Source organism: Phaenicophaeus curvirostris, chromosome 4 (assembly GCF_032191515.1).
Source record: "Phaenicophaeus curvirostris isolate KB17595 chromosome 4, BPBGC_Pcur_1.0, whole genome shotgun sequence".
Lineage (NCBI taxonomy): Eukaryota > Metazoa > Chordata > Aves > Cuculiformes > Cuculidae > Phaenicophaeus > Phaenicophaeus curvirostris.
Window position 1 is genome coordinate 73,355,207 of NC_091395.1, and position 72,089 is coordinate 73,427,295.

The following is a 72,089-nucleotide window of genomic DNA, read 5'->3' on the forward strand; positions in this document are numbered from 1 at the left end:
TATTACTGATCAGTTCTTATACAGCGTCAAGTCCTTTTCTGTTCCCATTACACCGGGGAGTAAGCTGGGGCGCACAAGTTGGAGGGTTCACTGCTGGGACAGCTGACTCCAACTGACCAAAAGGATATTCCATACCATATGACATTATTGTCAGCAAAAAAAGTTGGGGAAAGAAGAAAAGAGAGGGGGACATTTGGTGGGCTTCCTAAGCAACTATTATGTGTGATGGAGTCCTGCTTTCCTGGAGATGGCTGAACACCTGCCTGCTGATGGGAAGTAGAGAGTGAATCCCTTGTTCTCCTTTGCTTGATTATGCAGCTTTTACTTTATCTATGAAATTGTCTTTATTTAAACCTGTGAGTTTTCCTCACTTTTACTCTTCTGTTTCTCTCTACCATCCCACTGTGAGGGGAGTGAGTGAGTAGCTGTGTTATGTTTTGCTGCTGACTGGAGTTATACCATCACAGATACAAACTTATAGCTCTGCATTGCTTATACAATAGCGTAAGTCCACAATGAATCTCAGCTGGTAGGGGATAACTGTATAATCCCGTTTAATTAGCTTTTTTTTTTTTTTGACTTGGTTTAACAATCTTCTCCCGGCTTCTTTCTTTTCCTTACTGCTTGCAACAGAACCCTCATATTATTCTTGGCAATCCTTGAAGCTACCTTGCATAAGTTATTATTTTGCTGCTATTTTCTGCTTGTGCCAGCAGCATGCCAAGCAATGTTTGGTCACAGAGCGTGTTGAATTTCACACCAAAGCACCAGCAAAGTCAAGGGGATTTTTCTGGGAATACCGACAGTATAGCAGAGCTCACTCTGAAAGTGAAAAAGCACTCATGGGTGAAATAAAACATTACTGAAGTTTCAGGTTAACAGTTAATGATCACACAACTCTTTGCAGGAAATTACTGCAGTCTTTTTAAAGCCTGTTTCCTGGCTCTTGAAGGGACCCTGGGACTGTACTACTGATACCATTTTACAAAGCAATCGGTTTGCTTACATCTTAAAATGCAAAGTTTAGCATTCTCTTTTGGTGTTGTGTCATGTAATATTCTCCCTCACAGTCATTCATCTGAGTGTGGCTTTTATTTTTACAATAAAGGAAAGCAACATCTCAGAACATTAGTATGATCTCTGAGCACTGAGACTGGTATCTGAACAAGTTTAAAACATGCATGTATCTACTACTAGCAGGTATGGTTTTTAAAAAATAACATATTTATTTTCATTATTTTGGGGGTTCATAGTATAGAGACAATTCTTTAGGAAATGACAGTAAGAAAACACATAACAAAAACTAGCCTTGTCTTAAAGACTTTTTAATAGAAATGCCTGCAATAGAAAAAGCTAATTGTTATTTCTGCACATGAATTGAAACCCAAAATGAGCAAATAACTTGTCTAAGGTGACAAGAAGTCTTTAACATTGTTCATTGTGTTACATAACCTTTCACAGTAGCTATGCAAATGGGAGAAATACAACTGATCATCATTCCCTTTCATCCTAGTGTATCTGAGTATTTTTTTATTCCTTGTCCATCACCAAATTTTCTGTATTGCTTACAGGACTCAAATGTACATCTCCAGGACTCGAATGTACATCTCCAAGGTACATAAAAAGAATGAGGCAATTTAATCCTAATTTCTGTGTTTTGGGACAATCTCTCTGTTCAGCTGAGGACAAAGAAATAACTCAACACACCTCAGCTTAGACAATGAGAGTGAAACACCTGCACCAGCCACACTAAACCCTCTTTGTAGCAGTAGTGAGTAAGAGGAATTTTCACAGCACAATTCAATCAAACTATCTAAAAGCCTCCAGCTTGCTGAAAAGAATATAAAGTATCCAATGGGTTCCTTGATGAAGATGGGCTATGTCCTTGCCTATGTTTTATCCAACAATTTGTACTTCAGCTGCCCCATAAATGGCTTTAATCTTAAAATATAATCAGTTAGAAAGTATGGCCTTTTTATACTAAAAATGTGAGACACACAGAAAAGAAAAATCTTAAAAGAATTAATATCAGATGATAAGCCTTAGTTTAAAGCCACAACAGTAACAGTTTTCCTCCAGGAAAATCTTTTTTCTTAAATCAGATATATTTAATTAAAAGTTGAACTATGACTTGTAAACAAAATGTACCAGTTTATATTCAATGGATTTGAAAACAAGCATATTATCTTTTAAGACACTAGACTAACAAAAGCTCTTAAACAGTGCTGTATTAACATGTGTACACATTCAGAAACATAGGCAATGCACAAAATCTCATCTGATATGAAAATTACAATGTACTTTTATTTTTTACTTTTTATGCAATCACTTTTGAAACAGCATTAACATTAGCATTTGGAGTTTCTGTCCATGGACTTACAGTACATTCAGTTGCCTGTTTCAATAAAATATAGAATTCTTTAACTGTTATAATACTCTGAAATGTTTATTATAGGAATTTATGACTTTTAAAACTTTTATTTCTGAAATTATCTACATTATTTAGGTCAAAATATTGCCTTTAGAACTTAATGTATTTTTCATTTTAACCTTTTCTTATTTTTCTTCTATAGATCTTTTGATATTCCATTAGCATCCTGAAAATCAAGCTAGCTTTATTTGATTCAAATCAAGCATGGGCCAGATTTGATTGTGAATGTATGTAAGCAAAAATATGAATTGACACATTATGGTATTCAACATTAACATCTTTAAAGAGACAGAGTGTTGTTTGCATTTATGCGACTTTGCTGTTTCATTTTATATGACCCATTAGCTTCTCTTTTCTTGCTTCAGGGTGGATCTGATGAAGACCACACCGAGCCAGATGACCCATCCATCAATGCATTTTGAATAATTGAATGATTTCTTTGAGTAGGAAGATAGTGACAGTTACATAAACAGAAATTTTTACAGTTCAACCATTATTTATGACAACTGAGTAACTTAGAATTCTTTTTGCCTTTGGAGAGATCAAGGTAGGAATGAATCCATGTAGATACAGATCTTTGCAGCATGGTAGTAAAACAGTATAAGAAATTTGAACTAAGCTGAAATTATTGAAGAATTAGTATAAGGATTTAGAAATACTTCGAAAAATAATCAGTTCAGTCTGGCCTTTTGCATAAATTAGCAAGGCAAAACTGATGAAAAAAGAATAATGTAAAATTTTTAAAATTCTGCTTGCATTTACGCAAATCAGAGGTTTCCCTGTTCACTACATTCACTGTTGAACCTAGATCCCTGTGAAAGAAGCAGAGGACATGTGACAGGTGGGAAGCTGAGCACCCAAAAGTGTGCAAACTGGACAAACAAATGGTGGAGTATGGCTGCAGAAACAGTGAAGATCATTCCAAAGACAACGTAGTTTTATTGTTTCTGCACTTACCTTTGCAGGCTTCCCAACAGCTGACATCACTCTGAGTAACACATCATTACCACTATCTTCTCTGTAACTCCTTTGGTAGTGCTCATTCATTGCAAGAAAGGAGGAATGGATGTGCTCCAGGAAACCAAAGGTTTTCAAATATATTCATAGATAAAAAAGTAAGTTTTTGCACCAGGGAGACCTAAGCTCATCAAGATACTGGCTGTCAAGAAGTAGCTGGTGGTATGTAATCAACAGACCGGAGACTTGATGCCATGCGCATTCCTGGATGGCCAGGAGACCTGGTCCAGATTTTCTCCTATACAGCAGTCTTTTCTCTTGAATTCATAATAAAGTCTGCCTTATTCTCAAAGTAAAGCTAATCATCCAAAATAAATCTATGGAACACGTCATCACTCCTTAAACTCTACTCTTTCCATGTGTGTGCCTTATTTTTGAAGCTGCAAATTTTTAAGCTTTTCTACCTCATACTTTCCCAAATGAAAACAGAATAAGGCTCCTGTTCTCCATGGTTTCTGAATTCATTGTGGGAAGGAGAAATAGGAAAGGTATTCATTTTATCTTAATACACAAGGTATTGTTATTTATTTGTCTGTATCTGAATAGGTACTTTTCAGTTGCAAAAAGGTTCTTGAATCTTGAGATATTACTAAATCCAACATGTCTTTTAATTAAAAAAAAAAAACAACAAAACCCCCATTATGTATAATTTCTTATTAATTCTTCTTTTTTTCTTGCTTTTAATACCAACTAACTAATAAAGTCTCAGAAAAGTGTGTGAGCAACAAACATAATAAAATGCATACATACCAGGAATATGGCTTGACCCTGAGTTCAATGTAGAATAGTTTCCATTAATACCAAGATTGCATCTGTAGCACAGCACCTGAGAAAGCAGTTAGCAAATGATTCAGAGCTTGGAAATTACTTGAAACTGCATTTGTTTGTCAAATCCTTATGAATAATAAACATAATATACCTGTAGAGAATCAAAACCTATTGTAAGTTATTTACTGACAGAACAAGAGAAGACATTTGCAATAAAGACTATTCATGGAAATAATCTGGTTTTACTTACTACAGCACTGAATTCTTCTTTTTAACAAAGGAAGGCCATTCCATAGGCATATGTTAATATGTTTTCTACAATTCAATTTTTAAGGTGTTAAATTCTGTCATATTACTTTTCTGCTGCAAATCAGTCCGTGCACTATGATGAATCATAGATTCCTCTCTGATATGCTGTCTGTTTATCTTTACTAAAGTTTTACCTTAGTATCTTGGAAGAAAGGAGAGAGCGGGAAGAAGATAGAGGGAAAGAAGTTGTACATGCATAAAGACCAAAAGATGGAATTAGGAAGCTGTGTTTTAGCTACTGACAGATTTTTCTGTGCTTGAGATGCACCATCTAAAGAGGTTCCTGTGAAGTTATGGGAAAGGTTGGACTAAGAAGAAATATGATGAATTTACATTAAGTTCATCAGGGTTTCAAATTGTGTTATACTGGATGGTGGATGAATTTAACTTACAATCTTCCAGATTTTTTACTTACAGTCTTCTTCCAGTACCTTTAAAGAGGTTTGGTTTTTTTTTAATATTATTCTATCTAGTCTGTGGTTCTTGAAATCAACAGAAATGTTTACAAAACTGCATATTCATTATGCTCACTTGTGTTTTGTCTGGATAATGTTACCATGATAAGTACTATTGCTATGTTCATCTCTTTCCAGCATTTTCATATGGAAAGGAATGGGAATGATGCCGTGAAAAAATGGAACATAGATCCAGCCCCACATTATGCAATTTTGCAATATTGTCTCTGATTAGGTCCCAAAAGATTAAAAGCAATTGATCTTTTGCTCATAGTTTTAATCATCCAGCTGTTTCTCAGCTGTCAATGAAGATATTATTTCATTGTTAACTGATATCAACATAAATGACAAATGGACATTTTCACCAAAGTGAAAAGTCTATTATGAAGTGCAATTTCTACCTTTTCTTTGTATATTTAGAGTGTACATCATCTAGCACGCACTTCATAAGAAAGTGAAGGGATGGTTGAAAAATCCCTCTTGTTAACATGAACATTTTTGAACACTTTCTTAATAGTTATTTTCTCCTTGTGGTCCTTATCTTAGGGAGAAACACTTCTGACTTAGTAATGTTCCATATCTGACAACTTAAAACTAATGTCTGAATCTAAGTATCAGTCTTAGGGTCTGGACATCTTACTTTAAGAATCCTTTCCTATCCTATGCTTTTGTTTTAACGTAGCTTGCTACTAGTTTTTTCTACTGCCGTGCTAAATAATATACTAGAATGAGGTTCAAATCACTTGACTCAAAATGTCTACAAATGTAGATATCTACATGTGAGTCAGGCATCTAAATTCTCTGTGTATTCATTGGGAAGACATAGTCACTACTTGAGCACAATTCATCTGGCCTAATTTAAATATCTTCATTAGGATGAAAGGAATTTTGTCCTAGAAATGTCCATTTCTTTTCACAGGCTGTAAATGGGTGAGTACAGCTAGCTTAAATGAAGATATACTTGTAGATATCTCAAATTTAGCAAGATGAATCTAATCTTTTCCATTTTCCACTGTTATTTAATAATTCACTTCTAAATAGTGATTTTATTTTTATCACATAGAATCATAGAATCAGAGAATAACCAGGTTGGAAGAGACCCACCAGATCATCAAGTCCAACCATTCCTATCAAACACTAAACCATGCCCCTCAGCACCTTGTCCACCTGTGCCTTAAACACCTCCAGGGAAGGTGAATCAACCACCTCCCTGGGTAGCCTGTTCCAGTGCCCAATGACCCTTTCTGTGAAGAATTTTTTCCTAATGTCCAGCCTAAACCTCCCCTGGTGGAGCTTGAGGCCATTCCCTCTTGTCCTGTCCCCTGTCACTTGGGAGAAGAGGCCATTACCTTCCTCTCTACAACCTCCTTTCAGGTAGTTATAGAGAGCAATGAGGTATAATAATAAGTGAAAACCAACCAAGCACCTCTTTCCCATGGACAAGTTTTTCAAATAATTTTTTACATAACCTCTTTTATCTACGTCTCTTCTGGCTACATCCATCTAAGATGTGGCTCTCAGAAGAAATGTACTACTAATTTGGATTTGGAACTTGATCCAAGATCCAGTAAATTCAATTTTATCTTGCATGCATTTTTCTGTAATTATATTTATAGCATTAAAATTATATACTTGTGTTTCTCAATTTATTGTTTGCACTCCACTCTTCCCCTCCAGCCTCCAAGAAATACAGGAAGCATAAGTCTGCTCTATCTTACAGACTGCTAACTTCCTCCTCATCCTCCTGTCAGGTTTTTGCTTTAAGCTTCAAAAGTATTCAGAGAATAACACAAAGAATAAACTGTTACCTCATTCCAGCCATATAACTTCAGGTTATCTATATGAAGCAGCTGTGAAATTGCCCCCTCTTCCCTTGAATCATTAAATTGCCTTTCCTTTCATGACATGCAGCTGAAACAGGAATATAACAAATTGCACAAATGATAAGCTGTCACTTTGGTAAATCTCACATTGTGCTTTTATCTTGTTTCATATTTTAACATTATTTTTCTGATGCAGTGAGTGCTTTGCCTTATTAATTTATCTACATTTCTCCAACCAAATTTGCACTTCCATCATTTCAGACAGTGAAAGTCCATTCATGTGATATACTGTAAACTATTTCTGCTTCATCTACCCACTGTGCAAGTTTTTTAAATCTCATGTTCTTCAGCACCTTTGATCTCCATCAACTGGTTCTTTGTGACAAAAACATTGCTTCAGCACACTTTTGTTCGTCCCCAGGAAAAATAGAATTAGTTTCTCCTCTTTTTTTTATTAAAGCTTCCAGCAATGGTTAGAGGTCACAGTCAAGGTAAGTTACATGTCCTAAACCTTTAACATTAGCCATTTTCTCTTTTATTCCTCATTTGAAAAAGAAGGTCTTTTCTCACACTGTCCAGTTAGTGGCATCTTTCCCCAACATTTCTCACAAATCTGTTCTGACTTACCAATGTGTGTGGCAAGCACTCTCTCAAATACATGTAGATACCACCCATTCCAGGTCCTTTCTAATTTATAGTTGTATGCAATCCCCTTTTGTACTTTCTTGTATGAAATCTGCATTTCTTAATCATTAATCTTCATTAGAATTATTCTCAAGGGGATTTAATTAAATTGATTCTCTATTTTCTTGGGACTTTATGTACCACAGAGAATTCTGTCCCATAAAGTCTACATATAAAAGTTGGTTTTAAAGGCCAACCATGAAAGGTAACAGTTACAGGTCCTGCCAGACTGAGCCACTTAAATTACTAAAACGAATTTTAGAAGCCTGGCAAAATTTAAGACCATGGTTTCAGGGGCTTCTAGGTAAATATACATGCATTTCTGTGTATATTGATTTTCCTGAAAACCTGAGGTAATATTTTTAATTGGGAAACATCTTTCTATCCTCATTTAGGTTCAAAAGTAGAAAAATTGTATTGTCTTCTAGTACATAGCACATATGGAAGCTAAGAAGGGGTTTATGATGTTCTGAAGGCCTCTTGCATGAATATGGCTACATTGACATTTTCGTTCCTGACTGACATTTTATTTACTGACAGAATTATTAAAAACTTGGCAGCAAAAATGTATTTTAAAAGATGTAAATCAGGCTATGCTGAAGTGTAGTGTAAAATAGTTCCAGTAAATTTCTGCAGGCAAGTAACTTGGCAGCTGCACACTTTTTTAAAATCTGGTCAATTCTCAGTGCAGAATAAACATAGGATGATACACAGACATGGCTCACATTGTTTTTTGGACTGTTTCTGTTTCTTTTTTAACAACATTGTTTATGTAATGTTTGTGTAACTTCACTGTGTAGAATTCACTGTGTGCACGTGCAAGCCCCATCAAACCTTTATCCTGATTTGACAAATTCTGGTGTGATAATTGGAGAGGACTCTGGTGTTCACCTTTTCCCATTAGATAACTCCTTTCTCCTTTTGTAGCTCTGCAAAAAACTTTGGCTGCCTCTGTCAAGACCTACTGCATAGCCATAAAGTTATACCAGAGCTCATTCATTTCCATCTTACATCCCCTCAGACTTTCTGTTGTTTGTCTACAAAATATCTGCCTACAGTTTGCTGTGTTCTTTTATTCATTTTCAGCTCTTTACATTCATCAATCATGAATCATTTCCTACATTTCTCTAGTGAGAAATCATGTTTAAAGAAGCTGTAGATCATTTGAGGGCTGGGTTTTTTCAGAATGTAAACTAGCAAGTCTAATACTGAAAAAAAACCCAGTCTTTTTTTTGTTTCAACTTGTCTTATCAGCAGTGTCCAGTTATCACATATAGGCTTAGGGACAGATTTTCGTATATTTATTCACATTAATGAAGTACCTTACACCAGAAAGTATCACAATGACCACTATTAAAGAAAAGATTCATTAATCTAGAAGTAAAGTATTGGCATGTAGATCTTAAAACAAAATCTTCCCTATGATCTAAAAGTTATCTTTAATTTGGTGTCTATTTTTACAATCCTTTAAAAAATAGCTCACATATTAAACTATATCATACATCCAGGAAGGATTCCCTATCCCAGGGACCATTCCACAAACACTTGATTTGACAGCTTCTCAATGTTATCAGTAATTAACTTCAAAAAACACAGAATCCCTCTAAATATAGCAATGCTCTATTCTGGTCTCCAGTTTTCTGCTCTCTTGCTCCTTTATTTCAAATTTTGTATTTAGTTCTTAAACAAGTCCTACCCTGTGAGCTAACTTTGTTATCACCAGAGTCCGCCTTTAGTGACATCCAGAGAGATGGAAATATCTTCCGTTAACTTCCCAGTTTTAATTTATGAAAATAATATGCCTTAAGTTATATCTAGGCGTATTGACTGTAGCATAAGAACTGAGGAATAAATTACCTGTCATAGCTGTTACTGATTCTAGAAACTTAAACCAAGAAAAGAATGTACAGAACATCAATTGGGTAAATTTTGCAGTAGAAGTTAGTAGCTTCAGCTGGTATGGGAATTATTTTGTATTAAAAAAAAGATTAATTCAAAATACTAGTTGAATCAATTTTTTTTATCATTCATAACAACTTTAAGAAGCCAGACTTCTAGATATCTACTATGGGGGTCTTATCTAATATTAGATGGAAGTAGACTTTGTATCTGAAGTGCTCACCCAAAGCTCCCCTTACAGCTATCTTATGCCCCCCATAAGCATATGATTGAAGACAATCTAACAGTTACTACTAAGCTATCTCCAAACTCAACTAAATTTATTTGTGAGGTTTGGTGTATGCATGTCTTCTTATAGCACACAAGTCCAGTAGTGCCATGTGATTTCAGCCTCCAGAGAGAAATATGATGCATCACGACAGGTTGTAGCAACTTCCCCCCATTGATGGAAAAAGCACAAGCAAATCTGGGTGAATATAAAATAGTCCCGCTCTTTCCATATCAGTTTGGTACCAAGGAAACTGGGATGACTATTGTAATCAATCATAACTCGCAGAGGCAGAATAGATGGGTAAGAATTGTCCAGATTTAAAATTGACTGTGCAGAATTGCTAGCATTCCTGCTATTATAAAAAAAATGTACTTTAGACACTCACATGGACAGTTCTCTTGAACTGCATCATTTCTAAGAGAACACACTTCAGTAATGCTTAACTCCCCATCGGGAAGCTAATGGACCCTTCCAGTTTACACCAGCTGAGCACCAGTGTGATGTTATGTCCTGGGCATTGAAACACAGCTTGCCAGGAACATGCTGTTTTCAAGAAAATTCAGGCCCTGAAAGTAAATATCTAAATGTGTTTTCAGACCCTTAAATCAATGCCATGACTTTCTCTATGTGTAGAAGTCTCCATGGGACATAGGTAACTGCAAATAGTTGTGAAGATAAAAGCAAGTGGCAAGGTGTTAGGGCACACAGAAGTGACTAAGTATGTACATCAAACAAGGCTGGCTTGACTCTCTTCTGCCTAAGTCCATTCTGTTATTTAACAGGTATAAATACTTGCATCCATTTATAGACATTATAAATCTTAAACAAATCTTGCCACAACACAGTATGGATGCAATAAATCTTATTAACCGCTGAAATATTTCTCTGATAAGAAATGCATGATATTTGCAGATTTGAGGTCTATTGCACACATATTAACAGTGATAAAAATACAAAATTCCAGTGCAAACTTCTTCAAGCCAACCTGGCTTATTGGCAATTTGAAAACTGTAAAAGTTTACTAGTATGCATAGTTTGGTAAGGTAAAGCAAACTATACAGCCAATGTTAAATATTGGTATTGCATATATTTACACTTCAGTAGCTGCAAGTCAAATAAAATATACAGATAAATAAGAAAATACACCTGAAACTGAGCAGTTTAACAAGAATCAACACACATCTGCCCTTGTCATAAGCAAAGTGAGGATGCTGGAAATTGAATAGCTAAATATCTCTAGAACTTAGACACTTCTGAATGCATGAAGAGAACTACTGGGAGAGTAAAGGGGAATGTGGGACAGAGACAGTTGGCCATCATATTGATTAAGTGAATAAGTTGTTTATTTTTACTTTCGACTCCTGGAATGATAAATGTAGGACTCTGAAAAGTGGTAGAGCAATGAAACTCCAATAACATGACTTCAAGTTAATAACACACACAGAGCACAGCATTAAGAGAGATGCAGCACACAGTTCCAATGGATGTTTAGTAAACAAGGAAGGCTGTTTCCATATAGAAAGCCCATTAAGAGATTCAGAAGCTGGGGACTAAATTTCTTGCTTTGCCACCATTGTGTTACTTGCTTTCTTCCTAATCTTGCTCTCTGTAAGCAGGAGATAATAATACTTTTCCATCCATCCTCATCATTTCTATGGCAACACTTATGCCCTTTCACATAAGCCAGGACTTACCTTTAAGAACTTTTAAAATGTGAATCTAAATCAGATTTTAATCCCAATAGGAGCCTAGAGGCACAAAATGGCTATCAAACAGATCAGAAAATAAAGGGAGACACAAGTGTTTTATTATTCTGTGAGGGAAGCAGTGCTGCTTATACATCTGAACCTCTATCAAGATTTCTTAGAAGTATCAAGGCAAAGGTAAGTCTCAAGGAAGGTTTTGACCTGGGATAATGGAGAGGAAGGGCAGTTTCCTCCCAGCATGCAGGAAGGAGGATCTCCCCATGGAAAAAACATGAACATACCTGCCTGCAAACCGAATAGGCTGGAACTGGATGTTTGTGAAATGGGCAGAACAAAAGTTGGAATCAATTTCTGAATATCTAATAACAGGGAGCAGTAGAATGGTGATAATGAAAGAATTTGAGATGAAGAACTTTCCAGATGCACCAGAGAAACATATGGAAAAGTATGTCAAATAGTGTGCAAAGCCCTAAATGAAAAGGTGAGCTGAACAAAACAAGTCTGAAATTGTCAAGGTCAGAGAAAACAGGTAATTGAATGCAGTAGCTTTGGAGGCTGAAAGAGAGTTTTCTTTGTCTGTTATTTCTGTGTAGAGTGTAAAATCTCTAGTGCAAGGCCTCTTCCTGGCTTTGAAAGGATAACTGATTAGGTGAAAAGCTTTTTTTTTTATTTTTAGCTTCCAAGACTTGGATTCAAAATTTTTTCAGCCTGACTACTAGCTACAATACAGAAATGAAGACAAAGATTCTAGATGTTTGCATCCTTGAGCCTACTGGGTTTTTTCTTTCTCTCTACAACAAAAACTTAAAATAGTGCATGGTGAGGCACAGAGCTCACAGGACTCTTTCCTATACCATTTATCTCTTCCTATTCCACTTTTTCTAGCAATGCTCCTCTACAAGGGACAAGAAGAGCACCTGATGCTACCAACATCTGCTGGCTGAGCTGTCTTTTAAGAACCATAACACTGAGACACTAAGGATGCTGAAATATATTACTGAATATGTTTATGCTGAGTTAGCTTTCCCCGTCTGTAAAGTAACAAGTACTTAAAAAAGTTAGGGAGAAAAGAGAAATTAGATAGTACCTACATCTGAAACTCAGGCAAAGTTTATGAATTACACAGATACACTAGGTTTTTGCTTATGGACAGCATGGAGGTCAGAATGAAGACAATTTTTTCTTAATGTAAGATATTTGGTATATTCTAAAGACTGTGGAACACTACATACATCAGTGTATGTTTGTGTTTAAAACAGGCAAAAGGTTGTGACTCTATTTTCTTACATTTAACTTGTTATTTCTGTCCTCTTTAATTATATCAGAGGCTGGAGATGGGATGTCATCCTTCCCTAGTTGTACCAGTTCTGATTATAAACACAGTCAGAGCTGTAATTGCAGTGAAGTAGAAGATATTCTACTGCAATCCTTGATCTACAGTCCTGGTGTTTGTATCAAGCCATATGCTTTCCTATGCATCTTAAAACCACCTATCTTTAATGTAAATTATTATCTTGTCTGTAGAAGTCTTTAAGGACAAACAGAAAAGGAAGCAAAAATAATTAAAAGAAGAGATAAGGAGAGAAAAATTAAGATGGGGGAGGCGAGGGAACAAGCTGAGAGAAGTACACAAGCAAAACTGAAGATTTATAAGAGAGAATGTAACTGCAATAATGAACCTCTCAGCAGACAGAAACCTGCCCTACATTGTGAAAGTTAGTCAGAGCAACTTCAGTTCTAGGAATTTGATACACCAAGCTGGGCTACTTTGTATGCTTCTTGGTATGCCAATATCAAGACTCCACTTCCAGCTCCCAGCTGCTTCACAGCAGTGCTGTCCATTCAGTTCTGGGAGCAGAACCAAATATTTGTCTATGTTTGTGTGTGAAATGCACACTGAGTTCCCTTCTTTTGCTCAGTGGATAACCATAAGGTGGAAAAAAATTCTAGAGCATTAAAGCCACCAACAATCTGTCTTACTAATCTTCTGTAATATCTTTTTCCAGTTTGGGAGAAAGAAGAGGAAAGGTGCTTTCTGCAGAAATGGAATAGAATGAGGTATTGTATAGAATCATAGAAACATTGAATAGTTTGGGTTGGAAGAGACCATAAAGTTCACCTAGTTCTAACCTTTTGCCATGGGCAGGGACACTTCCTAATGGATCAGGCTGCCCAAGGCCCCATCCAACCTGGCCTTGAACACCTCCAGGGATGGGGCAGCCACAACTTCCCTGGGCAACTTGGGCCAGTGCCTCAACACTCTCACGGTGAAGAAATTCCTCCTTATGTCTAGTCTAAATTTGCCCCTCATCAGTTTATACCCATTGCCCCTAGTCCTATCACCACAAGCCTTTATAAACAGCCCCTCCCTGGCTTTCTTGTACTGGAAGGTTGCAATTAGATCTCCTTGGAGCCTTCTCTTCTCCAGGCTGAACAAGCCCAACTCTTTAAGCCTGTCCTTGCATGGGGGGTGCTCCAGTCATATGTTAAGTTTCAACAAGTAGAAAAAATATACAGTCATAGTATCATTTGATATGCCTATTTCCTCTAGAGAGTGCCTCACTATTAAAGTATTGTTTCCTTCTATATATGACACTTTTTGTAAATGTTGTGAGTGTGTGAATATCACAATAGCAGAAGGGGGAAGAGAGGAGATTCCTATCCTTGGGGTTTGTTTTGGTCCTTTTTTCCCCTTTCTGGTACTGGCAGCTGCAGAACTGTTAGATGTTTGTGTAAAGGAGCTTGTCAGCTTGTCAGCTTGTAAAGAAAGAGTGCAGAGTGCTTGAGGAAGCTGTTGAAAGAGAACCACTGGCATGAGAGAAACATGTAGTTGTATGCAGCAACATAATCATAGTTTAGAGTTAAAAACAAGAGGAACATGTCAAGGACAAGCCAGTGAACTGCCAATCTTTTTCTCTTAGTAGATTGAAAGGCTGAGATATACCTAACATCCATCAGAATAAGCAAACTGCTGCACTGAATGACCTGTTCTGTTTTCAGGTACTATTTCCTATGCAAGACATGGAGATGTTCATTGTTGTTGTGCACTGGACCACTTTTTTTTTTTTTTTGTTATTCAGGGAAGCTGTATGAATACTCACCCTTAGTTGTGTTCTTTAGGTACTATGTTATTGTACTTACATAATTATTTTGACAGTTTAACTAAACTAAGTAGTTGCCAAACATTAATAAACTCAACAATGATTACCACCTAAACATTCAAGAGAGCTGGAGAGATCAGAGCTGGGATTGAAAAACCTATTAGTTCCTAGACTGAATGAGTTTCCTGAGGACACATGGTAATTTCATCCAGTGAATGAACGAACTTGAGAAATTCCTCAAATGTGAAGCCAAATGGCTTTTGGATATCGCTCTGTCCAATGTTGCTCTGAGTTAGTTGGGTCTGGGTTAGTTCACTATTCCATGGAAATGTGTTGAATGAAACATAGGTGCTTTCAGTCTACAGAAAATTGACCTGGAGTAATAGATTTTGAAAACCAAAATTGCTGGGGCAATGGCTGGAGCACCTCCCATATGAGGATGGGCTGAGAGAGCTGGAGCTTTTAAGCTTAGAGAAAAGAAGTCTCTGGGAAGACCTTGTAGTAACACTCCAGTAGTGACAGGGGGCTTACAAGAAACCAGGAAAGGAATTTTCTGCAAGAACATATAGTGATAGAACAAGAGGCAATGGTTTTAAAATGAAAGAGGATAGATTCAGATTAGTGATAATGAAGTAATTCATCACTATGAGTGTGGTGAGGCACTGGAAGTGGTAGTCCAGAGAAGCTGTGGATATTCCATCCCTGGAGGTGTTCAAGGACAGGTTGGATGGCAACCCTGCCCATAGCAGGTGGGGTTGGAACTAGTTGATCTTTAAGGTCCCTTCCAAGCTTAAAGGTTCTATGATTCTACATTTGTATCATTATTGATTTGAACTGCCTTTTTTTGTCTCTGATATAGGAAGACTACATTGTTCTTTTTATGGAACAGATCAGAAGAAATCTTTGGGCTTATGGCATTTCCTGCCTCCAAGCAGACGTCATAGTGTAAATCTCCCTCTTACAATCTTTGAGTTGTTTGTTATATCATTTGAAATTTGAAAAAAATTCTCTTCCGACACAAGGCATTATGCAATAGATACTGTGCAGCTACATGTGTCTTCTTCCCAGCTCTTATATCTGTTTCTTGGTGCTTATTTTATCTTTCTCCTTATAGCTGTTTGTAACATTTGTGGGACTTTTCAGAAAACATTTTTTTAAAATTCTATTTTATTTTTTTCAGTTCTGGCTTTAGGTAAAAACTGAATTATCAACCTAAATATTTGCTGAAGAAGAAAGTGTGTTTGACATGTTTATTTTCCCAGAAATCATCATTAAAGTCACCTGTCCAGACCTTTTGTATGTCAAGCTTGATGGGTGGTAATTTTTCTCTGTGAGATAATAAAAAAATACACTGCAAATGAAAAGATGACAAGCTGTGTTTCCTACTTGTCTCAAGAAGAAAAATATCTCTTGCCAGATGATGAAAGTAGCTGAAGATTGCCATTATTACGCTGTATGTTTTAATTGCTGCTGCAAACTCAGTATTCCAATCTCATGAAGAGCTGCATGACAGTATTATAATAGCATAAAAAGGTTTGTATACCTATGATTTGATGTATATCTCTGATCTGTTGCATTTTTCTCCAATGAATAATGTCATACTATTCCATATTTTCAAATTTGATAAGAGTCCTACATGCTCCTGCCTTTCTTTAATTTATTATCACGTAATGCTTCAGGATGAGGAGAAGGAGGGGGCTTCCTCTTCTAAGTTTTTTTGTCTTTCCTTCCTATTTTGTTTGAGGCTTTACAAGCAATACTTCAGTATTCTGTCTTGCAACCATATCACTACGTTTGACTGCAGACTTTTCTTGACTGCGTGTGTTAAATTGTTTTTAGGTAGAGAATAGTGAGCTTCTTCCTGGGTAAGCAAAAGAATTTGGAGTTGCTTTCTGACACACAGGTGTACGTGTTTATACAACCTGCTTGTGAGAGGAGAGAATATCATTTTGCAAACTATACAAAATGGACATCTGAGGATCTGGAAAATGAAATTATTCAACCTGTTTTCCCTTGCCTGATATTTTATTCATGCTAATGTAGATCCAGACTTCTATTACAATATGATAGTTAGATAGCCAGAAAAAGACTCTATATCTAATTAAGTATATGTATGTGTGTGTAATTATTTACTTTTTTTTTTTAACCTGATTGGCCTCTCACTGGCTTAGGAACTACAACAGTGAGACCCAGTCCTGGTCGAAGCCAGTTGCAGAGGTGATGACCTCTAAAAACGGCAATGAGATATGAGTATGTAGGACTGGGAAGGAATTAACCTATCCATGACATCTGCATTTAAGATTTCACAGTCCTTTTTTAAGTGGACAGGTCAGTAAATGAAAATGTTTGGTAATTTTCCGATTTTTTCTCTTTTCATCTTCTACCTGAAATAAGTTCAGTTTAAAAACCAGAAGAGAATAAGAATTTAATTGCAGAAATATCAGAACTGGGTCTTCAAAAGTATCACTCTCAAGTGAAAATAAAATAATACAAAAGCTATTTTTTCTTAAATTATGTTCAGGTTTTAGAAATTAACATTTCTACTGGGAAACAGCTGGAAAAATCTTATCTGATGGAAACAATGTTAAAATTGTCAAAATACCTCTGAGGACTGAGTGCACAGTCCCTACATTTGTTTTGTGGGCAGCATGTTTCATGCTGTCAAATCCACTTTCAATACCATTTTAAATAATGTAGCTACTTAGACGTGACACAATAGGGAACTTTCTGCTACTTAGTAATCTAAAGTAATGCTTGAGATATCTTGTAGCACGCTTAAGAGACAAAAAACCTTCTTTTTTTTCCACAGCATTCTGAGAAAGATCTCAGTTCCTGCACTTCCCAGCTTCAGGACCTTAAAAAAAAAACCCTTTTCACAGGATAACTACAGCCTTACAGAGCTGCATGACCAGGCCAACAAAACTCATTATCTTTTTATATTTTTCAAATAGTGCTGTTCTAAGCATATTTGATTTTCAAATATAATTTTCATCTGTATTTCTAAATACCTAGCAAATATCCATCCTTATCCATTCATCAGCAAATAGAGCTTTGGCATTGACCTTATTGGAGTTGAAAAGCTCCTGTGAGTTAACTCTGGATAGAGGACCCTCATACATTAACAAACTGTGGTAGGCTGTAGTAAGTAGTTATCCCCATCCAGATTTTTGTATTGGTGCTTTTCACACATCATTTGCTATGTAACAGTTCCTGACAGAACATGACACACATTCTAAGGTTTATGAAAACTTAATGGAGCTTGATTTCAAAAGCACAGAGATAAAAATAGATGCTGGGAGAATATCTTAACACAGAATGTTTTGTTAAAACCTTCTATGTCTCATAAGATAATATCTTACAACAAGAATACTGTCTTTGTTTTCAGTTAGCTTCATCCTGCCACATTAACTTTTAATGAATCTTTCTTCTATTTTACTGACCTGATTAGCAACACTTTCATTTTCCAGTTTCAAGCAACTTAGTAGTAACAACCTGCAGATGATATCCAGTTATTCACAAAACATGCAGTTACTGGAGATACTGTCAACAGGACTCTCTTGCTGCTAAGCCTTTCAAATGGAACCTGATGATCCCCTCACTGTCATTCTTGCTAAGCCAAGAAAATAATGAGTGGTTAGAAATGGGTGAAGATAACTAAATATTGGTACCTGTCATTTAGTGAGCTGGCAGGAACCGATTATCTGATCATGTAAAAACTAATAAAAAAGAGAAAGACAAAGAGATTTGTCCACGGTCACAAAGTTGTTCACTGAAGGTAGTGACGGGTCAGTCCCCATGTTATCTAGTTTCCATTTTTCTCTGCTTTTATGTTTGAAAACCTCCACCTAAATTTATGTAGATTAGACATCAACAGAAGCTTTCCTCCTCCTGGGGTGTGAAATTTTTCCTGATTTTACCATGGCTCTCCCTCTTTAAATTTCATACTATGGTAACAGTATAATCTTCCAAATTTCATTTACTACAGATATTGTAGCATAGACAGCTGTGTGCTGAAAGATAATTTTCATTGCTAGGGAAAAAGTACCATGCTTCTTTATAATGTAGCTATCCTAATAATTAAAAAAATATATATTGTCTCCATTTGGAATAATTAAGTACAATGCTTGTTTAAATCAAACTCACTGAGCTTATATGTGCTTTGAAATCTTTTTAAATCAAGACCATTTATAGGATATTTAGTATTTACAACATTAAGGCATGTCAGCTTGAATGCAGAATAATACTATCACTCAGAAAATACAGAGCTGAATTTTCATGGGGCTGTGGATCACAGATTTTTCTAGATCTCTTCCAGAGCCTTTCAAGTCCTATTTTAGATCAGCTTAAGAACTTAGTTTTGTTTCTCTGCCATTTCCCTGGAGATTTAGAAGAAAGCATGTCTATTCCTATACCATTTCCTACTTATATTACTGGATTCTGTGTTAAAAATTTACCTGGATATCAGCTTTAGAGGGCAACATTGAGGTAGGAAGGGAGAATTGTGATTTTCAGAAGGTAAAATAATAGTTACCCACAAGAAAAAACAGCAGAAACCAATTGAAACTGTGCTAATATTTAGCCACCTTAGCTTAAGGACAGTTTGGCATATACTCTTCAGTCTACATAGTATCATTTCATTTCATCTTTATAACAAGTGACAATCTCCTAGATTTAGCAAATGTATGTAGGTTAAAATACCATTTCATAGCAAGTTCCCTGGAGATTCAGCTGGTTTTGTATCTCAGTTAATAATGTATTTATTAGAAGAATTTACATAATTCACAGAGATGGAAGGGGAAGTCAAGGGAGTTAAAGTCTATCCCTTTTTTTCCACTAACCTAATGTATGAACTTGATCACAGCACCCGGCTATCCTATGACAGGTCCCCATTGTACAAAATTACACATATCTTTCTATGGGCACATCAATTAATGGTTTTCTTCTGTCAGACACTTCATTAGCTTTACATCACTCAGTCCCAACACAGCAGTTCTGAAAGGAAAATTAACACTGCCATGGCCTTCTGAAGGCATAGGAAATGTTAGTTCGCCAACCTCTGTAAGCTGGAACAGTATCCACATTTCCTTTTCCATAGTCATTTTGCCCTAAATTAAAAGAAACAGAATTTGATATTAAAGAAAATAAAAAAATCACTTAATTAGCAAAATAATGTTTCTTATGCAAAACATTTGCTCCCACCTGTGTCTACATTCTACAGAGAGAGAGAGAAGGAAAGGAAATCAATTAATCCACACATGAAAAGATTATTTAACAGGATTTTTACCATAAGGTTCTTCCACCCAAAATCTGCTAAGAACACATCTTCAATTTATAAGCTTTAAAAATTCTGTTCTGACATTCTGTTTTTTCCCTTCAAGGAATTTATAAATGGCAAGAGCAGTTCACTGAATTCAATGATATTTCAGTTAAGCAGTAGTGTCTTTTATGAACTCAGAATATAAAAGGATCTCATTTTTGTATTTTCAGACATGGAAACAAATGTGAAGGCTGTATAAACATGTGATAGTGACGTTTATACCAAGACTGGAGCATGTAATTTTTTTAAAATAGAAGAGATCTTTCCAAAGCAGCTGGATAAATGCACATGCCTACAGCCCAGCTCTGCCATGAATCAACACCACATTTTGTATTCAGCGTGCTTTGTACTGATCACAGCTTTCAGTCAGGTCAACCTCATCTGCTTTGTTTACTAAACACCACATGTATCACACCATGCCAGTTTCTATTGATTGGAATTTTATGAAATTCCACTGAATCGTACAAAATACTATAGCCGAGACTAGCACTTGAGATTAAAGCTGAAGGGAGCCGCATATAAATGACAACAATTTAAATAAAAAAAAGTATTTAAATGTACCATGATGGCAGACTGAATGGTCAATGAGGAACAGGCTTTTGTTCTTAAGTGATACTATGCATTATATGATGTATCACCAAATTAGCCTTGGCCAAAATACAAAAGCCATTATCTGATTAACTAAACTCAGTCCAGCATCTTTTAATGTAGTCCTGTACCCCAATAGCAGCTAAATCTCAGGTATGTAAGTTAGACAATAAAATTGAAACTGAAACAAAGTCAGTTTAGCACAATAGGTGCAAAGGGATTCATCTGCAAAGGTTTCTCAGTTCAGAGCCTGCAAACGATCACCACACCATGGACATGGCAGAGCTGCTTAAAGATTAACACAGTTTTTTGTAAAAGTATGCAAGCAACCCTACTACTGGAGCTGTTGTATATCCTTGGATCTAACATTGTCCCTAGCTGCACAAGATCCCGTTTTAGTAGTTTGATGGCTATAAGGAATTCCTCGCTCAGAAATGCAGCCTTGTTCAGGGATAAGACAAGAAGAAATGGCCTCAAGTTGTGACAGGGGAGGCGTAGATTTTATATTAGGAAAAAATTCTTTGCCAAAACAGTTGTCATGCATCGGTACTGGCTGTCCAGGGAAGAGGTAAGGTCACCATCCCTGGAGGTATTTAAAAGATGTGTGGACCTGGTGCTCTAGTGCTTAGGGACACGGTTTATTCGTGGATTTGAGAGTGTTAGGTTAAGGGTTGGACTTGATGATCTTAAAGGTCATTTCCAACCTAAACCATTTCATGATTCTATGACTCAGCCGTAAACTAACCACACTTGCCTTCTAGATGCAGCTGGAACAGAAAAAAATCACAGAATACAATTACAAAGACAGTGTTTTAAGCTAAAAGTGAAATGATTTTTTTCCAAAGAAACTGACATCTGGGTCTACCCTGCTTTTACCCCTGACCTTCATAGGGTCTTAAGCTGCTGAAATGGCTTTTCCTACCTGCATAAGGCATGATTCAGTGAGGGTACACCCGTCTTCAGAGAAATTTAGCATACATAGAGCAGTAACTATAGATGGAACAGAATGTGATTATCATGCCATTGGAAAGGTAAATGTAGAACAAATTTTTCACTACCACTCAACAGTACTAAAGTTAACATTACCAGTTTTACTCAACTATCTACTTCTTTCTGCTCTGCTAGCTTCTATAACCCCCGAGACTGATCCCTAGTTCAGAATAATAGCTTTTATACAATGCAAAACTTCCAGCATTTTAAAACAGCAGAAGTGTTTTGGAGAGTTATTATGAAAGTGAAGTCAGTTGAAGGAAAGAAATACCAGGTTATTTCCCTGTCAGGGTTTTAGTTTGTGTAGGGAAAAAAGTTTTCACATGTTCAAAATCAGAATTTATTACTGTGCTTAGGAACAAATAGATTGGAACCAAACCTACATTTTGAATTGAGAATGAACAAAATCTCTTCCAATTATTGTTTGGGCTGCAGTCAGACATTACTTTCTGAAACTATGCTGAATTTTAAGGAGTGTTGACATCCTGATCAGCTGCTTGTCACTGCCTGGGCTGCTTTGGCCAAGATTCATCCATATTCTATCCTGTATTGTGATAATAAAGCTACAGTCGTGTCAGTTATGATGTTCCTCCCAAGTGAGTAATCTTGTGTCACTTGCAAATGTATCCTAGTTTATGTCTCTACTTGGAAAACTGGACCCACAAACTTTCCTTAAATCCATTGAGCTGAACTGGATTTGAAGGGAACTCTTAACTGGGCCACTGTAGTGCAAAATTTAAGGAAAAATTTAGGGAAAACCAGGTAGTTCTGTAAGTGAAAAGTATAGTTTTAATGGCACCAATTGTCCAAAGAAGATCAATTTGTTTATTTATTTAGAAAAGCAAGGTATTGTCAGCTATCAGTTGTGTAATTTACTCTGGCTTCAGTTGTTAGCGTCAGCAGACAAGCAGGAAAGGAAGACTCAGAATCACATTTCCAAAGTGAGCTGGTAGGCTCTGTACAATTTAATCATCGGCTTACATGCTCGGGGACACAGAACAGCCAGTGAGTATCCAGCCACCTTCCTGTGATGTACAGCCTCCTCCTCCAGAAAGGTATTGGAAAATCATGTTTGAAAACATTAGGTAACCACTATCATGATGTTTTGCTTGTACATTCTTTTTAAACTTTGCAGCCATTATGACCAATCCCTGTGAAAATCCTTACATTTCAAATTGGAAAGAAGATGGTTAAACAAAAAACACATTTCTCCAATGGAGACAGAAATGTCACTTTAACACCCTGCAGTTAAAGACAGTAGTCATGAAGATGCATGCACCATTGGACCCTTAGGTAGCATAATCACTGCTCTGAGATTTTCTAGAAGCTATTTTACCTTTATTACTCTTCAAAATAGACCACCTTTTAGGAGTATTAGACAAATTACTAGCCTATTCTCTTGTCTCATTTGCACCTTCTTTCCTGCTGTGTTCAGTTACAGAACTCAAGGCATGGTTTTCCTGACATAAAAATGAAAAACAGAACACAAGAAAGGTCTGTTGTTGTTTTGGGGTTTGTTTGTTTTTTTTAATTTTTATTCTTTTATTGGTTGGAGACAAAGAATAATAGGATGAGTTTGCTTATACCCAGCATCTCTAGGTTCACTAATAATAAACTAGAAATTGCTTCCCCCTAAACAAATGTTTAATTTCAAATTCCATATTATATTAACCTTTCCATTTACTTTATCTTTATAAATAATAATGAATTTTTACCAAATTTTTTTACGATATCATCATAAAGTGCCATGGCATTTTTAATATACCATTTCAAAAATTTCCTTCTTACTTCTTCACAAATAGTGGGATTGATTTTACTTTCTCAAAGAAATTAATTTTTGAAAATATTTGCTTGTCTGTGTGTAGCTAAAATGGACACTTAGCCCAAAGTTCACCGCAGCTACATAAGAGAAAAATAGTATTTCTCCTCTTTAAAATTATGGACATAGCAAAGAAACAGTAGGTATCTCAAAAGAATGCAGTTCCCAAGAATGGTTTGGGCACCAAATCATGCTTGGAAATCAAGGGTGTATCTTCAATCTATCTCTCACCAGGAAAGACTAAGTTTAAAACAAGAAATAGCTAGAGGAACAACCAATGTATGTGGACATAGTTATGAAACAAGGAGATAAGCTGAGGGATGAGACCATTTCAGAACTGCCTAGGACTGTCCGACAATCTTCTGAGGTGCTAGTTATGTGATTTTAGCTTAAGAGGTAATATAAAATATTTTATAAAAAAAGAAGTGATTCCATTTTCAGGTTCTTACCTACTTTTTTGTTATTAAATGACTGTAAATCATGGTCCTTGGAAGGAAAATATAAGAAAAATTTGATCAGAATGATGCTTTTATTTAAAGACAGTTATTCTTATGCTCCAAGTGTGAAAAAAAAATCCTAAACTCCTATGTAATGTAATTGTATTTTTTATTTGCATATTTTTCAGTAGATAAAGATTTTGATATAAAAATAAGACCTTATAACTATTGATGAAGATACCTTTTCCTCCTTTTTGGATCTTGAAGATGAATTCTGTACCTCAGAACAAGGAGTGTTCATGGTCACACTAAATCTTGTTTTGGCATCCTGAAGACTTCAAAGTTAATATGACTTATTTAGGCTCACTTCCAACTCTTTTTAGTAAATAATTTATCTTATAGAGATACACTGACAATCATTTCAAGGTGCATTTGCATTAAGCTGAGCGCCAGGAAAGCACTTAAGTTGGTGTACTTAATAAAATGCATCTTCCATTGAAATCACTGTGCCAAACCAAACTTAAAAATAAGCACATGCTTAACTGCTCTGATGTGTTACAGCAGATCAGCAGTTTTATTATCACTGAAATCAGCAGAGGTTTTCAACTTTGTTATTTCTTTCTGCATCTTTTGAGTAGAGCAAAGCAATTAAAGACTGCCACAGCATTTCTTAGTCACCTGAGCACTGACTAGCCCACAATTTCATGTTGCTCAGTCCCTCTTTGACATTGATTTAATTGAACTACCTCCTTACCTCAGTGCTATATAAGACTTGAGTAATATTAATGATGTCACAATCATTGATGGCAATTCTCGATGAAATTAGTTCTCTGGAACAGGACTTCCCATAGTCTCAGCCACCTAGGAGTGAAGAGCTAGAATTAGCTGAAATACATAAACCTAGACACAGCAGTGGCAAGATGAACTAGCTCCAAGGCCAAGGTATAAAAAATATTTATATATTCTGATTGTATCAAGTCATGGAACCAAGTATACAGTTATTGGGTCTTAAGGGCACTTTTTGAGATATTTTTCTTGTCAACTAATTACCCTACAGGTAGAGATGACTACAGATAGAGATATTTGAAGTTCTTAGCCTTTTAGCCATAAAATTCCATACATTGCACAATATTTTTTATTCCATTATTCTATTTTATGATGAAACATTGAATGTGACTGCCCTAGTGAAATTCTTGTCTTACAATAGATTGAAATTGAAAACCATTAAAGTTTATAGCAATAATTCTTCAAATTATAATTGCATTTCCTTACCAGGCACTTGGTTTTTTTGGAAGCTATCACATATTTAATAGCAGACCTTTACATAAAAGCAATTTTATTAAACAAAATGTAAATATACGGCTACTTAAATTACTTGCATCAATCCCTCGGAAGTTTGCTGGTAATGCACTTACTACATATTTCTAAGAGAGAGAGATAGAATAACTTTAGAAAAGATATTATTTGATATTTTTCAATATCATATAAATGTAAATGCAAACAAATCATTCCTGCAAAATAACACTATGTAAGAAACAAAATAGTAATGTCTACTTTATAGCTGCAATATTCCCACCTGAAAAGTAAGGCAGAAAATTCCCTGCTGCATTTGTTTACGCACAGTGCCTGGAGACTGTGTGAGACAGAATAATTTCTATGATAACCAAAATAATTTTTCAGATATGGTCAGAAAGCTACTAAAGCTCTGTTTGAAAAAGTCTGATGCTCAAATCTGAGCCTGGTCATTATTGATTCTGACCTCTAGAATTTCTTTTGGTAAACTGTCTCAGGGAAAAATGCCTTGCACAAACTCACTTCTTTGCTCCTGAGTAACAGTTGATCTACAGCTTGAAGAAGGAAGCCTCGAAGTCTTTTGGCAATATGTCATCTGTTTCATAAACCTGCAGGTAAAACCAGCTGCTTGGTGCAAGATTTTCAAGTGGGTGAATGGTAATTCTCAACAGTGGTGCCAAAGGTATATTGTAGATTCAATCATTCAATTTCCTTTATGCTTTTTTAAAAAGCCCAAAGACTTTTTCCATGTTTCACATTTCAGACATAACACAATGGGAAGAGAAATCAGTTATCAATTTTGAAGTTTTCAAGACTTTTATATGTGAGCCCCGAGTTCACATTCATGTACTTCACTTTAAAAATAAAAAGATAAACCAATAATGTTACAAAGAATAAAGTTAGTCAAGTGGCAAGTCACTTGAAAAAGGAATTCTTCAATAGAAACTTGTGGCTACATCCTATGCTACCAACTTCTAGCAGGAACCAAAATAGTTCATGGTAGAAGAAATACTGAAAATTATATAAGTGCATCTTTCACCGAGCTTATGCACTGACCTTCTTATCAGACATTTCTCTTTAAATTAGCAGGTTTCTCTTTTCCTCCTAAGCACTAAGCATAGGTTGCCCTTTTCACCAGTAGGGAAATGCCTTCTGAGAAGCTTGCAGACGGCTGCCTGGGCTGAATATTCCCTGTGTCAGTGGTTGTGAGAAAGACATGGTTTTCACAGAAAGGGCAAGATGAATGAGTGGAAGATTACATGACACCATAGGTTTGTGAGCTACAGAATATACCACGCATATGTAGAGAAAAAGTGCAAGTCCTTGGACCAATTCCTAGGCTGTTCTACTTGTCTTGTCTCATCAGGAACAGCCTGTTTTGCTTCCCTTCATTAATGCACATTGTCAGGGCTGTGAGTAAAAGGCTCAGCATTACCCTGAGGTTAAGCAAATTAAGGTGCACATGGAAAAACCACTGGACATGACACAATAAATTGCTGGATACAACATACAGCATTATCTTGTGATAGTAAAAGTTGCTGACAAGCTACAGGCAGAGCCATGAGGGATGACTGGATTTTATAGGTGGTTAAGGGGAAGTTATATAAATAAACAGGCAAACTTCACAGGAAATGGGAGGAGAGTATTGGAGGCCCTTTGTGGAATAAAATCTTAAAAGTAAACCTAGGTAACAACATTAGTAATACCATGCCAGGTCAGATTGCCTAGGTAAACATATTGGAAATATGAAATTTGGATACAGAAGTAGTAAAATTGGTACCAAGCTAAATAAAAAATAATTAGGACAGGTTGATTATCTAGGAAGAGACTAGGGTGGAGAAAGGAAGGTACAAAGGCAGAGAAAAGGAAGCCCAAGAAACACAAAAAAATGAATAATAAGATATGAATTAATATTAATGAGGCCATCCAGTAGTAAACCAAACCTGCTTTCCTGATCAGGAAAACCAGAACAGTATCCTGTCTAACAGCCAGCTGGACAGCTGGAAGGAACATTCTGGTATCATCGTTTCAGTGCAGTATATAGTGTCCATGATAAGGCAGCTGTCTTCAGAACTGGTGGACTGTGCTGAGCTCTGAATTTCACAATGCTTCAATTATTCAGAACCAGATTTGTTGCACAATATAAGGAACCATAGATGAGATAGCTGTTAGACTTTGTATACTGATAAGTTTCTTTCTCTTCTTGTTCTTATTATTCCAGAGGTTTCTGCTGTTTCATATGGTAATGCTTCAATCTTTATAAGCTATATTGATTGTTCATATTTTTTTCTGCCATACATCAGAATCACCATAGCTAGAACATTAATTTTCACTGTCCAGTTAAATGCATGTTTAAAAAAAAAAATGAGATATTTGGTACTAGCATTAACCAGTCCAAGCATTTTTCCATCTGCCATCTGGGGACATCAAACATTATTCCACAGCATCCAATTGTCCCTGCATGGTTAAATCTAAGAATTCAGGTATCTCTGCTAAGTCAAAACATCTAGCTTTCTTCCAACATCTGGCCTGCCAGGCTGCAAGCCAGCTGCTGACTGAGAGCTGACTAGTTCAACTGGTTTGCTTGAACTCATCACCCTGCTATGGAGCACGACTACTTAACAGGAGGCAAAGAAACCAACATGTTTTAACATCCAGAAGTGCAATGGTGTGAATAACTACTTTCCAGCTCAAAGGTGGCTTGCACTCATCCTGCTCGAGTTTAGCCTGTCTCAGCCTACCAGTACAAAAATTACTTTCTAAGGTCATTACTGTTACAGTACATCAAGTTCTAACTGTCACACATTTTTAGCCAGCTGGAGAGGTAGCACAAGGTTTCTAGCCAAAGGACTAAAGGAGTGAGGACAAAAGACTAATATTTCTGCTGAAGAACTCCCTTTTTCTGAGACCTACAGAGATTTTTCTCTACTATTCCTGCCCTCAATCAAGAGGTTAACATTGCTGTGACCCTATGCACACTGAGCTGTCCTCCTGCAGATTTAAATAAAATGCCCCAGAGGAAATTCTGAAGTAGAATCACAGATGGCAGGTGATTCTTCCTTTTAAAAGTTAGTATTTAGATAAATACTGCAGACTTTAATTGTAAGAAGGTGAAAGCATTGTTGTGAATTCTTCACAAGAAAGAGCTGTCTATGGATCTAGAAAGTTAACTTAAATGACATATCAACTAAGGATTAAATATGTTAAGAACAGTAAAGAATAACTCATTTTATGGAAGAGTAATAAGAGGAAAATCAATTGTGATGCAATACTGAACTTGCATTTGGAATATGGCTCATTTTTTAAGAATCTGTGCAAAAGTGATACAGCTGCTGTAGAACAGAAGTCTGCCCTTTTGGAAATGTAATTAAGCTATTCTGGCTCTGTTCTCTCTGTTGTAAAATTGCCATTTAAATACAAAATTTCCAGTTAGTCTAAACAGAGAAATAAAAATCCATATGGAATAAATCTGATTAGTAGCACTAGACGTTTTGAAAGGTGATTTTTTTCCAGGTTGGGAGAGCTAATAGAAAATGAACTCCTGTTTTCAGAGAGAGAGTTCTATTAGCTTTTGTTGTTAAACCTGACCCTATGTGATAATGCATTAGGGATGGTTTTGGACTTAGCTCTTCTGGTGAGGGATGCTGGTTTTATCCAAAGCCATCAGAATAAAAATCCAGCAGTGGAGGTTGAAGACAGTGAAGCTGTTTAGTTAGAATATAGTCTATTGGTTTAGTTAAAATATACGCTACTAATTCCTGAGTATTAATAATCACAACAGAAGCAAGATTCTTACTGTAATCTGCCAGTACTGTGTAAAGAGATTATCATACTGAAGGAACTTGCTGGCAATAATGAAGGTATCATAGAATTACTTTATGAGGCTGTTGAACTGTTTTGAATATGCCTTGTCTGCATAATTTTCTTTTTTTTCAGAATGTGTAATTATTAATCTTTTACACTTCAGTCATTACAAACATGAAAAAAAAAATGTAAATACACCTGTAATATAGTGTTGAATTATATCACAGAATCACAGAATCACAGAATCACAGAATCACAGAATAACCAGGTTGGAAGAGACCCACCGGATCACCGAGTCCAACCGTTCCTACCAAACACTAAACCATGTCCCTCAGCACCTCGTCCACCCGTGCCTTAAACACCTCCAGGGAAGGTGACTCAACCACCTCCCTGGGCAGCCTGTTCCAGTGCCCAATGACCCTTGCTGTAAAGAATTTTTTCCTAACGTCAATATCCATAGTAGAGAATTGTGTTCTGTATTACATTTGACTACTCTGGACCTTGAGGTACCCAGAAGTGGTTACTTATAGCTGAATAAACTAACATACTACAAAAAAAATATCCTCTCTTGAATAGAAGTCTAATGATAGTTGTCATTGCAATTTGTGTCCAGCATAGATTTCCTTCTGGTACAGATTAGCAATGTTTTGGCAGGGACAGTGTTTGAAAGTAAAACAAATGTGTAGGGATTATACGCCTAAATATAAAGGAACCAATTAACTAATCGCAAGACAAAAGCATAATTTGTGAGGAAAATAGTTTATGACACAGTAAAAGGGGCAAAGCAGGCAAGAAGTGGACAAACATGAAGAAATGTGGAAAAAAACAGTGACATCACGTACATCTTGGAGGCAGGGACAGGAATGTAAACCAACCTCAAATCTCTTAAATCCCACATAAAAACAATGACCGAAACATCATTTTCCCAGTCACTGCTGGATAAGGCATTGTTTCTGCTTGCAATGTGCTGTTTTAACCTTATTCTCATATAGTTTTGTCTATAGCTAACAGATTCCTACAAATTAACTTGTGATAATAACATACAATGCCTCCCCCCAAAAACCACTCTAGACTAATCAGTGTGACTCAGTTTAATTCTTCTAATACAGGCACTACCAAAAATCAGCATGAATATACTACCGATAGTAGTCCAAAGACAGTATAAGTTTTTTCCTTTTAATTAGGAAGCAGTGCAAGCCTTACAGCTCTCTAATTATGTGTCTGAAGCAGAAACTCTTCATTAAGTACTTCGAAAAAATGAACTTAGCTATAGCTGAAGGAGCTGAACCATGGAAATTCAGGACCAAAAATAATGTGGGATCTATGGCAATTATTAGGCATCTAAGCTAGAAATTACTTGAAAGCCCTGTGGCAGAAAGCCTTGCTAACCTTTTATGTTATCACAAATGCAGAAACAGTAAAGGTTTTCGAGACAACTGCAGTTCTTGAGGTATGAGTAGTCCTTTGCAAAACAGTACTAGTATGAGGCAGATTACAGTGCACCACTGCTCATATCAAGAGTGCAAGGAAAGCTTGGTGAAAGGCACAAAATAATGATCTGCTTGTGAGAGGAGTATCACATGACTATCTATGATGAGCAGAAAAGCCTCAGCCACTAAAAAGGATAGTTACATATGCAAGGTAACTGTTGTATTCCCTGTTACCAAGGTCCTAATGAAGTCTTGTTGATCAAATTGCCTTTCCAGAATTCCAAGTAAATACAGCTGAGACTTTTGGATCCACTTGAGGGACATTAACTGATGCACAGATCCACAAACCAACAGAGACTGAAGTAGATCCAGGTCAAAAGAGACATATTACTATTCTCTGTTGTAACGGGACATGGTTTTGCTAACTTAGGGTTTAGGACCTCATTAGCACAGCTTCTGGAACTAGTCTAACATCTCCACATAAGGCTCTATTTTAGCAGTAAACTGTTCCAAATTGCACTATTCTAATTCAGAACAAATTTTACAGCCTACACATGCAGAATCTTTTCAAACGCTGTATGAAATATCTGTATACTCAGTAAAGTTTCTTTGATTTCATTGTGAGGGCCAGACACTTAGCAGTTTGATGCACCAATGCACAGCTTTTAGGCACCAAAGTATTAACTGGATCCAGATCTAAGTAATTAATTCCACTAAAGTTTAATATTAAGATGGTTCTTTAGCTATTGCATATACTCTTCATTCAAGTACAAACCATTACCTTCACTGTACCTGTTTTACAAAAGCAGAGAAAATATTTTTTTATTCAAGCTTTAAGCAAAAATGCAAATTCAAGAACATCACTTAGAGTTTTTCCCAGCCTTAGGACTTGTTTGTTGCATAATGAACCCCTATTTCAAACATAGCTTTTCATTTAGAAAACACTATAGCCACATTTTCTTATAAATATTATAATATTTTTCATTTAAAATATAAACCAAAACAGTAAGAAACCTTGCCAAAGTTCTATAGGAATGCCAGAAAATAATATTAAAGCACATTTTAAATAGATTTTTGAGGAGTTTGGGTTTCTTCATCTAAATTAATTGATAACTGAGCATCAATTTTGGCATGAGAATGACACCATTAATAGCATTAAATATCCTGATTTTTAGACTAGCATGGTCATATAAACACTGTTCTTAATATCAAACCAATACAATATTAATTTGTAAAATGTAAAAAGTACGTGAATAAATCTGTGAAATATTTTGAAAAATGTTTAATTGGTAGAGTATGCAGAAAATCAAACATTTTTAACAAGTAAAATGTAATAAAAACTTAAACCTCATTGACACACTCTTATGTCAGAGTGACTAAAGCTCTCTTATTTTATGGCTAATTTAAAACCAGCTTTGTTCAGAACTAGGTGAAACCTTAGTTCTGTTAAGCCTGGGGAGTGCACAAGATGACTTTCATATGATTCAGGATTTTACCCTTTTAAGTTTTTTACTATCCAGAGACTTTTGAAAGTTGTTGTCTAAGCCCATGTATTGTATCTGGATAAAAACTCTTGCCTAAATTCAGGCAAGAGGTTTCTTTCAAGAAATCTACTAACATCAGCCTGGACAGAGCATGCCTACATAAGGGGAATCTGATGGCTCATTCAACTATATTGAGCATTTTCCACTGAAAATTTCATCTTACCAACTGAGAAACACAACAGCATGCAATTAGTATTTTCACAGCACACTATCCTAAACATAATGTACCCAAGGAGATCAACCCATGGAGGGAAGCCAGCCTGTAAAGGGAACCGAGGACTTGGTAAACTTCATTTTGGTTTTAAGTTGTCGCTTTCAAAAGACAAACACAGCCTGGCATTTTAACTTGTTAAGTTTCAAAAGAATCTTACTTTATTCTCTGCTTCCATGGATCATATGACTTTATTCCTTTTCCTACCCTTTCTCTCACTTCTTCTCCCATTAAACATACTCATGTCTTTTTTCTCTAGTTGAAGGTATTATGTCCTGTACAAATATAAAATAGAAAATGATTGTTTCTGCCTTTTAAAATAAGGAAGTTGGATATCTGAGCTCTGGTTACAGAAAGAAAAATCTATTCACTACAGCAGAAAGCTAGTTCAAATTTAAGAGACACAAATCTCCCCAAAAATTCAGTAGGGTGAATGTCACATCACAGAAATCAGATGTAATAGTTGCTTTTCCCCAGTAGACACATAATCATTGCTCTGGATTCTATACTGTCTTCAATAAAAAGACTGCAACTAACTTGTCTTGTACCAAGTCTTGTGGGGCTACTTAAGACCCACAAGAGCACATAGGCCTATTCCAATAAAAACCCACAAAGAGGCAGGACAAAAAAATCAAGCTTGGATGACTATTTCCCAACTGGTTTATGTACACATTTTCTAGCCTGGGGAGAGATGCAGAAATGAATACCCTTTCAGCGACACTGAGTTCTCAAGGGATGTGTGGATGTGGGGGATTTCTCCAGCATAAGAATAGGGGTTTCCAGCTTGCTCCCGGGAATTATAGTAATTAGAGAGATCAGAGTTTGTCACCATAACTAACTCTTTGTTTTAAGTCTTATTGAGGATATTGAGGATCCTGTGACAGAATTGTAAGCAATCTCTTCAATATTGATCATTCATCAGGTGACATTTATAAACAGCTCTATAAATCAGGGTACACAAGTGGATCAAAGAAGGAGTTAAAATACTCCATGTCATCTAGAAAAAAAAATTACAGAAGAGATAATTTCAAGAAGACAAAGATAATAAACAATACATTCACATTATCTGTCATGGTGAAGGAAGTATACCAAAATACAATTTTCAGTGTAGTTGTTACACATCTTGTTTAAAAGTTCATGATGTTAAAACCCCAAGTTCAAAAGGTTACCCAAAGAATTAAGAATCCGCATGTCTCAGTTTTCTATGTCTTGGAAGCCAACTAAAGGAAAGGAAGAGACTTATCAGTCAGGGGCATCCTATCTCTTATCTTTTCTATTATTAAAGTCTTGGATATAGCTACAAGAGCCCTTTGGAAAAAGAAGGTTTTCTGCCCTTCTCACCTCTTCTTTCTTCAAACACTTGTGAAGATCTTAAAATATGAATAAAAACCCATGGGGCCAATTTTTTCAACATGAAGAGGCTGACTTCCACCTCTCAACTTTGCTATGTCAGAGTTCAATGAGATTCTTCTGAAGACAAGCAAATCCCTCTCTCACAAGTGGATCATGTGCATTATGGTGACCAGAGACCTGTATTCAGAGAGTCTTCCAAGAAATGCTTTATTCTGGGTCTTTCACAACTGCAGAAAGTCAAACGCCTACCTAGTTTAGTGGATCATAAAAATGTGAGCTTCAACTAAGAAGCCACATCTTGTGACTGCTCCACACAACAGCTTTTTCCTTAAGTGGCTTTTGATTTGTGTATAAATAAATCTTGTTAATACCTCTGATTCTACCTCAGCTCTTGAGAGTAATTTCTAAATTCTAGCTGAATTCTTCTACACTATCATTTATAGTGAAGTGATGCCAATATTGCTGAAGTCAGTACTGTGGTTCTTCAAGCCTTGGACCTTTTGTATACCTAATATTGACTCAAAACTCTGTTAGGTACTGTGCCATTGCACAAACCAGATTAGAAAAATTGAATACTTATTCTTCCTTTAAATTGTGGCTAATGACAGATACTGATTTTGTGATACTGTAAACTGCTTTTAAGTTTGAGAAGTTGATAGCTTGAAAAACAAATTCAGATTAGTCTCAGGTTCCCACCTGCTCAGTGTGTAAGATATCATTGTTTTTCTTATATTCCTGCATTTGAAGGACACATCTGGTATCATAATAAAATTGAGAATTATACCTGGAAATCAATTGCTTAAATGGAAACAGGAAACAGATTTATTAAAATTTCCTCCACGTCTGAAGAATCTGCAAATTAATTAAATTTTTGGCATGAATGGAAGATCAATATGCTTAAAGTGTTTGAATGTAAACATCTTTTACGGTATTTATTTGTTATCTTCTACAGGTATGTAGCAAGTTTCACATAAATGGTAGCACTTAAGATATTGTTAAGTCAGAATCCTTTCCTCAAGGTCTTCACTTCCTACCACAGAGAAGTCAGGAACTGTTGATCTGAGAATCATGAGTTATCTCAGTTGCCTAAATGAATATTAATTACTCACAATTGGACTGTTTATATTCATCAGAATTTCGTATAGTTTAAGGATAATCAATACGGCATCCCCAGGTAACAATCATGTCCAAGTCATCCAAATCTCTCTACTTTTGAAGCATGTGTCTCCCTTTTTCCCCATTCTGCTTTATAATGGTTGCACTCAAATGTGATATTATCAGAAAATGTATGGAATATGTACTATATTTCATATATGTAATTATATATGTATAATAATAATCTTATGTATTATAAGTATTTTATACGATATATATTATAGAAATAATTGCCAAAATGCTAAATGCTACACTGTCCATTTTTAAAGCTTTCCTAAACCTTCCCCATTTCACATTCAACTTTGATCTCCAGTATACTTGCAATTATTTTAATTTTGAAATTGTAACTTTGTATCAAAAGCAAACTCTGCAAAATAGAGATGAGGCATTAAAATATGCTAACATTGAATAGTTACTTGATGAGCACATCATCATTACTTCACTCCCACCACTTGTCTGCTGATGTCTCAGATATGGTTAGTGTTTCAACAAAGGAGAAACATCTTCTCTTCCATTATAGCCACAACTGCCCGCTTTGCTCTGAGAAACAGCTCATCAATACATCTATTAGTTACCACAAAAAGATGTTGTTTCCTAGGCAGAATATTCCTTATTGTACAGTGAAATTTTAGAGCAACTCACTAAAGCAGAAGATTTTAAGCTGGACCAATCAGTATTATATCCCTCAGAAATGCAATAAAGTTCAACCCTAACACTTATAGAAGATATGAAAGACCTGAAGACTGTTTATCCTGTATCAGGAATCAACAGATAGTGTCACTCAGGTACATGATTTACCACCATGTGTTCCCGACAAAAGTTTATGTAGCCTTTAATGCCATATAAATCCTAATCCCTTACTACAAATTCTATTAGGGGAAGAGAGGTTTAACAACATACGATTGTTCGGGAGTAGAGATGAGTGACAAGAGGGTATTGATCAGGAGTTTAGACTCTTACAATACATTATCTGTGAAACTGGTACTTGTCCCTCTTGGCTGATGAAAGGATTGAAGTCTACAGATTTCTAGAACCTTTGAGAAATATAGGCTTTTATTAAATCTGAAAGTTTAGCACCAGACGTGTAACAGTTCTTTAATTACTTATCCATGCCTAGGCATCTCTTAGACAAAGAGGAAAAACTGTAGCCCCCACTACAGTGTATTCTGGGAAGTTTCGTTGAACTCAGCAGAGATATTGGTAGGGCAAGTATGTAGCTGGGTCTCAGTTATGCAGGTAGAGCTGGGCTGCAAGAAAGCAGTGTTTATAAATTCCTTGAATGTGATTTCTGGAGTATTAAGAAATGTAGGGTCAGAGTTGACATGGACCAGTGGAAGTCAATCAGTGGGAAAAGAATTTGAAAGGCTTCAGAATCTGATTTTGCAGTTCTGATTACATCAGTATTTCAACAGGCTTCTCAAAAGACTGCAAAAAAAAAAAAAACACAAACCAAAAAAAAAAGCCATTATGAGGAAGAACTATTGGATAGACAAAACATCCAGGCAGAACTATGCAGAAGTGAACTTTATGTGAGTTAGGGTGGCCAAATTTTGCTGGTTTTTGCACTCTGGAGTGAATGTAATAAAACACTTGTCCATTCTCAGGAGAAAGGGAAATGCTGACATCTGCATTGTCTGCAAATGTAATACAACAAAGCTCATAAATTGATTATGTGTCACTGGAGTCATTAGAGACCAGACTTCAGCTGAGGCAGAGACAGTGGCTGAATGGCTGTCCTAGTTTCTTACTTCTTAACTTCCACTTCTAAATCTGTACAACGCTTTTTTTGTTGTTTTTTTATTTCTTTCTTGTTTTCAAAAAAAGAGGATTCTTTCCATTCTAATGCAAGTCACCAGGTCAGATATTGTTCTCACTGTTCTCTTTTTGATCCAACAACTGCTAAAAAAGACAGAGTTTTTCTCCTATTCACAACCTACTTTTTGCTGATCCAATTCAATTTCACTCACTGTAGCACTAAGCAAGAACTTCATCCTTGTATAAAAACTAGATTTTGGACCAAATTTACAATAGCTGTGTAAATTTGTGCAGCATTACTGATGCAGGGAGCTTGATCCATTATTTGATCAGAGAGTTTGCCAGCATACATCACATTAGAAGCAAAATATACAGTGATGAGGACAGAGCCTGCCATCTAAGAGTCTCAAGGCTAACCAGCAATTTATGCTTTGTTAGTTCCAGGGACTAGTTGAAGCTCAGGATCAGTTTTGAAATACAACACAAATATTCCTAGCAGAAAAGTGTAGAGGAAAGTGGAGGGAAAGTGTGCAAACAGGAGAATTTACTGCCTTTTTGTCACTAGCTAAAATGGTGCTTATGCCTAGGCAAATGGTGAAGTAGTTGCTATGCTACCTCCTTAAATCCTATGAAATGTCCTGCTCAATATGGATTATTCGATACCAGCTCATTAGAAAAAAAATAACACAGGAAAATTACCTGGCCCAAGGTCCTTTCTGTGCCTCTGGATACTGTGGCAGAAGCTCGATTTACATTCAGAGTGATTTAGCTCTTCCTTCAAATACATGGTAATGGCAACCATATTGATATGGGGATTAGTCCCTGGAATCACTGTTCACTGAAGCTTCTTTAAGAATTGTCCCATAAAGTGTTCACCAGTGCCTAACATAATCCATGGTAGGGACTGCGCTAGCAGCTAGTGAATTAAACAATTACAGGTCAATAATAGGGCCCAGCCCCTGCCCCTCTTTTATGAGCTACTATGGGTGCAGTCTAAATAACCCAGGATAAACCCCCACAGCTTAAATCCACAGAAAGATTCAGCTAATACAGTTACATCCAGATCCTTCCAAATGTCCTGAACACTGGCGCTGCCTTGCCAGGAAGATTGCACAGTATGTAAAATTCCAATAATGTGCATTGATATTATTACTGACATCTCTATGTCAGGACACGTGTCTAAATCCCAGAGCTCTGTTGGGTTGCTCTCTGAGTTTTTTGGAAAACATTCACTTTTTGATAAGCTTCAGTATAGGTGGTGTGAGGCTCATTCTCAGAGTTTACTCCTACCTGATCTGGAGCAAAGTCTTGAACATTATCCTCATTGTAGATCTGTTGATCTAAGACAGTGACAGCTGAATGACTTGCCAGAGGGTGCCCAAATGTCATAGCAGAGGCTGATCCATGTCTGCTGAGGCCAACACACCTGCTTATACAAGCATTTACACTGCACCTCAGCTCGCAGTGAGCAAATAGTGAAGAGGTGGGTGGCAGAGGGGAGTTTTGTTCTGGCCACAAACATTTTCCAACAGTAGCCACAGAAATCACATGAATGTGCAGGATCAAGTGCATATGAATCTTTAAAAACCCAGCCCTACCAGCCACAAGATTCTCATGAAGAAGAGAAAGGAGATGAAGCAGTATTAATGCAGATTTGTAAAAATTATCATCTTTTTTGACTGCTAAATAAAACATACATGTTCAGGTGTCTTTCTTTGGAAAGTCAATTCCTTTGCATATCTTAAGCTGCCAGTGTGAAAGTGAGATCTTTTGTCTTAATTCCAAGAAACTAATTAAGTGGGATGAACGAAATATTTTGTTGGCTTAATTTCTTCACTGATGCTCTAATTAAGGGCAATAATTCCCTGCTATTGTGGATTTTGGCGAGATAACCAGTAAACTCAATCACTCATGATGCCTGTCTTTGTTGTGGAATTAACTAATGGGAGTGCTTTTGGGGGATGCACTTAATTCCTTTTCTTTTCTTTTCTTTTCTTTTTTTTTAATATTTTACATGAATCAAAGCACTTGAAATTAAACTTCCAATGTGAAAGAAAAAAAAACCTAGGTGCTCAGATTTCAAATGGAGCTTTTGTGTTGGTGGATTTATCCTTCATTTTTCGGTTGTTAAATGTGACCAAAGATGCTCCTCCTTATTCAAGAACCTGAAATCAAGACTGTGTGCCACACTAAATGTTGGAATATAGATCTTCTCTCACCACCTCCAGCTGCTGACAACCTCTTCTGTGATCAGAATTATATACTCAGTCTTGGTCTTAATCCCATGACTTCACCTCTCTCTTTCTATTATTGTATTGTCCAACATAAGGTTAAGGATTTTTCTCTCACATCCAGACAGCGAAATTCAGAGGATATCTAATTCTGGAAATGACTAGCTGCATTCATCCTGGAATTTCTAACAGAGAGGCTTGCAGCCTTTTGTCTACGTCTTCCCTCATCATATCATAGCCCTATTCATTATTACAGACCATACCCATGAGAATAAGCTAAGATCAGCCTTGTTCAGCTCAAGGAATGCAAAAATTCTTGTCCCATTCTATAGACCATGGCAGAGAGTGATAGGGACACAGTTGTCACCAGGATTTTGTAATAAATAGGGTTGGATGCAGTTTTCAGATTGCAGAAACCAACATTGCTTACTGGAAGTCAGTGCCATTGCAGTAATACTCAGCAACTTAAAAGAAAACTTTCCAGCTGGGATTTTCTATCCCCAAGATTTCATACATTCCCAGCAAAGTCAGTTTTGTGAGGTCCAAAAATATCTCAAACCACAAACAAAAAATAAAAGCCAAAAAGTGTCTATACACTCTTAATCATCTAAATATCTGTAAAAAATCAGGCCATTCAGAAATATCTCAGAGCTCTCAGGTTTTGTATCTGTGCCCTTATTGCAGCAGATTCAGACTTTTTCATACAGAGTTTCTCTGTATATTACAGCATCTTCTGACTTCTTGGCCAGGAAATTCCTTGCTCCTTCTAAATAGCTCGCTTTCATATGTTTTGAGTCAAGCTGCAAGGAGAGAGATCAGACTGCCAGACCCAGGAGGTGGCAGCAGCAGTTATTTCCACTCAACAACTTGTAACATCAGCTCTTCACAATCACCCTGCACATTTTCATTCCTGCCAGCACATTCTTGACCTTGACCTTGAGGCCTCTTACACTCCAGAGTGATTTGGTAACCATTCCTTATCTAAAATCCTATCCCTGGAAACTAGTTTGTAGGATGTTGTTCTACGATTCTATGATTCTATGTTAGTCTCTCAAATGTGCCATGCAACAAGTGCTCAGATAAGACACAACTGGTCAAGACTGGATCTCCCCTCATGTCTCTACTGAAAATAGGTGGGAATGATTTGAGTCTCCAAAGCTGACTGAGTCCAGCTCATCTTTGATGTCTCAGATAAATACCAACCAAGCTGGGAAAAACCACAAAAGTCATATTTGGACCATGGGCAGTGTCACCACCTTCTGTCCCTCATGTCTGACTACAACTCATCATTTGGAGCATTCACTCCTTCAGTGATCCAGCTGAAGATCCGCTTGAAAATGCCCTCTCTGTGTTACCTAATGCCCTAAAATATCTGTTGCAATAAAAGTGGAGTAAGGGAGAGACAGACAGACAGAGAGAGACAGAAATGGAGACAAAGATGGAGATGGAGATGATGGAGATGGAGATGGAGATGGAGATGGAGATGGAGACAGAGATGGAGATGGAGATGGAGATGGAGACGGTGATGGAGACAGAATGGGTGGGTGCGTGAAAGGCTAACTGTTTGGTCCACTATGACAATATATAGTCATGTACGACAATGTTGAACATAAGTCGTCAATCAGGAATCATTTAGGTGTCACCCTTGGAGGACAAGAAAGGACCAGGCAGATTCTAAAGGTGTATTTTACTTCCATTTACTATGATTTCCTGAAAATCAAAAGGTTCTAGATGAATACACACTACTGACATCAAATCATTCCGGCATCCTATACTAGTTATTTTTACAATAGGGCTGCAATTTGCACTCTTGCGTAATTTCATAAAAGGGTTATTCAGTGTAGGCTTTACTTATACTGAAAGATATCATAAAACCAGATCCTTTTTCTTCATCTTTTATGTAGGGAATAGTATCTAATAGCCAGTAAAATTTATGCAATTCATTGTTGTATTTTCCTAGTTAATTGGCTGTAGATCCTTTTTCTTCCTTAAATTCCTGAATCTCCTTAAGTTCCTGAATCTCCTTAAGTTCCTGAACACAAGACAATAGAGCAATCAGTATTTTAAAACTGTCATAACAATGTGGAATATGGAGGTAGTTTTTTTTAAAGTATTAATAGGCAGATTTCTTCATAGGCAGAAATATCATTTATGCAGATTGTTGCATGAAAGCTATGAATGCTAATCAAAGTATTAGAAACAGTGTAGAGATGTTTATTGATTAAAGAGGTGTTGCAAAACATTAAATTCAGTCACTTTTTTTCTTTGAATATTGTGTTTGAGTTTTAGATAACATCTACAAAGAATTTCTTTTCTTTGCTTTTAAATTGCTCTCTCTTTAATTCAAACTCCATGTTCAATTTCACATTATATCCTGACTTAAAATGGTGAGCACATCTATTCTGTAGCATGGCATTCAGTATCACCAAGGAGATTTTTTCCGATGAGCTGTGGTGAGCCATCAAAGTATGTTTATCTGCAGCTGACAAAGAAGTCTTTCAAGCTGTAGATAATTGCCAACTTCAGATACAATATAATTAGCACTTTTAATATGAAATAAGGCACCTTACTCCCAAGTACGAAATTTGTGTTGCCATCACTGTCAGTACACATTGTTCAAGAGCCATCTACGAAGTTAGCACGTGTACTACAATATATAATCATAGAATCATAGAATATTTTGAGTTGGAATGGACATTAAAGATAATTTAGTTCCAACTCCGCTGTGATGGGCAGGGACACCTCCCACTAGATCAGGCTGCCCAAGGCCCCATCCGACCTGGCCTTCAACACTTCCAGGGATGAGGCAGCCACAACTTCCCTGGGCAACTTGGGCCAGTGTCTCAGCACCTTCATCGTGAGTAAGTTCTTCCTTATGCCTAGTCTAAATTTGCTCTTTTCCAATTTATAGCCATTCCCTCTAGTTCTATCACTACAAGCCTTTGTAAAAAGTCCCTCTCCAGCTTTCCTGTAGCCCCCTTCAGGTACTGGAAGGTCACCCTAATGTCTCCTCAAAGCCTTGTCTTCCCCAGGCTGAACAACCCCAACTCTCTGTACAGCTGTTCATCTGAATATAGTTCAGCTGAGACAATATATGACTTTAAGAGAGCTTATATGCCTTATTGACAGTATTGGATTTGGGGTTGGACAGAATTACCATATGTCATTTGTGGTGTCTCCAATCTTTTGCACACAGATACTATCAATTAATTATAAAAGTTCATGACAATCATCTAAGTTGTTCTCAGGGACACAGTTGCAGATTCCGGAATTCCCATGATGTCCTGTTCTAGTGTTTTATCTGCAGATAAGACAATTTTCCAGGTGTGCAACCTAGACTGCCCATGCTGCTGCTTAAACTGCACCCCTTCTCACTTTCTTCACATAGAACATGAAGAATAAATTGCTCTCTGAGAAAAATAATGTACACATTGGTATACATACTAAGTTTAACATCCAAATATTCAAATATTAGCAATCTACAGCATATTTTAAGAACATAGCCAAAACTTACCAATCATATTACAGGATTTTATGGGTATTTTGCTATATGGCAACAACAAACAGTGAAGTGAACAATTTAGCAAGGAAAGGATTTCTCAGGCTATATCTTCCTGTGTCACTGGAGACACTAAGGAACTTCTGTTCAGAAAGACACAAGTGAACCCTCAGAAGTAAATTCTCTCTCAAAAAAAGGCCAACCATAAACACTGAAGATCAGAAGGTCCAGCAAAATGGTTTATGATGGAAGCCAAGAGACATCTCTGTTATTGATCTGTAATAAATCCATTCTTCATCTGTGCCCGTCTGAATTGTATTAATAATCCTATTACACTAGATTCAATATTTCAAAATTCTTTTACCTTTGGAAGAAGGATGATGATATTTCCCAGATTCTTGTTGCCTAGTTTTTGATATAATTACAGAGTACCCTATCAAGGTAGAAGACTTGCAATGGGAATTAAAAGTCTCTATTAAAGAAGGACTAATCTTCTGATTACACAGTGATCTGCATTTCAGATGGTTTGAACTAGTTACAGATCCTTTCTGTGTTTGCCTCAATATCCTATCAATAAAAAGTGACTTCTTTATCTCAGAAAGGTTTGATGAGGGTTTCACAATATATAGATATAAATACATACAAGTCTTATGATGGAGACAGATCAGAAGTAGGGAAGAACATATAACACATTCACTAAACACAATATAAGTGAAAAATTACATAGAGTAGAGAGGGCTGTGTAAATGCTTGTGATGAGATATCAAGGGAGAATTGAAAGCTCAACATCTAGGTGCAACAGTGAAGATCTTTGAAAACTCTTTGACAGATCTGTAATGTACACTTCTTAACTCACTGTTGTTACTAATTGAGGCTTTATTCAATCATTACCAATGCATTTTTTTGGAAAGGGAGAATTGGAAAACTGCAGTACAGGACAGGTATGCAGCTTTTTGCCTTCCAATACACCCAAAATCACAAAAATAAAACCCCACAAACTGTGAAACTATATGAAAAGCAATTACATATCCTTTCATTTCCCAAGGGAATGGTGAACATTTTATTGCTCATTAGAAAGCAGTCAGAAAGTAATCTCTAAAATGTCCGGAGTTCAGAACCATCATACTCATCAGGAAGTACATTCCAAATGTAGCAAATCACTCGGCTAAGATCCTTGATTTGCAAAAGGCATTGCACAATGTTCTTTAATTACACAGATTTGTATATACAGGCTATTATATGATATTGCTTAATTTAATTATCCAATAGGTAGATCACTCAGTTGAGTGAATATCTCCCCTTTTGAGATTACCGACACGAACTAGAATCAGAAGAAGAAGAGGAGAAGAAACAAAAATAGGACATTAAGATTAAACCTCAATTCAGTCCCCAAAAGAATAAAAAGCAAAGGTACTAGGAAAATCTCCATTCTTATTCTACATTTCCTATTTTTTTAAAATATGTTTTGTAGCAACAGGGGATTCATACACAAGGAGTTTAAACAAGTAGGTCTTGAGGTTACAGTGGGATGGTTTCAAGGTACTGGATGTTTATATCAGTTTGCCAAGTGAGAACATTAATACAAAACCAAACTCTGCACTCTTCAGACCTTGGGACAGGATATAAACTTGCAATATTGTGCTTCTGGTATTACCTTTTGTCCTAAAGTTACATTTTGTTTAGATACAATAAGAGAGGAGAGCAGGATAACTCCATGATGTCCCAGTGATGTTCATCAACATTGCACTTCAAAGATTTCATTCAGGTCATGAATAGGATGATCTCATACTTGTATCTCATACAGGCAGAACTTGTTATGTGGAAAAATTTGTGACTCCTATTTTCCCATGCCATGCCTTTGAAGAGTTTTATGCTATAAAATACAAAGTGATCCAAATCAGGAAAATAAATTGTAATGAAATTACATTTCCTAGCTCTGTTTTCCAGAGCATGGTTTTACATTTTCTTCTTCAGATTTCTTGCATCAAAGGATATTTCCTTGTCCTTGTTCAGTTCAGAACAAAGACCCTGATGGAGAATTTTGAGCACAGTTGTCTAAATCTCGTTCTGCCAGTAGGGTACAGACATCTGTGAGACTGATCCATAAACTTTCATCTGGTCCATTACCTTGATAGCAAAGTCTTGTGCAAAGATCTGTGACTCTGAACAGAGCTCTAATTCCTCTGTTTGGTACTCATGTTCCTTTCTCAAGGAAAGTGAGGGTACCTCCTTACTGTCACACTGTCCTCCACAAGCTTCCTCACTCTCCTTCCTGTATCTAAACTTCTCTTTGCATTTATTTCCCCACTCCTAGACTAACCTAGGCCTCCTCACTAGATTAGCAAACTTGATATAAAAGATGCTGTTGCCAGGCTTTGCCATATGCATTCTGTCTTTCTACGGTGTTTTTGTTCTTCAAAGTATGTCCAACAAGCATATGAGAAAAAGTTCTACCTGTGACTCCAGATGCACAGCCAGATAATGGGTTGGAGTTTCCTTGTGGCAGAATAGGGAAAAGTATGAGAATATTTTCCTTCTTGGATTCCTCAGTCCCAAGGTCTCCGCTTGTATTGCAAAAGCAACACCAAGAGGGTACTATGAACTTCCATAGCTGGACCCATAAAACCTAAAAATCAGGATCTGTAAACTCAGATAATATTATTAAGTGTTAATATCCTATACTCATTAAGTTAAGAATTCTTGGGGCTAGGGAAATGATTGATTGCATGCTTGTTTAGTAAACAAAAGCAGTACAGATAATGGCCTAAACTTACTTTAATTTAATTCAGTGTAAAGAGTCTCACTAAAGAGACCCATAAATAAAATACGCTTAGAATTTCATGAGGAATATTTCTGCTTTAAAGGGAAAATAAGGAATAATGAAATAAAATAAGAATAAATGCTCTTTTTGGAAACTTTTTTGTCGTTCTAACTTCCTGCCTCAATTAAGATACTAATTATGGACTTATGCAAGTTTTCTTTTGTAGTGTAATTAAAATCTAGATTATTTATCTCTTGGAAAACTTAGCTATAATGTCATTAATTCAAAATTAGACATCAGGAATTAATCTGTTATGATTATATTAACTTATCAGGCATCTAGTTATGTTAAAGCATTTTGTTAGTGTTTCAAAAACCATTTGGATATCAATAAAAAGGTAGTTAAACTGTGCTAATTGACACTTTGGAAGAGGTTGGTTGGTAACCTGTAGCTGCTTTGAAATATCTCAGTTAAAGCCTAATCATCTCTTTTGAGGAGGTTCCTTTTTAAATATTTAAATGGACATAATTAAATCTTAATTATTTGTGTCTATTTATCATTATAATTGAAGGAGAAATTAGATACAGATCTTCATATTACTGTTTAACAGGTGTTCTTGTTACCAGCTGGCATTAAAAAATTATTTGCAATCACTGTTTTTTCATGTTTTGAAATCTAAATTGAGAATTACTGCTTTGAAAAAACAGGAATTATCATAATTGTTCAGATTTTACGTAGCAGTTGCTATACTGGATCAAATCTGTAGATTGTCATCTTCCCTGACTTTTGCAAGTACCAGATGTTGCAGGAAAATGCATAAATCCTCCCATCCTCAGTCACCAGATGTGTAATCTGTCCCCGTGAAGGTCTCATCATAATCCCAAGGGATTTGGGTTAAATCATCAAGAATCGAATTCATTTTGCTTTATTTTACAAATCTCTGGCAGTTTTAACTATTATATGTCTGAATATTTCTTCTCTATATACACAGTTTTTCTTAAAGCTTCTCTAATTTCTGCTCTTTCTTCAGTGAAAAAGAGTAACTATGACAGAATGCATTATAAGATGGTGAAAAAAAATTATTTGCAAATGAAGTCCTAAGAAAATCATATGTGAAAATACAAACATGCATCTCAGTTATAGTTTTGCTGTATGTTTTTTATGGGGAGCAGCAACACTAGAAAGAAAGTAACTAAATAGAATTTTACTGAATAATTTCAGATCTGCAAATTTACTTGGAAGCAAATTACAATCCTTCAGTGTTTCTGAAAAAGTGACCATCTTGAAAGAATAAGAAACATGTAAGCAAGGCTTTCTGCTGGAAAACTGACATGTGCTCCCCAAGAATCAGCAGCAAATGACTAAAATTGACATGATTCACGACAGTGTTCATTAGAAGTTGGCAGGACCATCTGTTTGGGCAGCTCTGTCCAAGGAACATCACAGATTTTGTATGTCTGGGCTACTTGTCTGTCTGGCCAGTATGAATTCACTGATGAGCTGATTCTTCATTCTCCTGAAGTCCAGCAATATGAGGAGCCAGCTGGCCTGCATGACTGGAAGTCCTCAGTATCACATATTTGAAAGATTCCTCAAAGCACTGACCTCTGTAAATCCTGCTACCTAAACATCTTTCCAGAAAGATTGATGGAAAACCTCTCTGGTTCACCAAAAATGACAGAAATCTGACCATTCTTTAATGAAATGCAGACGTATTTTAACTAAAAATTCTCAATCAATATTATGCTCTGAAAATGTCACATTCAAGGGATGATTTCTGAGGAAGGGACATAGCTGCCTTTCAGGGTACACTGAATAAACATACTCAAGCACTCAACCAATTTCCAACTCTTCTGTGTTTCCTCTCATTTTTCCTAGGAAATACTGTAAGCCTTGAAAACATGTTCACACTGTGCCATGAGACTGCAATGTGTGCACTAGATAATGGAAGATAAATTCTTATACATTATCATATTCACTATGTATAAAATCTATGTGCAGGAGAGAGTCAAACTTTTAGCTTTAATTAGGAAGTATCCAGAATAGTATTCAAAATCTGATAGCACAAGTCATCAATATAACACAGGGAAAGAACAATATACTTAAGAAGAGGAACTAGAAAAATCTGAACCTTGAAGAATCCCTTCTACTCGTGCAATCTCTGAAAGGGAGATAGTGCTTCAGGAAAGACAAAAAAAACCCAAGGAAAGCACTGATAGGCAGAAGAGAACAGTATTAAGCTTCTCTGCACTCCCCTTCTGACCCTGTGAGTTCTTCTTTCCTTCCCACACAGTGACCCAAAGGTAATAAAAGGTAAAATTCTGTTGGAACATCGAGGGACAAATCTTCATTGAGACAAACATGAATATTCATGTCATGATAGATAACAAAGCCGTGACACATAATCTTCGAACCCATCTTCAGTCTATCCATGCAGTTCAAGGCACAGTGAACGCTATATTTAGTCTCCAGCTTCCCAGATATAGCATGTAGAGCAGCAGCAAAAAGGGAGAAGAAAAATGGGCCATATCGAAATTGTAAAGAGATGTATTACATAGTAATTCATTAACCTGCTGTAGCTAATGTTGTTATCATGAATCCACTGCTATTTACAGTGTTCTAGTATGTGTAGAAATACTCAATTGAGTTTTACATATGTAAATTAAACATATAAAACTGCACATTTATCCTTGTTAGGTTGTGAAATGTTATGACTCAAATGTGACAAATAAGTTTTTCATAGGTATAGGTGGCCATCTATTTTATATAATTCCCTGCAGACCACAAATACCTTTATATCCTGATGAATTTCCTGACTCTCTGGTAGAATGAGCCAAATAGATTTTAAATATTTTAAAACAGTTCTGAATAGGATGGTGAGGAATCCAGTCCAGGTTCTATTATACTCCTCTGAGAATAAAAGATTTTTCCTCTTTTTTTTCCTGTTTTTTTCCCCACTGGGTTCAGTTTGTTTGCGTTTTGGCTACTTGAAAGACTTGTTTGGCTTTCACAGAGATAAAGAGTCATTTGAAGTAAAAGCCACTCTGATGCCTGTCACATTCCTCCTTCCTGCAATGCTAAGGAGCTAAGACAGCCAGGTGTAAAGAAGCTTTGGTACATTTTGCCACACAGTAACTGGGGATTTGAGAGTGCAAGGCTGTGTCTGCTGATTTACCCTAGGCTTTTCTTGCGACCTAAAGAGGTCCCTTAATTTCATTGTATCTCATGGTGACATTCTCTACAGAGGGATCTGAAAAGACTGGACGGATGGGCCAAGGTCAACTGCGTGGGATTCAACAAAGCTCAGTGCTGGGTTCAGCACATGGGGCAGAGCAACCCCATGTAAAGCTACAGGCTTGGGAAGAGTGGCTGGAAAGATGCCTGGTGGAAAAGGACCTGGAGGTGTTGGTCAATAACTGGCTAAATGTGAGACAGTAGTGAAGCGAGGTGGCCACGTATGCCAGCAGCATCCTGGCTTGTATCAGAAATGGTGTTTCCAGGGGGAGTAGGGTGAACAAACCTAGTGTAGCCTAGAAGAGTCAAACAAGAAATGTACTTGGCAGTGGTGAGGCTGCACCTTGAATACTGTGTTCAGTTTTAGGCATTTCACTACAAGAAGGATCTTGACATGCTGGAGTGTGTCCAGAGAAAGGTGAAGAAGCTTCTGAAGGGGCTGGAACATAAGTCTTATGAGGAGCTGTTGAGCGAACAAGGAATTGTTTAGTCTGGAGTAAAGGAGGCTGAGGGGAGATCTTATTGCCCTCTACAACTACCTGAAAGGAGGTTGTAGTGAGGTGGGTGGTGGTCTCTTCTCCCAATCAAGAAGCAATAGGATGAGAGGAAATGGCTTCCAGTTTGGTCAGGGGAGGTTTAAACTAGATATTAGGAAATATTACTTCACTGAAAGGGTTGTTAAATATTGGAACAGGCTGTTCAGGGATATGGTTGAGTCACTATCCCTGGAGGTATTTAAAAAATGTGTAGATGTGGTGCTTAAGGATGTGGTTTAAGTGGGACTTGGTACTGTAGGCTTATGGTTGGACTTCATAATCTTACAAATTTCTAACCTAAATGATTCTGTGATTCTATGATTGTATAAGTTAAGTTACTCTTTTCTTCTCTTGTTGGGAATTGTCCCCAGGGTATGAATAGGAAAAAATGTTTTGTTACCTTTTATCTGCTTTCAACTTTCTGTGTGTATTTTATTTTAACCCACAGGCTTTTGCTCCAAAATTAAAAATCAAACAGAAAAAAAAAAAAAAAAGAAATACATATAGGAAAAATGCAGTAGCACCCTTTGAGCTTCTTCTTTTTCATTTAATGAACACAGTCAATTGATGTTTTATGAGTTGTATATCAGCTGATTTTGATATAATCATTGAGCTCATGTCACAAAGTTTGGAATTCAGCCAAATTGTCTTATACTTTATGAATTCATTGATCCTGCACTACCATCTCCAAACTTTTGAAATGCCAGACCTGCTTGTTATCTGTTTGAATACTATTGCTCTTTAAATTAAGGATGTAGATCAGTCATCGTGTGTTTACAGCATGAAAACCAAGCAAATGAAAACTTTAAAGTTAAACAATTTCCTCCATGCTTAGAAAACAAGATGAAAATATGTGTGCTTTTATATATACTTGTGGGAGAAATGCACGCTGTAAGTGACACAAATAGCCTTTTGGAAATCATATGAACACAGCAGAGTGAGGGAAGTTCTGAGAGCATGTACATTTCAAATATGTATTTTCTGTTATGATTTATTTTTAGCTTGTCTATCTCACATCTGATCTGTCTGTCTTCTCTTTCTTTTTTTCCTGATGTGCTTGCAGCTTTTTTATTCTTAGGATATTCTATGACATATCCGACCTTTAGAACAATTCATTTATTTTGAGGTTCTACTTTATTTGCCATAATATGTATGAAGCTGTTCACATTTAAAATGAATTTTTACTTTGGATGCCTGGCAGGAAAAATAGAAAGCTCTGGTTACATTTGACACAATTATTTTTTATTTCTAAATATGTCAAGTCTAGATGATGTAGAAAGAATTCCAGTATGCCATTGTACTGCCCTCGGTAGTGTCTCAAAGAGGCATGTTGAAATGGAAAGCCTGTCATATGAGGAAAGTCTAAGAGAACATAGTTTGTTCAGCCTTGAGAAAGGAAGGCTTAGGGGAGAACTTAACACCATGTTCCAGTGTTTAAGGGGCGGCTATGAAGAAGTTGGAGATTCACTTTTTACAAGGAGTCACATGGAAAAGATGAGGGGTAATGGGTACAAGTTACTCCTGGGGAGATTTTGATTGGACACAAGAAGAAAATTTTTCACTGTGAGAACAGTCAGTCTTTAGCATAATTTCCCCAGGGATGAGGTGGAATCCCCAACTTCGGACATTTTTAAGATTCAGCTGGACAGGGTGTTGGGTCATCTCATCAAGACCATGCTTTTGCCAAGAAAGGCTGGACCAGATGATCCTTGAGGTCCTTTTCAACTTGGTATTCTATGAATCTGTGATTCTTTGATTTCATGAAAAATAGACTGCTTTTTCTATAAAAACTTCCATATGTTCTATAAAAACTTTGTATACGACGTAACGATTATTTTAATTCGAAGACCAAGTGGTTAAGTCAATGTTGTAGGGTGGAACATTCAAGAAGTAATGCAAGTTTAATTTAAGAGATTTCATATTTCATATCAACATCAAAATATAAACTTGAACTGCATTAGGTGACCCACCCATCATAACTTGAAATATATTTCCTTGAGGGGTTCATTAGTAGCATTCTTTCTTGAATGTCTCTGCCTGTGTAGATGTAGTTGTTTGTTATGATTTTTGAAAACCATACTTTTACCTTTTCAAGATTTGTTTGTGTGAAGAAAATCATCCCTGATTCCTCAGGCATATTTTTCTACTTCTACAGATTGGATGGGTCTTGGTAATATAATTCAATATTCTGTCAAGTTTAATATAACATAAACTCCAAATCTAAAACTGTAAGTCCAAACAGTAGAATAGAAAATCAAATAGGAAACCATGAAAAGCAAACTAACATTTGGACTGAAGAAAAAGATTAAGCATGTCCTTAATTTTAAGCATCCCTGTAATCTCACCACGAGTCAAATATAAGTATTGAACGAGACCTTTTGGAAATAATGTTAATCAAACACTTTGTGTTCTGTCCTGCTTTAAAAAAGATCTGTAAAATAGCCTCATAACAGTTACTCCATCTTAAAGAAAGCAAAACCTGTCTATTCTGGAGAGTAAAGAGAATTATGAGGCCATGTTATCAACTACTTTAATCAAAATTAGAAGATACATGAAAGAATCTAATTGAGAATTTCTCAGCTTGTAAACCGAAATCAGTATGACTGGGTGTTTCCAGAGAATGTTTATTAAAGGTCACTCTCTCCTGGAACATCAAGCCAAAGGTGAAATATGGGTTAACAAAGTAAAAAATTAAACAGTCGACATCAGGGAACACTTATTCATTGTCAGAGCAATAATTGTTTGGGACAGCTTACTTCATGCCTTTCTTTCTTTACAAATACATGACTGTTAGCCCAGAAAATCAGAAACATTTACTCCAAGGAGAACTGGGTAATGTCCTTAATGATTGCTGGTTTCTCTGTGATCTTTATTCATCTTCTGATTTTATTGTTGCCTTATCAAGGTTTCTAAGTCACTTTTTTAACAAACTAAAAGCCCACCTAACCAGAGCGAAAAAGATTACTTACAGTTTTTTGTCCCAGTACCTACCGACTAAGAAAACAAAATAAATGTCTATTCATGAAACACATTTTGGTGAATAACCATGAAAAGATGCATTCTCTGTATTATGTTAAAAACCTGAATTATCTGTTCCGAAACTCCATACTGTCACTCCCAGAAATACTCTTTTTTCAAATGTCAACAGTATCATAGAATCATAGAATCCCTAGGTTGGAAAAGACCTTTGAGATCAAGCCCAACCGTATCTGTCCACTACTAAATCATATCCCCAGGCCCTTCATCTCACTTCACTTTGTCACCAGTTTACCTCCTTGTACGACCAGCTAGTCTAAAGGATGAGGATTCACATGGACTGGGTCTCCATGGGTGGTGCTGGCAGATGAGCTAGGGGCTTCTCGGCTTCCAAACTTCACCTCTCACGACCCTTTTTTCTCATTCCAGCATTAGAAGTAGATGTTTGTTGGAACAAAACTGTGAAGTATTGCAAACGTTGCTATCTTGGGGTGGCAGAAAATTAAACAAGACCTCGTGGCACTGGCTCAACTACTGCAAACTGGAAAGTCCCACCTGAGATCAAATGGTGGACCACCACAACTGGCCAGGACAAAGTTGATGGCTTGTTTGGGGTTTCAACAAGTGCTTTGTGTTTACCTGCTAAAGGATCTGAACCCAGAGCTGGGATTTCTTCCGTATATATATGATTGATAAAGTGAAAGGCACAAGTTAACCTATGCACTGAACTTAATCAGCACATTAAAATTAAATGGACATTACATGAACAAGAATTGCTTTTAGTTTTATTATTGCGTTAATCAGTAATTAAGGTTTTTATAAAAACATGTGCAATAATTCAGACTAAAACCTACCTTACTATAACAAATATGAAAAGATTTCAGCACAGGCTTTAGTACTAATAAGTTCTGAGCTGCACTTATTCTTATAATTCTCGTTTTCATAAAGAATTATGCTGCAACTTCCATTCTGACCAATGAAACATATATGTATGTAATTTCTAATACATAACCATCAAAATTTGATACAAATTAAATCAGAAATGAATATAGAGCTATTCATTTTATGAGACTGGTCTGAGTAACACAGAATTTCCTTACTGACTCCTTTGGGTTCTTCTCTGGCTGTACCTGATGTGATCCTCTCTGTCTGCATCCTAAGATGAAGGATCTTCATTTAAATCTGTCCAGCTCAATTATTTACTTCTGGGTCCTCAATCAGTGATGAATCCTGTCTAGTTCTTGGCTAGCCTAATCTTCTAAAACATTACAAGAGTATTTGGGGAAAGCTCTGCCTGAATGGTTCCTGAGATGTTTCACCACTACGGTGAGAAAAGCAACCAAGAGAAGAAGCGAAGAATACTTTTAAACTTCATTTCCTCCAGGACAGTTATTAAGATCTAGAAGCTCAGACATCCCTACTTCCTCTCATTGTCCTACTTGGCCTTCCAGTGTCTAATGGGAGCTTACAATAAAGATAAGAAGGGACTTTTGAAGTAGTGATAGGATAAGGAGTAATGGCTTTAAAATGGAGAGGGGAGATTTAGACTGGAGATAAGGAAATAATGCTTTACTGGAAGGGTGGTGAGAACTTGGCACAGGTTGTCCAGGGAAGTCACGGATGCCCCATCCCTGAGGTGTTTAAGGCCAGGTTGGATGAGGCTTTGAGCCACCTGATCCAGTGGAAGGTGTCCGTGGAAGGTGTCCGTGCCCATGGCAGAGGGGTTGTATGTAGATGATCCTTAAGGACTCTTCCAACCCAAACTATTCTATGATTCTGTGATTCTGTGATTCTATGATAATGGGTCTGGAGGTGGAAAGGGTAGGCATATGTTCCCAGGGGTTACATCCCAATTGTATCAGTCCAGGGGAACAGAACCAATGAAAAATGGACAGGAAGACCTGAAATCAAAGGGCTTCTACACAAATGAAACAGATTTATTTTGTTGCTTGTTTAGCTTTATTTTAAGTAAAAATTTTCTTCCACTTCTATTGATTAGAAATGACACCAGAAGATAAGGTCAGGAAAGGAAAGTAAGTAGTTCTTTATTCCTTGAGAAATCCATCATGGAACAGATTAAGAACTTCTGGTGTGGGGACCCTCAAGAGACATTTGCAGCTGATTGTTTTCTGAGAGGAAAAAGAACTGAGACCTGAGTCCACCTGGAAGACTTTCACAAGTCTCTCAGAATAATAAGGAATAATATTCCAGGAATTCACAGATAATTTAAATTGTTTTGATATATTTTATTCAACAAATAGATTTCTAAATACATACACACATATTTACTTGAGTTTGTGTTTAATCTCAATAACCAATTTAGCTGGAGATGCTTTCTCATTTCTTGGTTAAAATTTACTGAGTAGGAAATGAGAGCTGTGCTTCTATCAAGACTGAGTGAATCTCATGTTGTGCAGAGGCCATCTGTGTGTTATCACACTGCAAATTCAGGATGCTGGATGGCAAGGAAAAGTTACTAAAAACATCTCACACAAACAAAATAAAAAAAGAGCAAACAAACCTCTGTCTTTCATAAGGATAAACAGTACAGTTTCAGCCCATCATATTCCTACATGTTATAAATGAAGTAATTTATAACATAATATGAAGTGTTACTTCATTTATGCTACTTTGTCTCTCAGAAAATATTAAATCAAGCGTTCCTGATTAGATGAAATCTTGCCTCTCGATCAAAAACAGATGCAGAAGTTCATATAAGGTGAGTAGCATTTGTATGTAAACAAAACATATTAGGTTCACCGACCATCCCTGTAATTCCTCTGACACCAGTGTATCTTTAACTCATAGTCATACCTAGCCTCATAATATATTTTACCCTTTCTCTTTTTTAAAGATTTTAGGTATATTATTTGTCTAGCTACTCTCAAAATAATCATTTTCACCCCTCTCCCAAATATTTTTGTGCAAGAGCCTTTTGCTCATAAACTCCAATCAGTTATGAATCCCATTACTGGTGACTGTGTTTGTGAGCAAAAAACTTAGGATATCATTATAACAGACATCTAGGACAATTTCACTTTAAAGTAAGTTACATATTACAATAAAAGTGGCTTAAACTGGAAGTGATTTCATTAGAGAAATTTAACATCAGAAAAATAATGGCACTGATTTTTCTTCAGGGACACTATTGTATTACAGTGTTGCTTCACAAATAAAAAATGTTATCAAGTTAGCACTAAATTCTGGAATGTGTTACTCTGCAGTCTATAAAGTCTGTTTAATGGCTGAGAGCTCATATATAACAACTGTAATACATAAAAGAGTGGATTTTTTTTTAGAAAAGAAAAGAAAAACAAACAAAAAATAAAACAGCTGTTTGATTGCAGGAAGCTTTGAGACCACAGAATATTATAAGTAAGTAAGTAAAGAAATAAATAAATAAATAAACAAACAAGATGATAAATACATTTTGTAAGTAGTTTAATGATCCAGTAGCATTGCTACTGCTGCATTTAGCTTTTACTGTTACTGGAATTGTTTATTGATTGGAATATTGAAATGGCTAGAGCATTCATGTACAAGGGTATAAGTATTTGCAATTTAATCAAAAGAGATATTTCTCTCAAATGTTTAAATTGTTCTATATTACTTTTTTTTTTTTTTAAAGCATGCAGAAATAGTAGTGGGGAACTACTAAGACCGTTATGGAATTCCTAAAATCCTTTGTGCTGATGTAGAGACAAAATTATCATTAATAGATTTTAGTTGAAGGTGAAAATCTATTTGTCAGGTTCCTATTCTGCTTCCTTGGATGAGGAGTCTAGAGAGATGAGATGACTGTCAACAACTATGCAAATGATATATCTTTACATAAGTATCAGGAACACATAGTGGACTGTCTCCTCCTTATCAATCTTTTCCTTAGGAAGTGAAATACAGATACTTATACACACAATTTGATTTTACATTTGTAGTGGAAACCATTCCATTTGAAGTGATCATATTCCTCTTTATTGACAAACTTCAAGGACACCCTTAACTTCTAGGCAGCTAGGTGAAGAATATAGAATCATTAAGTTTGAAAAAGACCCTTTCAATTCCAACCAGCAACACAATATCAATATGCCTACTAAAAGCCTACATCTGTCCTGAAGCACTACATCTACACATTTTTTTTAACACATCCAGGAGTGGTGACTCCACTACTTCCCTGGGCAACCTCTTCCAATGCTTCATCACTCTTTCAGGAAATAAATTTTTCCTAAGAGGATCAATACATTCAATTCAGGTACAAAAGGTATCTGAGGAGAATAAAGATGTGCTCAGATGATCAGTTTGGTTTCCATTTGCCATCTGGGAAGGCTAGAGGCCTGCTACATGTCCTTTGTTGTATCTGCCAGATGCATATCTCAGAAAAACTGTGTCACCTCAGGTGCTAATAGTCACCTACATCCAGTCACCTGAATTGCTTGTTATATACACGACATGACAGAGTCTTGCATTCCATCACTGTACTCTCCTCTTCTATTTAGTGTTACATATTCACAAGGTTATCTGGCACATTCTGTTATAAGATTCTTCTTTCAAATATTTATTATACTATTCAACTTTAGCCACTGGAGCTGAAATCTTCTTTCTCTGGCTTTTAATGGGAAAAGCCTGCAAAGAGAGCACAATCACGTTGGAAACCAAAATAGAAGGACAGACATCATTTGGTCCATATTTTACATCTATCCTTTGAGAAACTCTCTCAATGGCATCACTTTGGATGTGACATTGTGGCTCTTTCCTAACTGAAGACAACTCAGTCAAGTTACAGGCATTTTTAAGGGGAAAAAAAAAGGAACTTTGATAAGAATCATAATGCTTAAAAGAAACTGTTTACCCTGTGCATGCATCAGTTCTGACTTCAAAGTTACCCTTCTTAGAAGATACGATTCAATCAAGATCTCACAGTTCAGACAAAGTAGATTTTTTCTTGTATTCCCAGCTGGCAGCCTGGGAAGAGGAAGGAGGAAGCTACAGTTTAATTTGACCTTTAAGGAGTGTGGGAATAGCAAAAATGGACTGCTGAGAGGGGATAAAAGCAGCAGCAATCTGAGAAAGGAAAGCAGGAAGAGGCTTGGATGATATATCACAAAGACCAGTACGTTGTGAGACCTTGAGTTCAGAAAATGTGAGAAGACTTTCTATTTTCTTTTTTTTTTTTTTTGAGAAGCAGCTTTCCAGGAGCTATGGGAAGCCACTTGCCACACTCTTTAGATCCCCTTGTCACACTTTCTAGACCACCAAGGCCCCAGCATTTGCCCTCAGCTCTTCCTTAATCTGCCCTCTACACTAGAATGACAACTTCTAGGAAACAAACTGTGAAGAAAATTACATGTATAAGGACCAGCCAGAATTACAAGTACACTAACTGGCCAGTCAAGCATAATAGGCAAGCTTTGTTCTCTCCTTTCTTTTCCCCAATAGGGGAATAAACCTAAATTTCAAAACAATTTTCTTAAAATTTTCTTGAAACATGTAGCAACAAGAAAAGAAACTCTCCAGAAGTCAGCACACCTGTCAGCATTTTTCCCTTGGAAACCTGGCTTGAAATAATGGCATGTTCTATATATTTAATCAGAAAGTAAATTAACATAGAACACAACTTCAGCACTGTGATGTTAGGATATTTGGAATTGTTACAAATTTGTCTAGCCTCAATAATGACTTTAAAAATAACTCGCTAAGTTTTTTCTTGATATTCGGCTTTCTAAATAGGGTCTTCTATATCCTTATGACTGCTGAACAATGTGCCTAAGAAAAAGCACACTGGACAGAGGAATCAAGAACAATCATTTTCTTATATGGGAGATTAATTCCCTCCGAACAAAACAGAAATAAAAATAAAAAATTCTTTCAAGGATTTTATTAATATCAAGGTTCCTGAGCCTACAATGCTGCCCTGAAGAACTCTGAGAGCTAAGCATGCACTTCTCTTTAAGTACATGAATAGTCCCAGAAAAGCCTCTGTTGTTCTTTGATTGGTTGGTTTTTTTCTGGATTAAAGTCACAGTTATGAGCATTTTACTTCCCTGAGTTCTGAATTAGTGCATCATGTGTCCAGTTCTGGAAGCCTCAACATAAGAGGGATATGGAACCATTGGAACGGGTCCAGAGGAGGGCTACAAAGATGATAAGAGGGCCGGAGCACGTCCCATATGAGGACAAGCTGAGAGAGTTGGGGTTGTTCAGACTAGAGAAGAGAAGGCTCTGAAGAGATCTAATTGTGACCTTCCAGTATACGAAGTGGGTGTACGAGAAAGCTGGAGAGGGGCAGATTTAGACTAGACATAAGGAGGAAATTCTTCAGTATGAGGGTGGTGAGGCACTGGGACAGGTTACCCAGGGAAGCTGTGGCTGCCCCATCCCTGGAGGTGTTCAAGACCAGGTTGGATGGGCCTTGGGCAGCCTGTAGTGAGAGGTGTCCCTGCCCATGAGAGGGTTGTTGGAACTAGATGATTTTAAGGTCCTTACCAACTCAAACTATTCTATAATTCTATGATTCTGCGTGTACCTGTTAATAAACAGATACTCCAGTCAGGCGAATAAGAATAAATCTCTAAATGAGTTTGCGTCTCATTTCCCAGTGCTGCTATAATTAAGAAAGAGAGCAACGGGAAAAGAAATTAAAAAGAGGAAAAGAGCCGGGAGCATCCTGCAGCAGCCTCTAGAGGACACTGCTTACAACACAAGGAAAGGAGTTTCTGGGCAGCCAAGCCACTGTTACAGTAAGATTTCCCATGATTGCTATTTAGTTTCCTTCTAGATTACACAATCAATTAGGTAAGGAAACCAGGCTCCTTTTGTAACCCCTGCCATGCTGTGAGGGCAATGGTTCACAAACACCTAGGATCTGTGTTGAAACATTCAATTTCTTGTTCCCTTATGTTCATAAAGACTTGCAAAATTTATATAACTTGAAAAATTCAGTGACAATGACAAGTAAACAACAAACTGTTTTTTATTTCTCCATGGGAATATATAAAAATGTAAAGGGGAAATTGGCCAGGGAAACAGTCTCTTTTCTAACCATTCATCACTATGTTAAACTTGTCTTCATGCAATGAAAGAAATCCCTTAAAGAGTTGGACTGGGATGCTAATGACAATGGAATAGGATTTATGGCCAGATATTTATGGGAAGTACTAAAAATATCTAAAGCTTCAGATGATTTATGGGGCATCTTCCCCCAGCAACTGCAAATGCAATTTATATAGACTTATAAGAATTATGAATGGTAACAGTACTTTTAAAGGGTGATTTTACACGGAAGTATGCTAAATGTATTTCTTTAATGAACAACAAGCATCAAACAGAAAAAAAATGTAATAGAAATATGCTAAGTATAGGATAGAAATTTGATGATGGAAGGAGTGGGAAAATTCACTATTTACAGAGAAAAGCACAAAGAGTTAACATCTATTATCCTGCTTACGGTCAGCCCTACCTGATGACTGTGGTATAAGCAGTCTTGGTGCATCTTAGGTTGGCTGATGCCTCAAGGCATAAGAGGAGAGACATTTTTAGGCATGTTCCATCCTTGGTCACCTCACCCTGACCCCTACGTTAAATGATAATAGTACACCCTCTCCTACATGCTCCTCACCTGTACTCAGGGAAAAGCTCTGTAGGCTCAGCAAAGGTTTGTGTCACCTCTGTCTGAAGTTTACTGGTTAAGATTAAGCTGCACAGTTGAAAGAAAAAAAAAAGAGACTGTCATTTCTGTGAATGATTTATTCCTCCCAAACAGCTGTTCTGTTTAAAGTGGGATTAATTGCTCTCTATAGTTACCATTTTCTTCTTGCGTTATAGAGGAGGTTAGATGACTGGTTTGACTACTTGTAATTTAGAGGACTGCAATCAGGTAAGAGAGATCCAGCCCTCAATGACCAGTACCTTTTCCAGAAAAGAGAATGGAAATACAGTGTCTTTCCTGTTTTCAAATGCATTATAAAATTAACTGTGTTAAAGTCATGAAAAAAAGGATCTATTTTACATAAGCTTATTGAATAAAATTAGTCTTTGTTTCACAAATGGATCAAATATATTTCTGACAAAAATTTGGTAAAACAAGCAGATTTCTGTCAGGAATGAACTTAAACTAAACACACTCAAAAAAATCCCCTAACCCAATAAACCCAGCAGTTTAGCAAAACCAACACCCTACAGACTAAATTTCCATTCAGTTCTAATGTGCGAAAAAATGCTAAGGACAACTTGCTTTGCATCTAGATTTAGGAGTTTCATATAATTAAAATAATTTAGGTGCTCCTCTGCATAAAACAAGCACACACAGAAGTATAACTATTGGGAAAGAAAGGAGGAGAATGTGTCCTTCCTCTGAGGAAGGACTGCTTTGTCACTTGTAAGTGCAAATCCCCTTTCAGTCATAAGGAAGGTTTTCAACCAGGTGTCAAGGTCTCTGAGAGAACCTTGAGCATTGTATCTGTAATTTATTTGGCTAGTCAGGGCGTTATAACTGCATTTAACAAGAAATTAGAATGTCAAAATTAGGGTGCATAAGCTGTGTGCAGTGTATGAGGTTTAAAGCTGCTTTCTTCCCCTCTGCTTGAGTGATGTGTTTGAGTTGGAATACATGTTGGAATAAGATTCAATAAGTTTCAAAACTATTTACTTTCCTTTTTTGAAGGTCATCATTATTTTTTCATTTCTTACTCCTCAGGATATGGGTCTAATCCCACCACCCTATTTCTCCTTACAAACATTTTCTTTAAAGGTTGTTTGCTCTGAGCTAAAACTTACCTGAAACCAATACAAATATTTCTCAGGTTCTTTAGGGGATTCTTTCATCTAAGATTAGCTCCCAAGGAGTTAGATGTTGAGTTGACATCACTCATTTATTGCCTATCAAAAGCCATTGAACAAAGATATCTGTAGAGGCAAAATTTTCCGTTGTGGTCCAGACACCTACAGAAAACAGGACTAGTGATTTTTAGAGATATTTCTTCCCCTCTGCTGGGGGAAATATTACAACATTTCTCTAATGTGTTCAAAACAACTTATTGAAAACGTCAAGATTCAGATACTCTGCATTAAAAAGTTTCTCTAGTTTTAGAGTTCTGCATAAAGGCAGATAAAAACAATTGGCAGTGACTTTTGTACATATTAGAATACATAATTTATTACAGAAACTAAAAAAGATCTACAGCAAAAATAATTTTGAACTCAAAAATCAAAATATCTCTTAAAAAATGATAAAACTGTGTGCTTCATTCTGCTAGCAAATCCTCTGCCCCTTCTGTCTCCTGCTTTTTCCTGCATTAAGAACAGTTTTTCAAGGGAAAACAGAACTTCACTAGCATTTTCATAGAAACAGATTTTTTCAAAATACTATTCCATCAGTTTTCACCACTCACTTATCCCTTTACACATGAACTGTTATAAAGTCATTCTATTTCCTCAGGATTTCTGTCATGTGTATTCGTAACAACTAAGCAAACAAATACAAATACAGACTTCTGTTATTTATCTTACTGATCTGTTCGCGTCTTATCTGAAATCCATCTAGTTTATATATACAGCTGGCCTCTGCATATGGATGGTCTCAGTGCTATTTCCTTTTCTTTTGATCTGTGCACATACTTGTTTCAATTTAATGTAGACAAGACAGAGCCCACTCGGTATAGGAACATTCTGGTTTGTAATTGCTACAGAATTTTGTAGAACAACTATATATATATACACACACAATATTTATATATATATACACTACTGGCTCTCTTTTTCAATTCAACTTTATGTGGAAAGGAGACTAATCACGCTGAGGAGGGTTTGTGTCCTCTCTTTCTCGGTAGTACTTGTTCTTCTAAAGCTAGAAAATAAAGTTAAAAGCAGAGAGGTCTAATCTTATGATATGATAGATCTCATAACTATTATCTGGTCCTTATCTGACAGAACTACATCTAATAATTTGAAGATCTGTAATTCATATTTGCTTCCAAAACTTTTTTCCCTTTTATCCTTCCTATTTTCTCATGTCTGCTTGTTTATTTGTTTGTCTACGCTACTTCATTTCCCCATGGAAATCTAATACCTACTAGAGACAGAAAACAGAGTTCCTGCTTCTGCTTTGCTGCAGGCCTCTGTCAAAGGCTTTAAATGGGCTTCACAAAACCTGTATCACTGCACTGTGGGAATGCAAAAAAATTGGAGTTTAAGGTATGTGGCATTTGGTTTTTAGAACAACAACCTCTAGGGAATGGAATGTCATTCTAGTATAGAGGAAACTGAAATTATAGCAAAAAACCACACTTCCGTGTTACAAATAAGCAAATTTAAAGGTAGTTACAGCAGACAGAAGGGCTTTCAAATCCTTTGCCTCAGTTCCCTTATTTCCAGGTATCCCTGAAGAAGATATACATTATAAAAAAATACATCCTATCCTTGTTTTGATGATAAGCCTATTGGAACATTTCCTCTAACATATCCTGTCGGACCAAATATAGCATCTAGTTCAACTAATAAGGAGATAAAACTTCTATTCACTGACCTTTTTAATGGGCACTAGAACTCTGAACCAAGATTTACTGGTATCTGCTGCCTTATGGAAGAGAGCACAGCTCATGAATAACATCAGGATGTAAAAGGTGTGGATCTCATTCCTCATTCCAGTAAGGCCTTGAAGACAGCTCCTCATAAGAAATTCTTGGTTCAGACAGAGAAAAATTGAGATGAAATTTAATAATACATACTAAAAAATCATACATTCGGTAAAGCCTTTACTATAAGGTGCAAACTCAGTTGGAAGTAATAGAAAATGAAGATGGCCTAGATACAAAGCGATCACAGGATGTCTCAAATCTTCAGTGTCACAGAATTTGAAGATCTATTGGGTGAGGTACCTTCACCAGTGGTAGAAACACGTTAACTTTGTAGAAAGGATTGGTAAGATTTGTTAGGAATACTATATACAGTTCTTGTTATCTACATTTAAAATGTGGTATGGAAATGGAAATTGGGAAATGGGCAATCTAAGTAATCACATGTCATGAAGTCATGAATACTTCATTTTGCTTTGCATTCTTAAAATAAAGATTGAAAATTAATATAGTTTTTGCTAGTAAGTTTTGAAGAAAGAGGATTAAAGTAGAACAGTAGTGTGGACCCTAGAACTGTATGTGAAGAGATTTAAAAGATACTGAATGAGATTAGAAAGGGTCATCCCTTCCATCAGGGATGATGAGGCCTTGGGAGCGGGGACAGAAAGGAACAAACACAAAAATTAGTTATAGTATTAATCACAAAATCATAGAATGGTTTGGGTTGGAAGCGACCTAAAGATCATCCAGTTCCAAACCCCTGCCATGGGCAGGGACACCTCTCACTACATCAGGCTGCCCAAGACCTCATCCAACCTGGCCTTGAACACCTCCGGGGAGGGGGCACCCACAGCTTCCCTGGAAGTGCCTCACCACTCTCACCATGAAAAATCTCTTCCTTATGTCTACTCTAAATCCTACCCCATCCAATTTAAAGCCATTCCTGTTCATCCTATCACTACATGCCCTTGTGAAAAATCCCTTATCTGCTTTGTTGTAGCCCCCCCTTCATATACTGGAAAAAATGCTATAAGGTCTCCCCAGAGCCTTTTCACAGTGGTCCATTTCTCCTGCTTGTCCATGTCCCTCTGGATTACATCCCACCCTTTTGGTCTGACAACTGCACTGCTCATCTTGGTGCCTTCTGGAAATTTGCTGAGGGTGCACCCGATCTCGCTGCCTGTATCATCACTGAAAATGTTAAGCAACACTGGTCCCAGTACAGACCCCTGAGGGACATCACTTGTCGTGGATCTCCACCTGGACACTATGTGACCATCCAAGCAATTCCTTATACACCAAATAGTCCACACATCAAATCCATATCTCTCCAATTTAGAGAGAAGGATGTTGTGGGGGCTGTGACAAAGGCTTTACAGAAGTATGGATAGATTACATCCATTGTTTTTCCTGTGTTCACTGACGGAGTCTGCAGACTGATGAAGTCCGTGAGTTCCTATTGTCTGCGTCAAAAAGGAACTTGAATCACTGGTCCATTCTTCTGTATGCATGTTGTAGGGTAAAACGTTCTATAAGAAAATTCAAAATCTTATGTTAAACAGGAAGAAAAAATCTGTTTAGATTAGGTCTTATGCTGTGTTATCATAGTTTCAATGGCTAGTAAATTCAGAACCTGGGAATGGATTTGCATCCTTGCTGCATCTGTGTGACCCGTCCTTGATGGGTAAAACCTCTTTTTTAAAACCCATCAGTTCTGGAAAGGTCCTGACCAATAGATGTAATAGCTGTAAAGAAAATAATCATGCTAGGAAATCAAATTTTCCCATTCAGAGATGCTAGTACAGTGGTGTGATGTTTCATTTGAAAGAAGACATTACACAGATTGGAACGGGGAATAAAAAAAATATCTTTCTCTGTTAATGTTTTTTAAAATAATAATAATATTTTTAAATAATAATAAAATACATCACATCTGGGATGTTTCATTTCTTGTTCAGCATTAGATGAATATAAAGCTGTACGACAATAAGCAGCAAAACCCACTTCATACGCAATATTAGGTGTCGCTGTCTTTATTAGTTTGATTTAAAATATCATATCCCCCAAAGAAACTAATCTATTTCTAAGGACAGAGATCAAAACTGGTGTTTCTGATGCTTATTACGAACATCTGCAAAGGTAAGCCGATGGCCTACAGCAAATCCTTTGACTATCAGAACTTACAAATGTGGCTGAACTATTTTCACAAACTATGTTCCTTTGTATGCCTAGGTCATGTACAAGCAATCATGGATAGTTAATTCTGACCTTAACTGATGCTGAACTACATACCAGCTATAGTAAGGCGTGTTTCCTCCTAGAGACATGACTTCTAGAAAGCAACTAGTTTTACTGATCTGAAAGTTTGGCAACCCAAAACTTAGTATTGTTTTCTGCATTTCCCTCAGGCAGGTTGATCAAGATATTTTCCTTGAAAGAAATTATTAGGTAATAAATATATTATTAAATGGTGGAAAATTTTCACCTGATCTGTCACAAGTTATGCAGTTGTATTGTACATGACAGATGCAGAATGCCATAGTTTTGATAGATTGGCATTTTCTTCTTTTATTTAAAATGAAAGGTAGACAGTAGAAAGTACTTACACTTTCTAAGTAGAGACTTTTGAATTTTGTTTTATTCTAGGACTTTTCCACACCTATGAGTTGGCCACTGAGAAACAGCCACGAAGTAACTGTATTCCGCTACCCATAGGTCTCCATTAAACATTATCCATATCTACAGGGAACTGAAACAGATTTTCTTCAAGGTACAAAAAGCCCTTCTGAGGACAATTAACCTCATCAAATTGAACTTTTCGCTATTTACTTCCACAGGATCTGCTCTGTGAGTATTTATTGGTTTGTGTTCCTTTATGCTACATTGTTTAGCTTTAAAATAATACTGTTCACTTCAACTTTATCAGAAATTACAGCCCTTCAGGGGGATTAGTGGGGAGTCTTATGCAATAAACCTAAAAAGAAGTAGAGGGGATATCATCCAGTGATTAATCACATATAGCTCTAAAAAAGAGTTTTCTTCTCCTCTTATCCACAACTCACGTGCAGTCTCCAGCCTCCTGAGACAAAGCTGAGTTTATCTGTGGACTGGCAATAACAACATACACTGTGGAGGTGAAGAGAAGATAAGCCAAGACTCTTTATTAAACTGCTGCCAGCAAAATGAATGCCCTGAAGGACTTGAATTGGCAGTTAACTCTAAGCTGTTTTCTTCAGAACTACAAAAATAGCCCTTAAGTTTTCCACAGAAGAAAAATAGTGAAAATACCACATTTGGAAAAGAGAACATTCTTTCAAAACTAGAAACAGAGAAGTATTTTGGGTTGCTGAGGTGTTCTTTCCATATCAACTGCAAGGCTTGTGCTCACACTGTTTACTCATCAAATTTCTGAGCAGCTCTTAAAGTTGTGTTTGGGGTCCAGTAAGCCTTAGGATTTAAAATGACTCAATGTATATACCTTCTAGTTTGGCACATGCTCTTGGATCTAACATGGCTAATTCTGGATTATCGAAAATTCTCCAAGAGATGCTCTAGGGAATCAAGTGACTCATTTTAAATTCTCACAACCTCAAACTACATCCCAGCGTCGACAGCATGCCATACCAGACCTGCAACTTAAACATCCTGTCTGCAGGATTTAAGGACTTAACTGATCTATTTTCAGGCAGCATGATGGATCAGAGAAGAAGAAAGTACACACCAACCCCACAGCTGATTCCAAGCATGGGCATGAAAGTTTGGTACCTGTACAGGAGGTAGATCAGGTTTACTCTGCTGCAGAATGTATATGGGGTTTATTTTGGGGTATTTTTGGGTTGGTTTTGTTTTCATTTACAGGGTCTTGATATATTAAATGCCATTCTTCTTCCTTTTCTGAAGGAAACTGAATACACTAATTAAAAATGTTCAGGACTCACCATTACTCATTTATAAAATAGGACTATTCCATTAATTTCTAACATAAGCAAGTGCAAAGATTACTTGCTTGTTTTACAAGCATTATGTAGCATACAATCCCTTTGTTCCAGAAGCTAAGGCCTTAGCTACAGACATTTTTCTTTGGACTGAAAATTGGCATGTACTTCTTCCTTCAGAAACATAATACTTTTGGCAAATTTCCCCTTCATACTTCAGCAAGTCTTCCTTCTGGAACACAGCATTTTATTCTCCACTTTTTAATCCCTGTTAAAAAGCCTTTATTTATTTAATACACTTGAACAAATAATTTGTACTTCACAGAAAGTAAAGCAAGCCCTTTACTTTATTCTTGCTTAATGTATGCTCAAGAGAAAGTGATTTTCCTTGTTTTGAATTGTTCTCAGTCTGAATTATATTTTTAATTTCCGTCTCTGATTGAAATACACATAGGTAAAAGGCCTGCATTTAAATAGTACACATTCATGGTTTACCCCCCTGTGTATCCTAAAAAAACCCCTTAAAAATTAATGAAATATTAGCCTTTAATAAGAGCCAACATGTGCAGGTCATTGATGGACTATGTGCCAGACTGTATTACAGAGGGCCACAAACACCACTCAGATTAATCCATCGATACTAAATACACTTAGGAGTGTTAAAAGACTGTTTCACAAGGTGAATGCATGACATTTCTGAGACCTCTTTGACCATTCTTGAGCCAAATAAGACTCTGCATTACAGAGTTTCTGTACCGCACAAGATGTAGTGATACTGGTCCTTTCCCATAGAAAATATTAGAATTTTGGTTAAAATAGCTGGCTAGCATGAGAATCCAAACAGCTACTAAGTTTTAGAAGTAAAATGCTGCCCCTTTACTTAGCAAGGGAAGAGTTTCAAGTAAGTCATTCCAGGAGAAGATCAAGTCTCACATTAGGAAAGTCACCTTCTCAGGATCCATGAAGCAAATCATAGAATCATAGAATCATAGAATCATAGAATCATAGAATCATAGAATCATAGAATAACCAGGTTGGAGGAGATCCACCGGATCATCAAGTGCAACCCTTCCTATCAAACACTAAACCATGCCCCTTAGCACCTTGTCCACCCGTGCCTTAAACACCTCCAGGGAAGGTGACTCAACCACCTCTCTGGGCAGCCTGTTCCAGTGCCCAATAACCCTTTCTGTGAAGAATTTTTTGACAGGCTGTAGCCTTGGCTCTGCTGCTTCTTTTGATGAGGACTGTGTGCAGGTTACATTCTACAGCCCCAGAGCTGGGGATGACTTGAAACACCTCTTTACCAATGGTTCATTGCAAGGAAAGTCTAAGCTGGTACCTTATAACTATGGCTCATGCACACCCATATAATGGGAATTATTTAGTCATTTATAGCTGTCCATGCCCTTTTGACCTCCCAGTTCCTGTTATCCTCAGGAATAGCAGATTTTCTTTCCTCACCAGGATGTTGAGAGGATGAATTAAATCAGGATTCTGAGGGACACAGAAATAATGGTGATGTGGTCCATGAAAAGGATAGAGGAATACAAACTGGGATATTTTCCTTAACACAGTAGCCTTTATCTCACTTATGGCAGTATTGTGTTAGAGAAGCATCCATAAGCTGAGGAGTAAAAATAAACATCAAGAAAGCAAGTAATGTTGTAACTTTTTCTCTCTGTCTCTATCAATAGATACTTCCCTTTGTCAGAGTCCAAAGGGAGTTACAATTACTCTGAGTTACCCAGAAACAGATTTTAAAGATTGAAGGGAGAAATTAATCTAAACTAGAATCAACTAAAACTTAGATGTATAATCCTGAGAAAGCTAGCCCATGTTTCCTATATAAACACTAGCAAAAATATAACAGATCCTCAGAGGGAAATTCATCCAGTCTGTGTAAAAGAACTTTGTTGGTGTTTGATGGACCATTTACTGGGGGAAACGCAATTTCTGGCTTGGACCCATATATCTAACTTTTTAATAGTGATAATAGAGATGAACCTTGCCTTGCATTTAAGCTTTAGATGAAGTTCCCTACAGTACTTTTTCCCCATCATTTTGCTTCTCAAGTGTATTTACAGAACAGCATGGACTAATTGCCACCTTAGCCTGTGTATAGTGTTGACTTGTCAAAAGACGCTATATTCATTTTACGGAAGGCTGGCTGATGAAATCTGACGATCTTGCATTGGGTGTGAAATTATTCATATAACTCTACATTTTACTGCTTCTCAATGCCATGTTTTATCTAATCACCTTTACATATTTATTAGCTTTCTCATCTGGTGACATGAATCAAAGTATAGGAAACATTGCAGAACTGAGGACCCATTTCACCAAACACTTGTATGAAGTTAAGACCAATGTTACTCTCTTAGTGTTAGAACAGCAAGTCGTGGTTTAAATTAAGGCAACATGGGACAATCAGACCTAGGCCTTTTCATGTGAAACTGAAATTTATGAGAATATTTTAAAATATTCCTTTCAATATAAAAACTACTCAGCTTGAATACATTGCCTGTCAAAGCTGATATTTGTCTTCAAGTATTTCTTTAATTATTACTCCCATTCCTTTTACCTCTGTTGCAGGCTGAAAGTTTCTTGACTATCAGTTTTGTCCCACATTTTTATTTTTATGGCTAAGGAATTGAAGGTAAGACCAGCAGAGTAAAGCCTGATCAGGGACACACATATATGTCTACATGTATCATAAACACTCTTTCCCACGTGACGTTCTGAGATAGCTGTTATTCTAGGCTGGAAGCCAGGTGCAGATTTAAAAGCAAAAAGAGAGTTAATATTAAAATAATTATTTCATAATTATTTCTTAAACAAACAGCATCCACTTGCACCCCCAATAGTAATCACTAGCAAAATCTGAAGTTCAGTGTTTTGCCTGAAGTATCATACTCCACTGTTAGACTGCTCAAGTAATAAAAGAAATCACTCTACACTGAACATTTCTTAATTATAGTTGCTGAAAAATAGTGTTACAAATGTCTAGAATTTTTTGCAGGTTAATTGTGTAGAAAAATAATAGCCTGTAAACTGTGATTTTAATCTTATTTTTTTCTTTATGTTTCAGACTACTGTCTATCATCATTCAGACAGCTGACAGAATAGTATTTAGGTGACTAAAAAATGTTATAAATTCACGAAACATCCAGAAGACTGGGTTAAAGTTCAGTGTGCTTGAGGTCACAAAGGACTTAGGATGTCTATTGAAATTATACGAGAAATCAAACCTTCCCCAACATAAGAACTCACCTCTCCTTTCTTTCTTTATAAGAGCAACAAGTAGAAAATAAAATATCTGTACTCAAAGGAAGTTCCCATGTAAGCAAGTAATAAAAAAGTAATAAAAAATGGAGATGAGCTTAGCAAAATTCTATCCACTCTATCTGCTACTACTGTTGTTGCAATGGCAACTGAGCCTGGAAGGAGTCTTAGTTGAAATAGGCAAGAGAAGTACCACAGGTGCAAGACATATTCTATATGTCAACTCAATAAAGTGAGATATGCACAAATCAGAAAGGCATAAAATACTGCCTAGATAGTCCTAGCTTGCTTGCTTTACTGCTTTCCATCCTTTGGATTTCTACTTCCTCAGCATACATAGGTTCACTTTCCAGTAGTTACTGACAAGTCTTCTGGATCATGACTATTCTCTGTTACAGTGGGGTATCAGGTTGCATTAAACATGGCTGTTTCTAGTTGGACAGGCTAAATGAAAAATTGTCAAAGCAAAAGAGCCTGCCAGCCAGAAAATTAGAAAGAACTGAACAGCTTTGAGCTCAGAAACATGCTCAGAAAATTACTTGAACACTTAAAAATACATATGATTAATGTCCAATTAACTTTTGAAATATTAGTGTCAAGAAAAAAGGGTGCAATTGAAACAAACTCTACGCATGATGTTTAGTTACCTTGTTTTAATATTTAACTGAAAATGGTATTATTTGAGATTTCAATCCTGTAAAAATTTCCTTTGGCATGTTATTGAACAGACTGGGGAGACTACATTTAGTTTACAAAATGTTTATGAAGGCGACAGCTCAGGATTCCTACTCAGAATAGCTTTTAGGAATGTGATTAGGTCCCAGTGAAATTTGAATGAATGTTTAAAGTTAATGTTTCCTGAAGTAAGATTAAAATAAACCATTATTTTCTCTTTGAGAAAGCTTCTATTAACAGGCAACAAGAGAAATAAAAGGAGTTGTCAGTCTCAAATAACATTGGCCTGAAAGGTTAGCCTTGCTAAATCCTAGATTGGTAGAGAATTTGCACAGCTTTTCAGAGCTGGATACTCATCCAACTAAAAAGTAAGTGCCACTAAAAAATCTCTCAGAACTATCCTCAAGTTTTCAAACATTTTGATCCCAAATCCTTACAGTTGCTTTGGTTTTATATTTGTCAGGTTTTTATCTTTCTGGAGAGAAATGATGCAGTTATATAATGAAACCACTCAGTAAGATACAAGCCTATTAAAAACATACGATTGAATAAAGCCGTAATTGAATTGCACTTTTGACACAACTAAAACAAATGACACCTCTATAAGAAAAAGAAATTTCAAATGTTATCCAGGTTGTGCAGTGCACTCTGCAGGCATTGTGATTTGCCCAGCCACATCTTTCATCCTCACCTTTTTCCCCTGCAGCAATTCCACTGGAGAACACCAGACCCTGGTAGATGCAAGTGCATTTATCTCAGTGCCAGGTCCAGTAAGGTGTCAGAGGAGTTAAACTCTCACCTGGATCCATTAATTTTGCGTAGCCTTACTATCTTGGGACAGATTTGCAGGCACAGCAAAGAGGATAGAGATGCCAAAGCCTCCCTGCTGCCTCACATAGTGTCTGCTTGGTGACACATGAAAGATGCATGGGGAAGGTGGAGCACAGGCCACACAGGTTGACTAACCATCTACAAAAAAAAAACAAAAACCAAACAAACAGCAAAATGAGTGAATTGGTCAGAATGAAAAAAAACACCTTAAGGAAATCAAACCATTTGAGTGTTGAGTATTTTTTGTTTGAGTTTTTTTTAAGCTTTCTGGATTGGCAAACTGTGAAGTTGCGATTGGGCACAGAGATTAGAAGAGAAACAAAACAAATCTGACAGACCTGCCAGGATTGTTAATGCCAAGGCTCCTACTCCAAACAGCTCTGCAGCGTTTGGCAACAATCGATCCCATTTGTGAAATGGGAGAGAAAGAAAAATGAATATAAAAGGACTGAGCTGTTCAGTAATTGCCAGCTGAGATTCAATTTATGGAACAGCAGAAAGAAGTAAGAGAAGCTCACACCAAATTATAGGTCAAAATTCAATCCCCCTGATCTTCCAAGCACCTCTGATTTGCTTTGTTGGAACACAATCCTCTTTGCCTTTACTTAGAACAGCATCAGACACATTTGTTTCAATGGTTTTTTGGATTTCTTTCTTGGAACACTGGTTCCTATTAATGGTGAGGAGAACCATAGGTAATGATGAAAGCAGTTTGGCTACAATTAAGAAAACAGTTACACTATTCCCAAGGAGAATGGAAAGCTACAGATCTGAATCATCTAAATTAATAAGCACTTTGGAATGAAGTTGAAAAAGAGGTTAGCCAAGACCTTTGATGTTGGAAAACACGGAATTTATGGTTGTATATAGGCAGCTGTGTATGTCTTTAAGCCTTTATGAAGTAATCTCAAGCCAAGGATTGACTTGCTGCAAGTTTAAATACTAAGAAAGGAGATTTAGGATGAATATAATATTTTTCATAATTCCTGCTTACACCAGCCAAAATAAATAAATATTTTTTTTAGAAGTGTAGGCACACACGAAAAAAAAGAGAAATCTGCTTTAGCTTGCTAAAGAAATAACAGAATATTTATTCCTGGAATAACATGGGGCAGCAATGAGGGAAAAGAACAGAAAGGAGAGCTGGTAGGGAACATTTGTTGTATGCAAAATTGACTGCATTGTAGAAAGTACTGAAGTGTTTGACTATAGCATAACATACAAAATGCTGTGTGCCACATCTACTAAATCAGGGTTTCTCTGTGCCTGGTAAACCTAATTACTAACCTCAACATTTAGATGTGTTATCACTTGGGTGTCTTAAAATAAACCATTCCTCCTTAACCTGTTTGAGGAAAGTCTATTTGGAAGACCTTGCCAAATCTAAATCCTGAAATGGAT